Below are 72,089 nucleotides of genomic sequence, written 5' to 3' on the forward strand. Positions count from 1 at the left end.
GGTTTATTCCGAACCAATAAAATTCTCGCTTGATTACTAGACCATGTTGAAAATATTAGAAACGTCAACATACTCAACTTATCACAACGACATGATTATGCCGGGAATTGTTGTCCTATCAGCTTGACAGTTAGTGAACCTAACCTTTGTTTTTGTTCTTTGAGTTCGAAAGTCACTTTCTTTATTATTTCGTAAGCAGCACAGATTTTAAAAATGAATGACTCCGATATTTATGTGGCTGTTATTTGCTCTTCCAATATGAATCGCAGCATGGAAGCACACGGATTTCTCGCAAAGAAAGGTTTCAGGGTAAAATCTTTCGGCACTGGGGACAAAGTTAAGTTACCCGGCGTTTCCGCTGATCGACCGAATTGTTACGAATTTGGAGTGCCGTACGACGATATATACAATGATCTGATGGAAAAGGACAAGTCATTTTACACGCAGAACGGGCTTCTCCACATGCTTGACAGAAATAGAAGAATAAAACCACATCCAGAAAGGTTTCAGGCGTCCCCGGAAAGGTTCGATGTTATTATTTCCTGTGAAGAGAGAGTTTACGATCAAGTGGTGGAATGGATATCGTCACAACCTTCAACGCACAGTCAACCGGTGCACGTCATCAACATGGACATACAGGATAACCACGAGGAAGCCACCATCGGAGCGTTCTTGATCAGTGACATGGTTTCCAAGATGGCGCAAAGCTCCGACTTAGATAATGACATCGATGAATTACTTCATGAATTTGAAGGAAAGTGCAACCGACCCATTTTAAATTGTGTGTTATTTTATTAAATCATTAATTTTATACTGTCGATAAAACTATTCAAAAGCATGCTTTTTCATGTAGCTGAGCTTGTTAAAATATGTGATTTCTCCATTGCTAGTGGTCTAGTTCCAGAGGTTGAGGTCCCATTCTAACCGACGCCTCATCTCAAGAAAGCAATAAGACTCAAAACAAACTAACTATTCAAGATTTATTTACCAATAGAAGACTGAAAGTGTGGAAACAAGATTTTTGTATCTGAATAATATAAAACATACTCTTCCAATAGATTTTTCACAAAATGTACAACTGGGGACACGAGTTAAAGTTAATAAATTTATCGGAACTATTTTTTGTATTATTTTATTCTATTTTACAAACCCCTCATTCTAACGAGACAATTGTTGGTAAATTGTTCAAATCACTCGAGAGCACCACTGCCAATCCAGTCGGTCTATTATCCCATGACTAAGTACCCAGTGTGGTCAGATTGGTTGTTGTGAGGCTGAAATTAGTGGGGAGGGAAGGAGATGGAGAAGAGGTAGGTGGAGAATTATCTGGATATTCAGATCTGGTCACCAAAAGCCAATTTCATGCAACGTTTCAATTCTGAATGGTTGTCTTACACCAAGGCGATACTAAGTGTATCTTCCACTCCGGAATGTGCTGCAAATATACTACATATTATTTTTAATTGATAAATTGTAAAATAACACAAATAAATCAAGTGAAATTTGCTTGCGCATGCAGGTGTTTTTATCTGCAACCTCCGCCATCAAGATATCCCTAATATCGATCAACCCTGGCTTTGAGACAACCCTGATAGCTGAGAACATGGAGGATATGAGTATACGAAGAAGACTGAATTTCGAGAAGCATATTTCTTGGAGTCTGTTGTAATGACTGGACACAAGGGTGTATATAAGGGGGGACGGGGTTTACTGGGTTCAATCCCCCCCCATTGGCCACAGTATTGCCTAGGAAAAAAGAGAATAGTACCTACTCGTAGTTTACATTTCTGGAAAATACAAATAAATTATTTGCACCATCTCTTTTATCAATGTGATTTAAATAATGAGTGGTGTAAGTCGAGGTCCCAAAAAACTTTCAAATAAATCTTCCTGAGTCCCTCTTGCCCACACACCTTCACATGGTGTGTCAACACCACTGACTGAACAATTGAAAATAAAAAAAATTATAAATTATGGGAAAAATTTTATTGTACAAACACACAGCTACTTGGGGGTTTTGGATCACAGGGGCCTAACTACAAAAAGACTGTTTTGAGATAAATGGAAATAAAAATTGGAATACATACTCATATGCCCAATTGTAAAACTTTAACGGCTGTATGTACGAGATAGAGCTTCATGTCACTTATAAATATGATTACGACATTACAAAAAACCAAGCCTAACTCAAAACACCAGTTTTTGTAGTAAAACCCCTGTGATCCTAAGCTCCCGCTTTATAAGAATAAATTGACCGGTCAGTGGCTGAGTTGGAATCGCGTGTGGGTCCCACCCAGGCGTCGTGAGTTCAATTCCTCGGCTGGCTAAGTCCTTCATCACGACACAAGCAACATTTTCCGCTTACTGCGGTAGTAGTAGGAGACTCTCAAATATTGGCAGGTTATTCGTAACCCAAAAATGTTTGTCATTCTATTAAAAAAAAGTTACTTTTCAAAGCGATGCCTTAACAACCACCAAAAATTGAAACAATACGTTATTTCATACAGAATCATTGATCACATTTATTTATTTACACATCAATACCAAATATTACTTGCGTAATGACTGACAAAAATCATTAAGGCTTTCACCAAAAAATCCAGGTCCCTACTCGGGTTCACAAATCTTGCCATTCTGGACATTGGTGAATGGTATCCATAATTTGTGGAGTGTTGATTGAGGAAAGGAAATCATTATTTCTGAGTCTACTGGAAGGGATATTGAAAGGGGTATATAGGTGAGTCAATCATACTTTTAATATTTTCTTTAAATGCAGATTATAACTATGGGATGGTCCGATGCTTTGTAGAGAACCCGCTTGCACAGCGCGGGTGTAAACTGTGCACCCTAAAGTTTAAGTTTAGACTTACAGAATTTAATACTTCGTTTGTGTGAAAGTACTATGAAACAATACATGATTATAACTCTTTCCTCGCATATTACTTGGGAATAATTCACAAAAATCGATTTTTAACTAATTTTCAATCGCTTGGGGGAACCCATAGACATATGAATATTAGTAGACCTGCCCTAAGTGATTAAAAGCGTATTATCCCCACTCCCCATACCGGTTCCATTGGAGCCGGCTGTGCTCGTGTATGGCCTCAAGTGAAATTTGAAAACGTGACGTCATCATTCTTGTGCGAACTATGGTCGAGGCATCATCGGTTCATTTTACGAAATAACACGGCAAAATGTTGACTTGTACTATGAAAACTTGTAAAAATAGATGTGAAAAAGAGAATAAACCCAATTGTCATATTACATTCCATATATAAGCATTATTTTACTTTATTTTAAGCATATTCACATCGTATAATATGAATCAGTTGTTACTATCACATCGAGAAACGTCTGGACGCGAAACACAAAGCTGGTTGGTTGCTGGGAAGTAAATTATGAACATTTATAAAAGTGTCTTAACTAAATACTTAAACGAAATATTCGACTCTGAAAATAGAACCGAATTTGGACTTCGCAAATTTGTTCATAACGTGGTGAGTAATTTGCGCTCCCATGTAAAAATGTCTATTAATTCAAAAACAGATTTTACTTTTAAGAAGTAAATGGTGATATTATAATGCGAGATGCCTATTTACTGTCAGATTGATTTATTGACGAATCACAGTCAGCTTCACTCCCTTCGTTCTTCAACAGTTGATTTTACCCCTCGCCATTATCTTCTCGTCTATTAATTCCTATGTCTGTGGGGGAACCTAAAGATGATAACATTATTTAACTTTAAAAACCTAAGACAACTTTTTATTAGTAGCACGTATTGAAATTAGACAATTATTTTTTCGCCATACTGTAGCGGCTCGCACTAATGGGTAGCCTGTGTTGAAAACTATGGTAACCCAACCACAAAACCATGGCTGCCGGGATGGAGCACCCTGTTGATACTCTGGAAGTAGAAGGCCATTAAACAAACTTATTTTTTATAAAAATATAAATATAATGCGTTTATTTATATCAACAAAGGATTTATCACCACTTTTAAATACAGGAGTTAGGTAGCTAAATTTCCATTCATTGACAGAAGTGAGGTAAAGATTGTTATATAATATAAATAAATGCATTTAAATTTGACAAGTTTATCTTAAATTCTTATTATCTTTCACATGAATTATGAAGCCCTGGCCCTAGATACCTCCTGAAATTAATTATTATAAATAATTAAATAAAACAATTTTATCGTTCCTAATCTCTTTAAAGACTAGCATTAGACTTCTTTTTTTATTTTAGAAATAAATATATTATTAAGGAATACTACAAACATCGCGTTAGTATGATAATAATTACTATGGGCATAAGCAGTATAAGTGAATTTTTTGCTGTGTCTTGTGGAAATAAAATAAATTAAACAAGATAGTTTTATCTAGGAACGCTTTTTAGGTTATTGCATAAATAAACCACTCTCGGTTATTGAGTAGGAATCATGTATTTTTGTGTTGTTTGTTATCTCGTACGCAACAGCCATAGAGATTAAAAATGTATCGAAATCATAGATAAAGAAATGTCATTGGTATTTATTTTATCAATGCGTGAAAATTTGAAACCACAACAATATTTTTGTGATATTTTTCAATTTAAATAAGTAAAAATGTACGCTGGAGGCTACTCTGACGATGACAGTGATAATGATTACATGTACACTTCATTTGTAAGTTAATACAATAATAACTATTTATTTTGGTTGTTGACAAGTTGTAAATATTTTAGTGCAATACATGTGTCGGGAAAAATAATTATTGAAACCGGCAAATGGTATTCAAGCTATTAAAAATGTAGGAAGTCTTACCGGTATTATTTATATTACGTTACTAGTACATATTATGGTATATGTTTGTACCTTTAAATTACTGCAAAGTTTCGTTGGAATCGGGATGTTTTAAAAAATCCTTTGTGACCAGAATGTTATGATTTATGATACAATGACTTTTCACTTGAATTTTAAGAATTGCACTTGCACTTAAAACTATTTAATATATATAATTCATGAACAGGGCCATGTGTGCGACACTTCAAGTTCTAGCAGCAGCGTATAAAATAATTTTTTTATCAATTACGAAAATGTAAGTTGAGTTCAACATTTGAGTTGTGATAAAAATTATACAATTAATATTTGAATTCAGTATACCAGCTACTATTCTTTCACCAGAACTAGAACTCAACACTTTTTTTGCAGGAGCTTTCGTTACCATTAAAATTACATATTATGATTGGTTCGCCAATTAGAGATTGGCACTGAACCGGTTAACAGCATGTGACTGATGTCTAACTTATGGGCATATACAATACCTGCACCAAAAGAATCATTGAGTCGACACCAAAATAAAAATGTGTAACGAGTTCGAATACTTTCTTGCACTCATCTAATATGGTATCCTTACCTACAAATGGAGGTCATCGTAGATCTTCTGCTAGAAATGCAACTCACAGTTTACCAATCAGTGGCTCGCCCTCCCGCTACCTACTGAATGATGTGTCCCAGGCGGACTATAAAAGCGAGTGCACGGCTTTGAATCAACCAGAGATCACGAGCCGGGCGTAGGCTCAAGACCTGATACTGGTAGCGAGATGTGTCATCCCTTCCAGCGAGGTTTAAATAATTCTAGATTCAGCCGAAATTATATATTATTGTTGAACATACTCCTGTAGGTTTCTACGATAGAATCATACTAATACTGACAACCTTACAATACTTACGTTATTGCTGACCACCCGCCTACCAGGTGGGTCTATTTGCATACGACGAACACTGTTACTGCGCCGACGACGCAATGCTTACTGATCTGTATACCAAAAGATCCTAGGAAGGTGGTTGGAGGGATGGAATGGTAGGACAGAAGGAGAGGGAAGTATAGGATTAAATGTATGTGTGCCGTCTGACTGACGCTCACATAAGGTTGAAATAAGCTTTTTAACACAGAAAAAAAATTCTCTCACTATGTTAGCTATACACTAGGACAGCAACATAGTCTGGCTTCTTTTCGTAATTTTAATGACACCGGAACAAATCTAATCCCGGTTTTAGGGTACGGTTTTAATTTACTTTAAAATTTTACTATCCACCTCATTCTTAATATTATGCATAATTTAAAAAAATAACACTGAGATGCGTTTCAGAAGGAAAAAAGTGCATTTAAATTTATGTAATATTTGGTAAAAAAACTTTTTAAGCGGAATTTGTTATTCCGTCATTAGAATAGAGGAATTCACGCACATGTACTAGTGCACCGGGGATCAATGCTGCTAGCCCCTTAGAGTAGGCTCCATTAAAATACCTGCAGAACAGAATCAGCATGCCTACATTGCATCTGTGCATTAGAGATCGGTCTATTAACTATGAAATGTCAATCAGACGTTAGTATGATGACCGTTGGCAGCATTGTCTACTGTCATTCGGATAAAATGTATCAAAATCCAACATATATATACAGGGTGTATCGGCACGTACCCGACAAACTTTAACCAGCTATTCCTTAGCACATTTTGGAGTAAAAAATGTTATGGGCACTTTGCTGTCCGGTAACATTTTTTTTTTTAATAAAAAATTTACTATTCATATTTCCACCACATGTTACCAATGTTTTATCCTTTGTCAAGGTTTGAAAACCCGTCTGGCAATATCTTGTTCGAGTTTCGTTGAATAATGTACGTACGTACGTTGGCGCGCTTTTAATCACAACGAAATGGCACGGCACCATTCGTCTCATTTTTAACTATTATTATTTAGTGTGTACGAAAGAGCGAAGACGCTTTTCGACATACTTGCTTATAACAGCTGTTGAACACGAAAAGCAATGCCAATGACAGTGATGTAGTGTGGAAATTTGTATTTTTTTTGTTTTTAATTGAAAAAAAATGTTACCGGACAGCAAAGTGCTCATAACATTTTTTACTCCAAATGTGCTAAGGAATAGCTGGTTAAAGTTTGTCGGGTACGTGCCGATACACCCTGTATAAATATATTAATTTTAATAAATTACAACTTAAATGCCTTATTTTGCCTCTCCCGCAACATTAATACATAGTTGTTTTGTACAGTAATTAAGTTAAATCGAATTGTTATTTCAATAATCTTTGCATACGAATGAGGAGAAATGGTAAAATTTAACCCTAATAAGAAAGTTGTGGAAGTTAATTGCCTTGTTTGAATTTCAGGATGAAATAAAAAAAAGTGGAAATCTTCCCAAGGAGATAGTTGTACCAGTGAAATCAAAGGAAGAAAGACTTGTAACTGCAGCATATGATGGTGACTTGACAACAATCAAGGACATATTTGAGAATGGTACTTTCTAATTACTATTTATTTAACCCTTTGCATAAATATTCTACTTTTTTTTTTTTTTTTAGTTTGGTTGTAATATTTTTCCACAACCTAAAACCTTAAATTAATACACATTTACTTACTCATTTGCTGTAATATCGTTTTGGTCACCTTTTAGGGCGACCACAATATTAATTTTTTTTAAAACACCTACCAGGTGTCCGGGGATAAAGTCACTAACTTCGGGAGTACATGATAGTACATTTTTTGAACAAAGTTATTTATCTTTTATACTTCTACCATCATGTAGAATCACCTCCCGATAGTGCACTTTACCCCTGGACAACTGTATATCATAATAGACTAGTTTTTCTGCAATTTTCTTATAAAAAAAAATTAAAAATAATTTATATTTATTATGTAATATTAATAATAATTCGATGGAAAAATAAATTAAGTATATTGTACTCAGATGTGTACAATAAATGTATTGAAACAGTCTGGACACTGTCCCGCGTAGTGTGCGTGGTTACAATCTTTCTGACTAAATATTCTTGCCACGCAGTGCGCGGGATTCGTCCTCAAAGGTTTAACTTAAATTAACTCAAATAAGTTAACTTTAAGCTTTGTCTATATGGTACCGATACTTGTTATGTACCCTCGTTGCTCGATATTATGCAACGTTGCGATTGGAATAAAATTAACGTATTCCTCCTTTGTACCACCTGTGGTGAAAGCAGAGCTGCTTCACTCTGGCGATAAGCTGCGAACCAAGCGATAATGAAGCTTCTTTTCACCGATATTTTGATAAAAAATTCGTACACCCAAATTTATATGCACATAAGATTATTTTCACCTCATTCTATAGTGGGATATACTTTCTTTGGCGCCCCGCCGAGAGACCACCATTCATAATCTAAATGCTGCTTGAAGTGGTTTCAGCTATGTTTGGTGACCAGATCTGAATAGTCAAGTACTTCTTAATCTTCTCTTTCCCACTTCAACTTCATTCAGCTTCACAACATTCCCAAAATATGGAAGCTATTAATCTGTAAAAAATTATTTTGTGTGCAGACAAATTCTCTTAAAACGTGTATCTTGTAATATGAATGTACATGATGAACAAAATGTCTGATAAACACAATAAAACAATAAACAATTCAGTGAAATGTGACGGCTGGAATGACATAATAATTAAATTTATTGATTTTGGCGAAAGCTACAAATTTTTAAAGTTCGTTTTACTTAATTATTTGTAGATCCTGGACTTAGTGTGAACACCGTTCTGCCCGGATCTAAGTCCGCCCTGATGATTGCTGCTTCCTACTCTTATTCACACATTGTGCAGTATCTCTTGGAGAAAGGTGCTGATGCAGATCAACAATGTGGTTAGTAATTTTATTTTGAACTTTTCTTCAATGTTCTATTTAGTTGTATAACATACTAGTAAAACTACTGAATGTAAATAACTTTTTCTCAGTAAACAATTTATTTTTAATGTAGAACAATAAATCAAACTACAAAAAAGTTAAAAATACATCTATTTTCAATTTTAGAGTTGCGCCATCTCTTGGGCTGAATAGTAGCCAATTTCAAGATTTTTTTTTAATGTTTTTTTATACTGAGGATTTAACCTTTCTCCTCGGGGACTGGAGCCAACCGCTCTAACAACTTCGCCAAATCGCGATTGGATAGGACTGACATTTATTTTGTACATTAACTGCTGTAATATAATCCTATTTCAGAGAAATGCTTATATGTCCGCGTGTGTGTGTGCGTGATTGCCACCAAAAGTTGATATAATGCATTGTCATCAATATCGAGTCTCTCAGCCGAGTTTCAGCTCGATCGGAAGTCAGGAAGTGGGTCAATTTCCCCTTTTAAGATTTGCATTCATTTGTGAAAACAAAAGTGATGTTCAAATAGATGTATTTAAGAAGAATAGCGTTTTGCCTTATTTTTTGATAGTCAAATGAATATTTTAAAACTATATCTGTTGGGGAAATGATGTTGTAAGCAAAAGCAGTGTTGACCTCGGAAAAGGCAGATGGAAAAGCTGTGTAATTTTAACACCAGAGGTCACTGTACCAATCTTTTTTGTTATATTTGTTAGTTCCTAGTTTGTTGGCCCACGTCTGCCTCCGTTTATTAATAAGCCAGGGATTTTGGATAACGAACAACGTTATTCAAAAAGAAAGCTTTTGTCTACCAGCTGTTGAAATCGTTTGCTGTTTGTGCTTGTATATACCGCCTAATAAATGTAGATCAGAGGTCCCCAAACTTTTTTGCCCCGTAGACCACTTGCCAAATTTTTTTTTTCCATAGACTCCATGCCTGCCGAATATTAAATTTTCCTAAACCTATAACCTCCTATCTGATAATAAGCCTGCTCAACAACCGGTGGCGGTATAGTTCCTCTGTCTATACACTGTGCAGACAGGGGTGCCGTTGTGAGGTATTACGCCAAATGAAGCAGGATAAGTAACACGAAATCCTTTCTGGAGCAAGAACTGCCCTTTTTCTTTGTTAGTTCTTATTCAGATCAGTTCTTCTTGTCACATGATATCCGATTCTTCAGTTTTACGTTTCCATAGTCAAAATTACCTCAAACTTAGTTTTGAAGTCTGTGTGAAGTACATTTAAATGTTGAACGTAGACCAAAACGTCATTACCCTGGATGTTTTTCAAAAACATGTTGGGGAACTAGAAAAATTCGCGGCTTCCAATGTGCAATGTTTAGCTTCAATATATTAATTCTGACAAGAAAAGGAACGTAAACTCTATTTATATACCCCAATAAACAATTTTACCAAATATAAAATTACCAATATCAAATAAGTAATTTCTCAGTCCATTACATATTAGTATTACATAAACTGTGTTATTTGTGTTAGGTACATTTACAGAACTCCTGAATGTTGATGACTTGATGTAAATGGGGGTCCACTCGTATGTACCCTCATTTGAATCTCGTGGACCCCCAAATTTTTTTCTCGCTGACATGGACCCCCAGCAAGCCGATATCGACCCCTGGGGGTTCATATAGACCACTTTGGGAACGTCTGCTATAGATGATGGATTTTTATTTATTTATAGAGCCGAGACGGTGTACATATAGTTCCCGAGAGCACTTAGGCCATAGGCCCATTGTGCTATCTCCCATTTTACCTCAATCCTTTAACAGTCACCCGGTCCCTTTTATAAAGTTCACCAGGGTTGTCATTGGATATGTGGCTATGTCTTCTGGTTCCACAATGTGTGTTCCCAGGTCTCATCTCTCCGCTCCAATCCCCCTTTGTTCCCTGAAGGCCCCACAAGGGAAGAGAGCCTCATCTCTCCTCTCCATTCCCCTTTGATTCCGTGAAGGCCCCACAAGGGAAGAGTTCACAGAGGTGGCCTCATCTCTCCTCTCCACTCCTCCTTGGTTCCCTAAAGGCCCCAGGATGGAAGAGGGTGATGATGATGGATTTAGTCAATATTGAATTGATATCGGATTTGATCGATCGACCGTGCCAGATACCCAGATATGTTTGTAGATCTGTATGATATATACAATCTTTTGGCAATGGAAATGTGAATAAATTCTTGGAGTATTAAGACATTTTTATTTATTTTTACAGAAATGGAGACTCCATTAATGTGCGCCTGTGCCAGTATTAGCACTCAAATTATTGCGAGTGTTCAATGCGTGAGCAGTATTTTGGCAAAAAAGGTTCGAGTAAACATCGGAGACAAATACGGGCAGACCGCCCTGATGAAGGCGTGCCAAAGCGGCAAGGTGGACATTGTGAAAATGCTGCTGAAGTTATCCAATATTGATGCTCAAGATCGACGAGGGAAAACGGTAAAATTGTCCTCCTTTCAATTTCTTCATCTAGATGTGATCCTTTTCTTATTTTCTGTTTCTTCAAAGCATTATACTAATTAATGTACCAGTTAGTATTCAACTTTTTTTTTAAAAATAATAATGAATGTTTTATTATCTTCCTTTTTTGTAAGAAATACTCACTAAGATCTCCCGTGCTGAGCATTGAATTTATATGTTATGAAAATTTTGTAGTATGGATAATATGAATTGATTATAAATGTAACAGTAACAAACAGGAACGAACCCAGGATCTCTTGTCTTACCAGGACAGCGTCTTAATCACTCTACCATTGGGGTCTAGTTATTAAACTATAATATAATATGTAGTGTTTTTTTTAATAAATATAAATATATTACATGGTATGTTGTATTACAGTTGAGTGGTTTATGTTTTGTAACCAGCTTTTTATTTGAGATTTAAATGTTATAATATTGTTGTGAGTTTTGAATGAGAGTGGAATTTTGTTGTAGAGTTTAGTAAAGGAAGCTTTTTTGCCCAAATGTTGTATTTTCAGTTGTTTTTTGGATATGTTTTTGACCCTGAGATCTAGTGTTTCTTGTGTTTTGTGTTTATGAATATACACTTGTATAATTATGAACAAAGAGCCTTCAAAGATAATTTTAGCTAAAAGTGTACAGGTAACCCCCCGTTCATCGCGACCCCGGTGAGTGCGGATTCGTTATAAGGCGGTATTTTAAACATCACTTGTCCGGCTTCGACACATTCCAGGAATCGTCGTAATGTGTGGTTGCACAAGCGAGCTATCTTTCTTTTTCTTTTAGTCACATAATCCACATATATACGTAAATTCACAAGCGCGAGTGAGACAAAATATGGAATACTGGTAAACTGGTGCCTTGTACGTTTGTGTCAATCAGCTATCCTTCATCTTCAACTTCAGTGTAATCTTAGCTGCGGTGTCAAGCGCACGCTCCATTTTTTATCCCTTTGTACGATTAAAAAAGGCAAACAGACAACATGAAAAATCGGTTAAGAAAATTTGCAATTTAGAAAAGAAACTAAAAATAATCTAAGCGATAGAAAATGATGGGAAATTTGCAGTTGTGGGCAGGAATTTCAAATTACCTTGTTATTTCATGTTCATTTAAAAAAGAAAACATCTTTTGGAATCATAAAATGTTTGTTTTTAAATCCCCCATTGATTGCAGAATTTCACTTATCGCAGCAATGTCCGGAACGCATCTTCCGCGATCAAGGGGGTTACCTGTATTTGAAACTTAACCAGCAATATTTTGGTTGGTTTCACCTTCGACAACACTCCAAATAATGTCACTTGACGTAGCTGTATATTTTAGTCAACAAATTCATATTTTATAGATAATGTCTGCAAGCGCGATCCTTGACAAATTATAATGCAGCACAATAGTTCAATTAATTCTTATTCCATGTCCGGGGTTGGTAGACTTTCAAGTGATAAGAGCCAAGATGTGAAAGAAACAGGATAACAAATGTATCGAAGAGCCATATAATCCAGGGTGGGATTTTTTGGAGCTAGTTTTAGAGTTAAATCTAGCTTTAAAAGAGCTGCTTTGGCAACACTGATGCTTTTCAAGCCAAAGTTCGTTTGGCGGCTCCATCTCATAAGGCTGGTTGAGTGGAGGTGAAATCGGAGTTGATGTCTAAAGAGCCGCAAACGCCTAGGCAAAGAGTTGCCGTCTTCCGACCCCCGTCCTAGGTTCATATCTGACCAATGTCACTGCCAAAAGTTACCCCAAGTTTTTTACATAAATTAATTTAGTTGTGAAAGAGTAGAAACCTGATATTTCACAGGAACAAACTTTGAAGCACTTTCATTAGTAAATTTATCTCACTTCTTACTAATCTAAACATCTCACCAATCAAACATCATCTTCCCTTCCCCGACACTTTCAGCCCAACAACATACACCCCCCTTTTGGGAATGCCATAGTCCTACTGGCTACATGTAGATGGTATTCTAGTGCGGTATTTACATTTAAAAAAATCTGAAATCTACTGATCACCCTTCTATTTTATATTTCCAGGCAATTTTTTATGCCGTGACCGGCGACCACCCCGATGTTGTGCAAGTGCTGGCGGAGAAGGGCGCCCTGAAGGACCCCAACATCTGCAGCAACGTGAAGCTTTGCATGCTCGGCAAGCACAGCCCCAAGGTTGCGGACATAATCGGCAAGTACATGGCCCTCGATGAAGACGAGCCGGAAGAACCAAACATTCTCAATGCCACTGAGAAGTGGCCCGACTTATTCCCTGGAATTCTCAGTAATGACAAGTTAGCATCTTTTACTATTATTTAACTTTTTAGTATTTATTGAATATTTTGACGAAAAAACATTCGTGAGGCCAGTGGTTACTCATGACTGTTGAATGTGGTGGTAGAGTGCTAAGATTTTAAATTACCACATTATTGATGTTGTTTTAGAAAAAAACATGATTTTTATAAAATTCTGTTTTTAATCTATCCTATTTGAATTTAGAATTTATTTTTGTAAATGAATGATTGCAAATCTTTGAAGTGGAAATCAGCCAACTTCACGACATCCGATTCAGCTGTAACTCGGCAGATAGACTCGTTGTCAATTACAATGCATTCACCTTTTGGAGACAATCACGCTTACACATGCGGACATGTACGCAATTCTCTGAAATTGGATGACATTACGTTAACCTATTGGCATCCGAATTGTTTAGCTAAAAAAATGGCCCTTACCTCCGAATTAATTTTGTACCAATTTTTTTCAAATCTGCAGTGGTTTACTAAATCTTATATAACTTATAAATCGTAATAATTATTTTTAATTTACTTATGTATTAGATTAAGTTATGTAATAAAATATTTTAAATATAGTTTAACCTCTCGGACAAAGACTATTATTTACTTTGTGTTCCTTTGCGAACTGTCAAAACGTGAAAATTTTTGTGATATTTACGAGTTTTGTTAAAAGCTTCATAACTCACGTTTTGGGAAACGTAGCCTCATTCTAAAAAATGTTTTGGAAAGATTATGAAATTCACTATCGTATTGTATTGTTATACGTAAATATTTGCGTTTCTAAATATACATTTTCTGAAAACGTCAAAAATATCTAAAAATCGCTAAACATTTTTTCAAAGCTGTGAAAAATGTACTTTTTTCTGAGTATCATAAAGAAATAACACTTTATATATTGAAGAAATATAATTAAAAACTATTAGTCACCTCAAAATATTAACCGTCCAAACTAAAATATTTTTAATAAATTATTTAGAAACGCAATAAATTATGAACGAACAAGATGACAGATCCAATCGACTTAGATAATGCACCTCTACATTCCATAGATATTCTTGAATACAGACGCGTAGCGTTATTCATTATCGATACTCTGTTTTTTAAATCATAGCAATCCGTATACTAGTGATGGAAATAAATCGATTTTTGCAAAATCTCGCGCGTTTACGTGAAAAGACGTTCTAATGTCTTGACCGCTATTATCATATTTACGTCTTTTGACGTTCTAATGTTCTGAGTGGTTAAAAAAAATTACAATAATGTGAGTAATGTGGATATAAAAATAACTTTACAAAAAAAAAGTTTTTTTTCTTAAATTTTTTTTTAATTAGATACAAAAAAGTTGGACATTGGTCAATCTCATTAGCATAACTTTTATTTACGTAAATAATATAAGTATAATGGAAAATTAAATTTGTTAGTGATAGTGATGGTAGTCCTCAAAACATCCATCATGCAGTTTTCGAGCAAGGTTAACTATATCAGAACCACTCGCCATTTTCAAAACTCACTATGACGCCGATCGCCAAAAAACCTTAATTTGTAATTATCAGGGAAAAACTTGACCCACATATTATTTCCAACACTACTAAATTACTGCTTCATTATCCATAGAGCGATTGGCATTTAAAATTTGAAACCCAGATCTCATCTATATGTCCGTTTTTAATTTTTAAGCTGACATACTTTGAGCATAATGTTTTCATGCAGTAGGTGTGCAAACGCATCCATCGCCAAGACCTAGACAAACCTCACCCCATGAACCTGGGCACTCCTGCTAAGTCACCAAACCTAGCGAACCACTTGGGGTGACCTATAGCAGGGGTGTTGGTTATCTAATAAATGGTTACCTTAAATTAATAAAGAGATGCTTAGATGATTATGGATGTAGAGCAATTGAATGAAGAATGGAGTGCAAAGGAATATATTATATGACACGATAGCGAATGGTAGAAGTACGGAATAATAGTATGTCATAATTAATCTCAGCATCTTGGTGGATAAAATGTGTGGAAGTTGATAGTCGGCTTTGTAGAGGATTGGAGTAGGACGGAACCGCAGCCAGTAAAGAACATTAAGAATGTAATTTAAAATGTAATGTAAAACATATCGTTCCATAGCTTACAACACCGCTCAAGTCGAAAATTGGCGGTTTACACATTTTAATGCCGATAGATAGAGCTGCTCATTGCGCGTCTAACCATTGGTCACATGATATAGATTTCAGTCAATTAGAAGCCTTAATTAAAAAAGTAGTAACAGCGCGCAAGTCGGTTAGCCTCTCAACACCGCACAAGTCGTTAGTCTGTCATACATTTCTCGTAAGAGAACTTCGCGCTCCGTGATTATTATATTTTTATGTGAGTTTTATCGCTGAAAGGTCTTTGCAAGATGTTTTAATAGAAGATTAAGAGGTAAGCTATATAATACAGTAATGTTTATTGATTATCACATAATATTCATATAGAAAGAAATCATTATTGAATATCTTCATTTACTTAAGCGGTGTTTACTAACCAGCTTTTTTAACTTGGGCGGTGTTTCAAAATGTATTTTATTTCTTTGAGGAAGCTCAATAATTGAAATACACTATGGATGGAGAAGAAATTGATTCATGGAGTTCAGGTGATGATGGTGTTTTGCAAGAAATCTAAACTCAGATCATGTGACAACATAACGAACAAAAGCGGCAATATTTATTTGAAAATTTCTGGAAGAACATGAACTGGGAGCAGCAAAGATCATTTATAACTTCTCATGTTAATAAAGTACCAAAGAAAATTACAAAAATCCAGAAATCATCCAAAAGAACTGATAGTCGAACTTACGTTTTCAAGATTGATAATTTACGTCACCAAGTCTTTAAAAAAATGTTCTTGGCCACTCTTGGCATTAAAGATTCGTTTATAAGATATTGGCTGACAAAAACAGACTGTGCCATGCCTCCAGATTTGTCTACTTCAACCAGTAACCGCAGAAATCCAGAGAAAATTGAAGACCACAAATATGTTGAAAAGTTTTTAGCAGGTCTTCCAAATATGCCGTCGCATTACTGTCGTGCTAAAACATCACGAGAATACTTAGAACCAATTTTCTCAAACATGACACAGCTCTACCACACATATCAAGAGAATTGTGAGTTAGAGGGTAGAGAATGCCTTGGTCGTAAATTATTCGACAAATTATTTTTGAAACTCAATCTGAGCCTATTCTACCCGAAGAAAGATCAATGTAACGATTGTTGCAGTCATAAAACTGGAAACATTACGGATGAAGAATACGCACAACATGTTTTGAAGAAAGATCGAGCCAGGAGAGAGAAAGATACTGACAAAGATATTGCACAGTCCGAAGCTTGTCATGTATTCACACAGGATGTTGAATCGGTAAAATTGGCTCCGTATCTTCAAGCTAATGCAATTTATTATAAAACTAAATTATGCATCCATAATTTTATATTATAGAATTTAGCAACTAAAGAAGTAATGTGTTATTGGTTCGATGAGTCAAATAGCACACTTGAAGCCTTTGTTTTTGCTTCATGCTTAGTAGACTATCTAGAGAAAGTTTTGAGCCAGAAATTATTGCCTGTGATTTTATATTCCGATGGCTGTTGTGCTCAAAATCTCTATGATAATGTAATAATAATGATCAAAATCTCTATCTCTATCCTTAAGCAATGCTTTATTACGTTTAGCGATTGAAAAAAAAAATTGTAATTACTCAAAAGTACCTGGTAAAAGGCCATACCCACATGGAATGTGATTCCGTACACAGTGCAATAGAGTGTAAATTAAAAGGTAAAGAAATTTACCTTCCACAACAATACATGGCTATTACTAAAACCGCTAGGAGTGATCCTATGACTTACAAAGCTCGTTATTTGGACTATACCTTTTTTACCGACTTTTCGAAAGAATTAATTTATAAATATATACGGCCTTGTAAAAAAGCAGGTGACCCAGTCGTCACAGATGTACGTATGCTAGAATACAGACCAAATAGCACAATTTGGTAAAAAATTGGTTTCGATGACGAGCTTCAGCCGTTACCACATCGTCCCACGCCAATTAACAGCATTAAACAAATAAATCACCTGCAGAAATTGTATGCAGCTAGAATACCAATTACAAATCGGAAGTATAAAGATTTGTAAGACCTAAAAAGTGTATTACCATCTAGTTGCCACTCTTTTTATGATGACCTTCCGCACAGCAATCGCTAAAGACTGCAACTAACTATTAGATTAGAGATTTCGAGTATATTTTTTTATTTTTATAATTTTATTACTATTATATCTTGTTTAGTTGGAGTTTATTAAAGACTATGTTTTAAATATTTTCATGGTAAAATAAAAAAAATAATAATAATAATTGCACTTAGGTACGCTCTAAAGGTTCGTGTGTCACCAAATAACTTTAAGCAATTGATCTCAACAATGTTATTCTTAAGATTTAGGTTATAAATACCTATTTATAACGATTGTTAATTATTTTTGAAATATTTCTTGATAAAAACTTTTCTTTGTAAATCATCTTTAATACCTTATTCCCTAACATTTCCGCGAGCAACACCGCCTAAATCTAATAAAATATCAGTCAACACAGCTCAAGTCATAAAATAAAAGTTAAAATAAAGTAAATTGTCAAAGTAAGTATAAATAATTATTTCTTAACCTCTAACTAGGGTATTTATTAAGTAATAACAGAAAAAATCCACCGAGTTTTTAAAATAAACAGTTTTTTTCGTCTCCTGTAAAGTTGGTAAAAATGACTTATGCGGTGTTGTTAGCTAAGGGACGATATGTAATTCCATTTGCAATACACACAAAAGACATCCCTAAAAATTTTAACATTATCATTCATGACAATTCCAAAATACATAATAAAAATATCTGTCTCCAAAACTGCACAATACTAAAAAACACAAACACAATCAAATATCTAGGAGTAATTATCGATAAAAATTTGAATTGGAAGGAACAAATATGTCAAATTGTAAAAAAAATCAGAAAACTGATATATGTATTTTAAAGAATCAAAAATTTTTTCACTTTAAAAAACCTATATTTAATATATTATGCCTTGGTCCAATCAACTCTACAATATGGTATCATTAGTTGGGGATCCACATACAAAACTAACCTTACTCCAATAGAAGTGATACAAAGGTTAATAATTAAAATAATATTACGAAAACCTTCCGATTACCCAACGGATCGATTATTCGAAGAATTTCAAGTGCCTTCATTTAAAGATCTTTATACTAAAAATGCATTAATTCAAATCATAAAAGAAAAAGACAAGTATCAATTTCTAACTGAAAACCGTACTCGACTTAAATATATTTTTCCATGCCCAAAATTAAACACTTCCTTTACACAAAATTATTACACTTACCGAGCAAAAATTTTTTTCAATCGACTACCTGAAGAAATTAGAAACATTAATGATAACATCCAAATAATAAACACTGTGAAAAAATATTTTAAAGACAAACTTACAAAAAATAAAAATGTTTCCAATTGAATTAATCTTAAGAATAACTCACTTCAAATAAGTTTAAAATCATTTTATTTTTAATTACTTACTTATTGTAATAAAACAATGCACACTCCTCTTCCAGCCACAAGCTAATGCTTCTATGGAAGAGGGGTCTTGAAATATTTGATCATATTGTAACAAATAAACAAAAATGTACTTATATAATAAATATAATAAATAAATAAATGTTGAGGACTCCACCGTGATGATGAATGAATCTCATCATTGGCATTGCCATCTATGTATATCTTAGCGTTAATATGTTATTGCACAGGATTTGATCCCGAAACCATCCCACCAGAGAGGTGCTCGTACCGCTGTGTCAATGAATATATTATTTTATATTTATTGATGTTTTTCAGGCCAGCGTTCTACTTTGATGTCCCCCTAATACTATTTGGAATGAACTGCGAACGACTGATTCCCCTGTTTATGGAAAAGGGGGTGAGTTTGGCCAAACTGCTCTGTATTGATGAGCAAACCCTGTTAAAGCTCGGTGTCACAATGCCCTACGAACGCAAGAAAGTCTTCAAGGGACTGCGCAAATTTCACCTGCACAAATGGAACATGGAAACAGTCTTGGGCATCGCAGCCAATAAACGTCTAAAGTTCATGTAAGTACTTAATCAGTTCAATTACCCAGGTTTTCCATCACTTGTTGCCATTCCGTCTCATTCCAGCAGCACGGTAACAGATGAGACAGTGATATGCTTAGGAATCGCTTGTTAAAATCGTGAATTAAATCTGTTTACAATACGAGGAACTATACCACCACCCAGGCCTATTTTGTGAGGAGGATTAAGAAAAGGGCACAAGGGAAAAATAGATCTGTTAATGCATATCTTTGTAAGAAATTTGCAAAGCTTTTAATTTCCTGGAAAGTCAATGCAGATATTTTCAACTCCCAATATATCTCCATCGTGAAACTTGTCGGTATTATGTACTAATAGGTATGTGCCATTTTATTTATTAATATATAAACATATTATCTGATAAGACAACAATTTAAAAAAACATGATTTGGCCAAAAACAAGTAATTTATTACAAAAGTAGGATCAGCTGGCCCACTGTGAAAATTTAGTGCTGGCACATGAAGAGTAAGAAAGAATTGCAGCGTTATTGTGATAAAGAATGTACGTTTTGTACTGTTGCCACTGTTACCTTATGAATTTTAAAAGCGCACTATGGTTCCATTTTTTTTTTAACAAGTAAAAATAAAGTTGAAATGTGGGTGAAGCCAGGTAGTGTCACTACACACTAATATTATATTCATAAACTATTGCTAATGTCTTTCTCGGGCGTATCCGACTTCTTCCATCATTCACTACTGTATACCACAATGTTAATGTTAAAAAACTACATTACATTGACTTTAATTCCACTCCGTATCTCATTCCGGTGCAGAGGTATTGCGTTAAGTATTCCTCGGGTGACCCCGACTTCTTCTAGCATTCAAACCACTCTCTAAACATTACTGGCACTAATAAGAACAAACTAATTTTCGAGTTTTACAAGCGTAAACATAAGCATACTCAATTTTTATATATTAAGATTTTATTTTATTTTTTTATATTATCTGTGCATGTAGGTTACTATTGCTCTTTTCTATTATTTAAAAAAAATTAGTAACATATTAATTAAAGAATTATTGTTCTTTTCAGGGCTGAAACAAGTCTCACTGATCTGGGAGCCTGGTTCAGGATTTTAACTGTGATTGAGTCTAGTATTTACTTCAACAATGATAAAATCACCTCGGAAATCCCGAATCCCCACCAAAATGCCAAATTATTACGAGCTGCTTCCGACAATTACAACAGTATAATCGATACTAAAAAGGAACTGAAGAAGTGGAAAAGAAATATTTTAAAGGTAATTATATGTTATTTCATTCATTAAAAATTAACTCTTTTTTTATCGAAGAAAGCAAACACTTTGTGGCTTGACATTATATAAATGAAAAACTTTGTTTTAAACCACTTTATTTGAGTTACATATATAGATCGATCGGTTTCGGTTGCACATATCCGTGGAGTCTTTTTGGTAGATACTCTTCACAGACAACACATATCCGTGGAGTCTTTTTGGAAGATGTAACTCCCAGCCTGACACAGTCTCATAAAAGTTACGCTATCTCATTTTGTATTACTGTGAGAAATATTATTTAAACAGTATTAGAAAGAGAGAATGCAGCTCTTTCAGTTTGAATTAAAAAATTTACCATACACTCTCCCGAAAAATTTGAATCGTTTCTATGAAACAACGTTTAGCATTTGAAAAATATTTGTCATATTTGTCAAAGTAGTAGAACCTCGTTAATTCGAAATCCACGGGACATCAAAAATCAAATTTCGAATTAACGAATTCCAACGTAATTCGAAATTTTATGAAAAAAAAAAAATAAAAAAATACGCCGAAAATCGATTTTCTCGGCCGCCTCTTCAAATCCGGGTGGTATTTTAGTTGTAAATTCGTATTAATACCAATTATTTCTTTATTTTCGCGGCCGATTACCGTAGCGGCGGTCCCTTTAAATTCAGATATTCGCAATAAATTCGTAAAATGGTATATATTTACGCGTATATCGAGATTTCGCTGCCGATTTCGGTCGCGGCCTACCCTTTAAATTGAGATATTCGTAAAAATACGATATATTTCCGCGTAAATCGAGATTTCGCGGTAATTTTCCGTCCCAGCCGGCCCTTTATTTCAAATATCTGAATTTAAATTCGTAAAAATACTATATATTAAACGCGAGAATTCGCGGCCGTATTCCGTCGCGGCCGGCTCTTTAAATGCAGATATTCGCAAAAATACGATATATTTCCGTGTAAATCGAAAATGCGCGGCCGATTTCAGTCGCGGCCGACCCTTTAAATACAGATATTTGGTGTAAACTCGTAAAACTACGACATATATCCGCGTAAAACGTATTTTCTCGGCCCTTCAAACTCGGATATTCGAAATAAATTTGAAAAAATACAACATTCCAGTGTAAATCGATTCAGATTTACAAAACATTTTTCGGCGTTTTACCGCCACGGCTGACTTTTAGATTCAGATTTACAAAATATTATGATTTATTTTCGCAAAAATCAAATATTTTCGAATTACACGAATAAGTTTTCGTGCGCGGACAAAAATAAATTTCGAATTACGAATTAACGAATTTCGAATTAAAAAATTATTTTTGGCGAAAATTTCGAATCACGCGTTTTTTCGAATTATCGGGGTTCGAATTAACGGGGTTCTACTGTAATTAAAATTTAAAAAGCATCGGTAAGCAATTTTAAAAACTTAATTGTTTGCATTAAAAATTTAAATATTTTTAATTTCATATGACGATTTGTTAAACTAAATCTTACAATCTGCATTCTGACAATTCTCGAATGAGAAGTATATTGCAAAATGATTGAGGGGTTAAAGTCAAACAACTTTATCCACAAAAAGACATGCCAATAAGTAGTGATAATGTATTTTTTGTAGATAACGTTGTTTGACTGATTGAATACCTTTACCCTAGAATTATTGGTATGTTTTTTTTATAAATAACTTTATTTACTTTAAGACCTAGAATTACTTGTATGTTTTTTTTTTAGATAATGTTGTTTACCTAAAGCCCTCAACGAGCAAGGTCTCTTTAAAATGATCTACCTACCATTTACAATGATTTAAATTGATCATAATATTATCTTTTAATGAATTAAAAAACATTTTTGTTCAATCAATAAATTTGTCAGATTTTTGATTTTGCAACCCCTACGAACTGTATGAACTATGTTAATAATAATATTTTTTTTTTCAGATCTCCGGGAAAAATCTTCCACCTCCCGATTTGATCGCACCAAATAATCCTCTCTCCGCTAAATCCTTCACACAAACCAAAATTACATTTGGTGTTTGGTCAGCGGTTATATTCACGGTATTATATATTTGTATAAAACGTTCATAATTTATGTTTTATACACATATATACACGGTGTTCGGAAACTAGTGGTACATGTGGAAAACTGGTGGAATCTAAATCACATTGGACTCGATTTTGTGGTATAAATTTGTTTTATTTAAACCTTCGTTGTGAGTAAATTAAGTCTGAAGTTGGAATTTTTTAAGTCAAATTTGAAAAAAACCAGTCGTCGTGGGTTGACTACTATCCAGATGTTTACTATCTTTTAAAATTCATCAAAGCATAGAATCCAAAAGTTTGAAAAAAAAAAACCAAAATGCTCCGATTGAATTTTTTGGGATTATATGTAATGTAAATTCATTAGTTTTTTGCTTATACCACTATTTTCACTGACACCATGTTTAATACATTGCATATTATGGGTGACCAAAGACTAAATAATGTAATTTTGGTTTTCGTAAAAGTTTTATTGAATTAATTATTACCGTGACCTAATATTGCCATTTTAATGAAACTTGATATAAAACCTTCTAATTTCTGAAGCAGGTACAAATAACCCTTTTGAACGCGTTAATTTGCTCTGTTTTATCTATACCCGTAAGCGGTACATATTTTCAAATACCTATGCACGCAATTAAATGTCAAATTATAGCATTCTGGCATGATTTATTGGACTATATAGACAGAACAGATTATTCTCCACAATATGATAACAAATCCTCGTGTGTCAACACTCTTAGATGTTTATAAAAACAAAAACATAAAATTTCATACAAAGACGTACCTTATCTTTTGAATGTGGTCCCGCCATTCACTCGGCGTGTGTGTACTTAGGCCACTGCGTTGATAGACACAAGTGGGACACCATTATCACTTATCATTTTTAGTTATGAAAAGTTATGAATGACATACTAGTACTAACGCCATCCGTTGACAAAAATGTAAACTAAAGGACTAAAAGGCGCGCTTGTTTATCGATCTTTTTTTATGAAATACAATTTTATTTTTGAGAAATTCTTGTAGATGTCAGCATCGTGATAGTTCTACGAATGTCCAAGTGAGCAAGAAATACATTTATGACGAAAGAGCGCTGGAATATTGGCCGTCAAAGTTTCCGTATCAACTGTTGATACAGCCGCGTGTGAGTATAGACTTTTTGCCGTAACAACAGTTGATACGGCCGCGTGCAAAGAGTTAAATACGGGTTGTTTCACAGAATTTTAACAATTCATCAAATTTTAAAGTTGATTTTCAAGTTCTGTTAAGGTTCTATTTAAGTTCTGTTATTATATCATTACTGGCCAGTTGTTTAAAAAAACTAAAATAATAACAGAACTTGAATAGAACCTTCACAGAACTTAAAAATCAGCTTGAAACAACCCGTCCTAAGTCTTAGGACGGGTTGTTTCAGAGAATTTGAACAATTCATCAAATTTCAAAGTTAATTTCCAAGTTCTATGAAAGTCCTATTGAAGTTCTGTTATTATATCATTATAGGCTAGTCGTTTGACAGATCTGAAATAATAAATTTGAAGAATTGTTCAAATTCTCCGAAAAAACCCGTCCTTACAAAAGAACACATTTTGAACAATAATAAATTATATTTTTTTAAGCTGTTGACTTAATCCAATTCTAAAATCCAACTACTACCTGATCATAGATAATAGAAATAAGAGAGATGTGCCATAATGCATTATTGTTATGAAACTGCATGCACAAAAATGTCGCCTAAATCGTTCACCCATGCTAATGCAAATTCTACAGCGGCTTCTTCTTTGTTTCTACCCACACTCCAAACACATAACATGTAATGTTCATTACTGTATTAAATAAATAGGTTCTTTTATACGAAGTTAAGTTTATTAATAATTCAGTTGTTTATAAAGTACAATGCAGTCTAACTGCCAGGAAGGAATTTACGAGAATGCGCTCCCGCGTTGCCCGACCGCCCGCTGTCCAGCAGAGTCGGAAACGTTCGACAACCCTCGGCTATCTCCGGTGAGCATGAACGCCTATATGATATACTACACCCTTCCCTCTTTAACTGCAGCGCTACGACTACTAAATAACAGAGATATAGGGTCCCTAGTTACCGCTTTATGTGGTAACCCTACTGCTAAAATCTTATCATTGTCAACAATATACTTGAAAAAACATATAAAATATACCACACACATAAACTAAATATTTCACACAATTAATAATATGTACATAATTTAAAACTCTTCAATAATGTTGACTTGAGAAGTAGCCTGCTCTTCTGGGGTATTTTGTCTGGGCCGAAGTCGATTCGCCCACGGACTCCTTTGTGTTGGTATTGGTGATGCTCCTGATGGTCCTGGCCCGGCACCCTCCACATCTGCCAACCTGAAATCAGGAGAATACCCCTTAAAACCACGTAGTAAAACCGAGGTCTCCAACTCCTGAGGGTCGTTCCAACTGATCTCAGACGCGGACTGCGACCCGTTGAGCTCCTCACCCCAGCTTACTGACAGCTCCCTGATTTGATCCAAGTGTCTCTTCCACGTCACATTCGAAACTCCCACTCTTACAATGAAAACCTTTTTTCCCAGAGACTTACAAATCACAGCTTTTGTCCATAATACTTTATTATTTTGGCGATAATCTCGCACAAGGCATTTTTGACCTATCCTAAATTTGCGAGCCTTGGCTCCACCAAAACCTTTAATCTGTCTATTCTGACTTTTGGCAATATTATCGTTGGCACGCTTAACCAACACTGAGTCTAGCTCTAGCTCTCCCACCTTGGGTAGAACTAACCCGTCAAACGAGGAACGAAGCCTCCTGCCTACTAACAAAACAGCGGGTTCAACACCCGTCGAACAGTGAGGCGAGTTTCTATAATCTAATAGAAAATTCAGTAGTTTTATTCTATAATCTTTGTGTAAGCTAGAACCAACCATCACCTTTTTAAGAAAACCTTTTACAGTTTTCACTGCGTTTTCTGCTAGTCCGTTACTTTGCGGGTGTCTTACCGGTGACGTCATAAACTTAATGTTATTTTCACTCAAGAATTTCTTAAAATCTTCACTCGTGAAAGCAGTACCATTGTCTGACACAATCAATTCGGGGTTACCAAAAATCGCAAAAATTTTTCTTAATTCTAAAATGGTGTGAGTACTATCTGCCTTTGTAACCTCGATGCAGTCTATCCATTTAGAAAATGAATCGCAAATTACTAAGAACATCTTGCCTGATAAAGGCCCACAGTAATCTATATGCAAACGACTCCACACTCTCCCTGAATTTGGCCAAACAATTAATTGACTCTTTGGTGGTGATTGCCTATTAACAGCACAATCCTGGCATGATTGAACCGTCTTTTCTAGATCCTTGTTCAACAATGACCACCAGAAATACGCTCTCGCAACGCCTTTCATCTTGACTATACCTAAGTGCGACCTATGTAACAAGGTTAACACATGATTTTGTAAAGAAGCTGGAATAATTATCCTATGGTTCCAGAACAAACAATCATTTACAATAGAAAGTTCGTTTCTCTTAACCCAAAAATTCCATAAAATATTGTCGCGTTTCATAGACTTAGGCCAGCCCTGCCTCAGATGAGTGACTACTAGCTGTAGAACTGTGTCTGAAACGGTCGCTGCTTTAACCGAACGCAAATCTAATTGTGTTCCTTCTTCTATAAAACTCACAAAATCTGCACTAAAATCATCATTGTGCTCCTCAATCGCATTTTCTAACGGCAAGCGTGAAAGGAAATCGGCTTGATTATTACCCGATTTAACGAATTCCGTCTTATATGCAAAACCCGCTAAGACAATACCATACCTCTGCAAACGGTTGGCCGCTAAAACTGGTATGTTTTTGTGTTCCCCAAGAATTCTCAATAAAGGTAAATTATCACCACATAATGTGAATTCTCTTCCGAACAGGTACTGAAAGAACCTATTCAGGCGAACATGATTGCTAAAGCTTCAAGGTCTAAAATGCAATACTTTTTTTCCGCGCTAGTAAGACTACGTGAGGCAAATTCAATCGGCCTCATCGTACCGTCCTGAAAAACATGAACTAGACACGCCCCCAAACCGGATGTACTCGCATCCGTATATAGTTTCAACGGTAATTCGGGAAAATAATTAGTGAGCACGGCGTTGTCACTCATTAAACTCTTTACTGTATCGACAGCCTTTTTACACTTGTCAGAAAAATCCCATTTAACATCTTTTTTTAATAAGTTATGTAGCGGCTCTAATATCGAAGACATTCTGGGAATGAAGTTCCTGTAAAAGTTTAAAAACCCTAAAAGGCTTTTTAATTGGTGCACATCCGCTGGATATGGTGCCCTTTTAATCGCCTCCAACTTGTTAGGTTGAGGTTGAATGCCTTCCCCTGATATCACATAGCCTAAAAACTCAATTGACTTCACGAAAAAAACACATTTCTCCGTGTTCACACACAAACCGCACTCTTTCAAGCGATTGCACACCGCGCGAATATTCGCCATTAAATCTGCCTCGTTAATGCCAGCGATAATAATGTCATCTAGGTAGAACGCAACACCATTCAGACCTTGCAGACAACCCGCAATCGTCCTAGCAAAAATTGCAGGCGCAGATTTGAACCCAAATACAAGCCTGTTATATTGAAAAAGACCCAAGTGCGTATTTATAGTCGTGTATTTCTTGCAACCCTCTGCTAACTCCAACTGTGCGTAAGCTTGCTTAAGGTCGAGCTTAGCGAACAGTTTGCCTGAGCTAACTTTATGAATGACCTCATTAATCGTAGGCAGAGGATATCTTTCTAAATCTGTCATGATGTTCAACGACCTCTTATAATCTACACATATACGAATATTCCCGTTTTTCTTAATGACCGGAACAATGGGTGACGCGTACTCGCTACTAGACACTGGAGATAAAATTCCGTCCGCAACCATAGATTCAAGTTCTTTCCCGATTTTATCTTTTAACGCAAACGGTACCGGTCTCGCGTTATGAAACACTGGGTTTGAATCCCGATTGACTTTAAAACATACTTTATGTTTGTTAAATTTCCCTAATTTGTCTGAAAAAACTTCTGGAAATTCCTTAAAAAGTTCCTCTTTTTTTCCATTCACTGTAAAAACTGAATCACGATTAATCGGCGCAATTCCCAAGTCGAAAAGTTCCATGAAATCACCCACACATGACCCACAATTAATTCTGAACCCTTAGCGACAACTATAAAATACATATTATTTTTAGTGTTGTTGTATGTTACCGAAAAAATTGATTTACCCACGATTTTTAATGGATATCCGTCGTAACCAGAAATTGTACGCTTGTCAGTTGACAACTCAATATTTTTAAAAGATTTTTTAAAAACAACCTCAGGAATCACCGATACACTCGAACCGCTATCTACCATAGCTGAACATGAAATCTCATTAATTTTAATCTCGACTTTGTACGGACTAATAAATGCAATGTGCTCTTTATGAATTGCCTTTTTTACAAACAACGGAGACACTTTATTATTCTTGCACATATTTTTAAGATGACCCACTTGTTTACAGATGAAGCATTTTGCGCTTTTAAACTTACAATCACTTAACGCGTGATTCGCTCCACAACAAGTACATTTCTTAAAACCCGAGAATTTCCTAACACTAGGGCTTCCCGACCGTGAATCCGTTCTTGAAAACTCTGGTTTCCCTCTAGAACGCGACCTTTGATCCCCCCATGTGTTCGTCTTTTTCTTGATTGTACTCACAAAACTACCTACAGAACCCTCATCTTTAACTTTCACCCCTAGATGGTCCAACCCCGCAATACTAATTGCCAGTTCCTCCATCTTAATGAAAGACAGACTAGGTCCCTCCAGATAGATTTTCTCCTTTGCTCTCCCAGGGATCAACCCCAGAGCAAATACATCCGCTAAATTCGCTTCTAAACGCGTCCCAAATTCACAAAATGTACTAAGACCGCGTAATCGCACCGCGAAGTCCTTAGCCGACTCCCCTGGCGATTGTTTAGCTGAAAAAAACAATTCTCGTTCCCTAAAAACCGACTTTGGCTTAGAACAATGCTTTTCTAATAATTCCAATAAATTATCGAATGACGTATCTGTGACCTTGGTAGGAAAACATAAATTGATCAATAAAGTGAGCGTTTCAGCTTCGAGAGAGCTCAACAGATATGCTCTCTTTTGAGATGCATCGAGTTTGACGGTTTTTGTGTCATCACGGATCAGCAGGAACTGCTCAATCCTCAGTCGGAAGATTCCCCAGTCATCACGTAAGTGGCTAAACCGCGGGATTCCACCTGACTCCATAGCTGCCAGATGCCTGGTCCGACACCCGAACCAGCAATGACACAGCAAAAATACCAACACAACTCGACAACAATAACCTCCAAAAGAGAAGATTACTTAACTCAACCAGGGTCCACGGCGATGGGCTGCTTGGCTAGTTAATTTACTGACTGCTTGGCTAGTTTAGTCTTCCTTCTGGTCGGATTGACCGTCTTCCTTCAGGTCGGATTGACCGTCTTCCTTCCTTCTAATCTTAATAAAACAGACCGGAAACTTCCTTCACCGGATGGCAAGTCTTCCTTCCTTCTCAATATTAAGATTCAGCCGCCTTGGCCTGAATTTCCGTACTTCTTCACAACTGAAGCTCCTTGCTCCGGATAGTCCTTGCACAGAAGCGACCTTCAGATGTTCGTGACAATAAAATCCGTCTGAGCAAATCTGTCGAGTAACCCGCACACCCAAGTAACTTGTGTGTGCTAAACGACATTAATTAACACTTCGCAACGTATAAATCACTTCAGCTGCGCCAATTTGTAATGTTCATTACTGTATTAAATAAATAGGTTCTTTTATACGAAGTTAAGTTTATTAATAATTCAGTTGTTTATAAAGTACAATGCAGTCTAACTGCTAGGAAGGAATTTACGAGAATGCGCTCCCGCGTTGCCCGACCGCCCGCTGTCCAGCAGAGTCGGAAACGTTCGACAACCCTCGGCTATCTCCGGTGAGCATGAACGCCTATATGATATACTACACTTAATGTGTGTAGATTGGCGAAAGTTGGCTTCCATGTCACATCTCCCATTGTTTGTATTATATATCAGCCTAATAAAAGGATAAGCGTTGGTTTTATTTTTATGTGCTGTATCATACCTCTAAAATTAGTGGAGATAATGAGTATGAATTGCTGATTAATTTCCCGGTGAAGGGAGGTATTGAAAACGACTTTTTAATATTTTTCTATGCTATGGGGTAAGTCCCAATGGCTGGATCCATTGAGACTGACACCCTCTGGTGGAAATATTGTTTAGTGAATTCAATTAGAAAGGGAAGAGAGAAAGGTTATAAGTACTTACTATTTAATTCTAGTCGTTAAACATATCAAAAACAATTTCATCTAATATTTCTGTAATTCTTAATGATATGTAGTTATTTTTCTAAAAGCATCTTCTACGCTAGATGGAAATGTATGTTTTTTATATGTTTTATTTCTCGATATAATGACATTGCGGTATTTTGGTTCACACACAAACTTCTGAGAATCATTAATTTGTAAGTAAGCTAAGCCCTCCAAAACAGTTATACATACAATTCTGACATTTAATTATGAAAGTATGTATTACAGTGAAACCTCTATCTATCGTTCCTCGAATAATCGTTTTCCCGGATGTATCATTTATTTCTTCTAGTCCGAATTCATTTCATACAAAAATAGATCGCATCGATCGTTTCTATGTCCACCATTTTCCCGCATTCATCGTAGGAATTACGTCATGTATTTGATATATTTTGTCTGTGTTAAAACGGCGCCAGACGGCACTCGTTACGATGCGCGAAACTTTTGAGAGAGAAAGAGAAAGAATAACAGTTGTCGTCAGTTGTCGCTAGATACCCGAACTTAGTGGAGTGTTTACAGTTATCCATTTTTTGAGCTTTTAAACTATCTTCGAAATGAGCCGTTCGATGAAAAAAGTACGTACTCTTCAAGAAAGATTGAAAATTATCGAAGAGGTGGAAAAAAACCCCGCTGAAAAACGCGTCGATATAGCCAAGCGTTTAGGAATCGCGGCATCCACGTTAAATTCTATTTTCTTGAAAAAAAAAACGAAATTCGGGAGCAAATTCAAAAGTGCGGAAAATCTTCGAAAACTAGAAAAACCAGTAAAGAATCAAAGTTTAGCGAACTGGAGAAAATTCTTATCTCTTTGTACCAAATTTGACAAATTTTAACAATTTTGTTACTTTCGACGACATTATTCCAACTTGTGGGATAGAAACTATCGAAAGCTTGTGTGACGCAAGATTGACGGAGACAACAAAAGAGGTCGATATTGATGAAGAGGAGCCGCTGCCTGTACCTTCATTTTCAGAAGCATGAACACTCTTTGAAAGATTGAAAACTTTCTACTACCACACTCAATAATTGATGCCGAAAATAATATCATTTGCAAAGCTGAAAATATACTGTTGACTTGCGGAAATAAAACTGTAAAAAAACAAATGTCGATGAAAAATTATGTATTTACAATGCAATAAACTTTAAAAAAAATTGGTTCTGTTTAGCTTTGTATTTTTTTAAATAAATACATTTATTTACATCTAAAACTTATTTTCTTCTTATAATTTTAATCTACCAACGGTTATGCAGATTGGGAGGAAGGTATCTTTACTGGATCGTAACTCCTTGTGTTTTGTCCTCTTAATCCCGCATTCATTGTTTTCCCGCATTCATCGTTTATTTCAATAGGTCCCTTTAAAACCAATAGATAGAGGTTTCACTGTATTACAATATTTCTAAGTTCATTGAGAATACATAGTTTTGTCTTTTAACATTTTAAAATAAAAAAGACAATCATAATTGCATTTATTTTCGTGCATTATTTCGGCTAAAAAATCCTCTTTTCTGTGAGTTGCTTGCTTACATCCAGAGATGTGCTTTATTTCAAATAAATCCATTTCAAATGGAAATGCAAAATGCAAAATGGGTATTTTCCATTTTGCATTTTAAATGCTTTTCTAAAAACCATTTTGCATTTTAAATGCTTTTCTAAAAACCATTTTGCATTTTAAATGCTTTTCTCAATGCATTTTCCATTTTAAATGCTTTTTTGCAACATTCTTCCTACTATCTCCACTCATCTTTTTTTCATAAGCCCCAAATATCAGTCGGTCCTCAACCTCGCTATGAGAGCTAATTTCCATTTGTCAAGTTGCTCCCTGGTAGGAGCCCTGGAAATTGAGTGATACCATTACAAAAAATACCGATTCAAATACTGAACATGGGGCCATGACGCTGTAATATTAAACGTTAGATAGCAGTTTCTATGTTTTTACGTTGGCAACATTAGTCCCGCGCAAATTTTTTGTGGTTTCATAATATGTAGTGGTGTTTTTGGATTTACCATCATGTATAATGTTTGTTCTACATTGATGTCCATTATTAAATGACAAAATTGTTTAAAAATTCTATAATTATTTCAATTGTTTGACCTGAGAAACCATTTTGCATTTTCAATGCATTTTGAAAATGGGTATTTTGCATTTTGCATTTGAAATGCTTTTCTAAAAACCATTTTGCATTTTGCATTTTCAAATGGAAAAGTTTTGACCCATTTCCATTTTGCATTTCAAATGGTTTTGGGTACCCATTTTGCACATCTCTGCTTACATCGAACTGATGTAATGCCAAATAGTTGCCAATTCACTCTCTGTTTTATGTCTGATTTTTATTCTGCGATTTATACATATTACGAATTATATCTATTTAAATAAAAATTTTAATGTTTGTTTGTTCAAAATCTTACATCTCCGAAATTTCTTCACCGATTGCTTTGAAATTTTGACAACATTGCATTTAAATATGTGTGTTTTTATATACCTTTATTATATAGATGTCACCTGTGACAAGTAAAAACATTGAAGTGTTAAATTTTGTTGATAATGAATATGTGAAATTAAAGGAAGGAGAGAAAGTTCTAAGAAGGAAAAGGGTATCAGGGTTGGGTAGGAATCTAGAGCTCAGTGTGTCCAGGAGTGACTGGAGAAGTCATCCCCCGCCAAGACCTGGACAAACCTCACCCCATGTACCGGGACACCAAACGTAGTGAAGTGGGGTGACGTATGACCGAGATGTTGATTTCAATTCAATGAATGCTTCTCGGGGCGGCGAGATTTTATATTTTTACTATTGGGATCAAAAATAGGACTTAAGGATCAATGTTCCTCGCACTTTCAACTGTCGGACTAAATGATTGACTTTACTCCATTTTTATTTTGTTTTCGTATGTTTCTTTTTATTGATTGAATATTTAATTCTGTGCAATTATGATATACATACTATTTTTGTAGGTGGGTGCTATATGTCAATATACTGTGTGTCTTTGGGTTTACGGAATAAACATAAGTATTTATGTGAAAGCAAAGTCTGTATAATCACTAAGCTTAGGACATTGGTATTGATACTTAAGCATTTTGTGTAAGACACCAACTGATTTTTTAATGTTTCGTGAATAATGATTGTATTGAATAAATCTTACTATCAACCAATTCATTCTTTTTTCTTAGTATATCATATTCAGTTTTCACATATTTTGATAATACATTATGGCGTGACATGCCTAAGGTTTAATGACAGAAGGTAATTTTATTTGGAGTGTCGTACAAGATTTCTGAAAACCTTTTGTCTCTAGTTCCTTATGCCTAAAAAGCTGCAATGTTCATTCGCCTCGATACCGTCCAGCCATCTAAGTTTAAGCACAGGTTGTTTTCCAGAAATTAAAATGTGATGAAATCATCAAATGGCCATTCGTCCCGATTTTGTTTTTTTGACAGTTTAAAACCTTTAAATTCCGATTCCAAGGACGGGTTGTTTCGGAGAATTTGAACAATTCATCAAATTTCAATGTTTATTTTCAAGTTCTGTGAAAGATTTTTTCAAATTCTGTTTTTATTTCAGTTTTGTCAAGCAACTAGCCTACAATGATATAGTAACAGAACTTGAATAGGACTTTCACAGAACCCGAAAATGAATGTTGAAATTTGATGAATTGTTCAAATTCTCCGAAACAACCCGTCCTAAGTCTGTTGAACAAATTGTGATCAGCCGAAGAGGGCAACTATCATGTTGTCAAGGTTGTCAGCTTATTACAATTTGAAAGAGAGCTTAAACACACCTGAATCAATGTTTAAAGGGGATTTTTCAAATGTCAAAAAACAAAATGGTGCTGAATGGATATTTGATGATGCGAAACAACTAGGTTTAAGTTTTCCGATACCTCTTCGTCCTTAAAGCTGATTTTAATGAGTAAGGATGATTCAAAATAACTAGACTATCGTTACATCATGGATACAGGAAGGTTAAAGAAATCTCTGTGGTGGTTGGATATCTTCCATCCTTGTTGCACGTCCCACCCAAAGAAGCTGTTCCAGTTTGGCAACTCTTTATTATTGTGTAGGTTATGGTTGCACCTTGTCATTATTCATGTTATATTTTTAAGTGGATAAGGAATAAAAATCATGACTACAACAATTCACATTTTTTATTATTTTGACGGTAAATAAAAATGTTTAAGAAATGATTTCTAAAAAAATATTCATGTTGTGTAGTAATAAAACTTAAATTTATTCAGAGCGTTCCCTCTATAAATCTATTTTATAAAGTATTAGTTTGTTAATTAATTATAAATATTTTTTATAAATACATTAAGTAACAAAAAACGTCCAAAAACTGTGTGAACTATCCATTTGTAGTTAATTACAATTAAAATTTGAGTGTTTTTATTATAAAAACGAAAGAAAACAAATACAATATCAAAAGCATTTTTCCAAATGGGTAAATAATAATTAATATTTTTCAACTGAAGGTGCGATTCTACGACATTGATTCAAGATGTGTAGTAACAGTACAAAAATTACAAAATTGCCATAAAGCAGACATTTAAAAATAACAATTAATAGTATTTATGATGAATCATAAATTTTAATATCACTCGTAGATGCGTAAAATGCAGCAAACATTGAAACCGTTCCAAGGCAGCATTTTCCACTGAAAGTATTCGAAATGTGAGTTTCTAATTGCCAGCAGTTAATAATAAAATAACATATATTAGTGCGGTTTAGTTCTGTTTAATGGGAATATTCTGTTCTGTGATGGCCAGGGCGGGGAGGGGGGCCACCACGGTTAGGACTCCGTCCTTGGACAGCGAGGACTTGATGGCTTCCGGGTTGGTTCCTTTGGGCAGCAGGAATTCTCTGTTGTACTCCCTGTATACGGCTTTGGTGTCGGAATTCTCTTCGTGCTTTGCATGGACCTGTGAACACAAGACAATCATCAGTAAACTTTATCTCAGCCTACAAATTAACGAGTGAAGCACACCTGTATAGATAGATAATACTAAACTGATTTCGGATACAATCGACTTAGTTGTGAGTGAGAAGAATTATTATTAAACATACCGATTTCTGTTTCTGTGATGTGCATGAAGTGAAATATTCCTGGGTAATGTAATGCTTAAAATTATTCATGTTCAATGTGATTTTAATAATTTTCAGAATGGAACTGATATTGGGAACCAAGCAATAGTAGGTACCAAAATTATTTTATTAATAATAATTCTATATTTGAAATTTTCTATATATTTCTTTTGTTTAAATTTTGACATTTCTAAATCTGTCAAAAATTGAGAGATATAAATGTGAATCACTAATGATTTTTAAGTAAACTAACAATGTTTTAATCCTCCTGAATTCTCGGGACATTTGTCAAATTTCTGATAATATCCCTTGAATTATCTAAAGTGAGAGCTTTTTACTGACCTAGGTTTTCCCCAGAAGCTTTTTATAGCACAATGTCTTTGAAGCATTAAACACTTCTAACCTTTGTGGCCCGTGAACAATTATTATTGGAAAATGGATAAATCAGTCATACTTTTAAATAAGTTGTGCATCACCGGTTTACATTGTCACATTCTCGAATAGAATAGAATTTTGTTTAAACTTAAGCCAGTATTACATGTTTTATTTACAACTTTGGAAAAGTCATGCATTTCAAAAATAAATGTATTTATAACTCAACCTAACAACAGCGGCCGATGGTATATAGACTTGGCTCCATGCCTAATAGCACACATAGTATTTCTTATATCGCTTTTTATAAAAAACAGAAATAATATCTTGAACTTATAGTGTGACTCGAAAACTTTGAAAAGGGAAAAATTTTCATCAGAAAATCTGTTAATCACGGCAATTAGTGAAATTGACCCTACATTTTCGCAACATCACTTCCATCATGAGCTATGGATCTTTGAAATAACCAATTAACTGTCAAAAATTAGACAGGATGCCATATTGTTTTGTTCAAACATTTTTTTACTTACAAATAGAATAAACTAATAAGGATTATAATTCTTACCAATAATTTGTTGTCGACTGTTTTGACTACGATTTCTTCAGGTGAGTATTTGCTAACGTCGAACCTAAGCTTCAGGGATTTGCCGTCTCCTTCATCCTGGATGAGCGGAGAGTTGATATTGTCGATCCATTGATTGGAAGAATTGTCGGCCAATTGTCTGTTGTCGTTGTGCACGTTGCTGGATGTTGTGGAGCTAAATAAAACAACAAAAACAACGGGTTAAAAACTGAACTTATAATGCGTGCATACAAATACAATACAAGGTTGCTAATTTAGTCAACAGATGGAAGCTTTATGTAAATTTAACATAATATTTTAATTTGCGTTAAAAGATGTCATTCATTTAAGGAATCCACTTATTGACATTCACATCTTTATTATGTCGCAGGTGATAATACATTTTTCTTCCCTTTCATTTAAATGGAATAACGGATTTGCAACACCAAAATAACTCAGATGTCATTAAATGTCTTATGAATAAATCTAAATACAAACCGTACCACTGATGGTTCCATTGTAACTCGTTCTCTGTCTCATAAACTACGCAAGTAATAAAAAGAGAGGTTACAATTTATTGCTCTCAGCTGCAATATCATTATTTGTTGGTTGTAATAAGGTACAAGTCAAATAATTAACTAACTGTCCTAATGTTCAAATAATTAACGATACAGGTCCTTCAAAGGATGGTTACTCAAATGATTATTAAAAGTAATAAATCTATATCTCTCAACATGATGAATGAAAATTAAAGAACTTCAGTGTGGTATAGCGATTTATTTTTAGCGTATTATGCCTGTGTGACGCATCTGCCCTAATGATAGACACTGTAATGCTGTCCGAAACGTTGGCTGAAGAAGGAGGTAGCCCAACATGGCATAATACCCGAAAAATAAATCACTACAACACTTTTGGCCGTGAAAATCTCAAATCACATCCAATATGGGGACAATAAAAAATATGTTTTCAAAATATTCATGTGTACGAACAGCATTGAAAAATAATATTTATATACATCCAACATATCACATTCAAACATGCAAAGAAAAATGCGGGCAGTGTTTTGATAAAATCTTTTTAAAAAATAAATAAGAAACTTGCTGTTACGAGAAATATTGTAATTGAGTAAACATTACACACCAAACAGTTGCGTATTCATACAATTATTATTGTTTTGTAAGAAGAGATGACATTCTTTTAGACAAACAAACAAAATGAAAATGTTGTCAAGATTGTATGGCTACTGTGTTCACGTTCATGGTATTGTTTCTTCCTTTATTTATTTTCCATGTCTTCCCTTTCTATAAATGAATCCAAAGCGAATGCAAAATCATTTGAATTGAATGCCTCGCTTCTTGGCATGTGCATGCAGATGTTATTCAGGACTTAATTAACGAATGGTTGAGAAGTATTTTGGCACGGAGACATAATATCTTTGGCGTGCAGAGGTGAAACAATGTTCTGATTTTTTTTTTAAATATTTTGTCTCGCCCAATCATAATGATTTACAAATTTACGTAACTAGAATATTTTTACACAGACGTTATACAATCCCGCTGTGGCAACACTTTTCAGTAGGCGGATGATATTATTTAGGGTAAGGGAGGGCAAAGTGGAAAGGGCGGGCAAAGTGGAAAGTTTATATAAAACAAAAAATAGCGACTTCCCCCCCCGCTACGCTCACTTACCGCAAGTCACGTGTTGCCCTTATGCCCCTTCAGAAATTTAGTATAGCTACGGCGACCCAGCGCGGTGCACGTCTATGTTGAGTGATTTGTGCAGATTCCTTACGAAAACATTCAAACTTCAACGGTTGATTTTTCATTGAAAGGTAAGGATTTAGTTACATGCTATTTATTATTATATTGCATATAAGTATAATTCAACGTTATTTTAATACGTCTGTAATATTTTGATACGATTTTTCGAAATATTAATTTTTTTGTTCCTTTCACACCATTTGGGCAAAGTGGAAAGTTGTATGTGAGGGCAAAATGGAAACCTTTCCACTTTGCCCGCGCTCGTGATTTCTTAGAGACATCCAGTTTTACTCTAACGTAACCATTCAATTTTATTTTTTTATTTTCAGATGGTTAATAAATACATCAAGCGAAGCAATCAGGGTTCATGGAGCGAAGAAAACATGAGAAGAGCCATGGAAGAATCGAAAACTACTTCCCTATCTGCTGCATCTAAAAAATATGGCATACCTCTTGGGACGCTGCATCGGCATTTGAAAAGTGGAATATGTACTAAAAAATTAGGCAGATTTCGTACTGTATTTTTCGAAGCTCTAGAAAAGCTAATTTGTGAACATGCCAAAGAACTGGATATTTGTTTCTATGGGCTAACAAAGGAATCCTTGCAAACTTTAGCCTACCAACTAGCTGTTAAAAATGACGTGGAACATCCATTTCAAAATGAGAAAGCTGGTCGACCATGGGTTACAGGGTTCATGAAGAGGCATCCTGAACTAGCATACAGAACCCCGGAACCAACATCTATTGCACGTTGTGCAGCTTTTAACCAGTTCCAAGTGAATCATTTTTACGATAATCTGTGGACAATGTTGGCACAATATGATTTCATCAACCGCCCTGACGATATTTACAATATGGACGAAACTGGCGTCAAGACAACTTCTGAAAGACCTCCTCGAATAATATCAATAAAGGGTAAAAAACAGGTAGGAGTCATATCTTCCGCTGAAAAAGGCCAGTTGACTACACTTGTGTGTTGTTGCAGTGCTACAGGAAGATTCATCCCACCATGTTTTATTTTTGGAAAAAGAAAAAGGATGAACGAGCGGTTATTGGATAATGCCCCTAATGGTGCACAGGCATGGTGTTCGGATTCCGGCTGGATCGTCAATGATATATTCAATAAGTGGCTGCAAGTTTTTATTGAAAAGTCAAAACCTTCAAAAGAAAAACCCGTTTTACTTATCATGGATAATCATTCCACCCACCAAAATCTGGAAGGATTAAATATGGCTTGCGAAAAGGGCGTTATAATTGTAACCATCCCTCCACACACTAGCCATAAACTCCAACCTCTAGATGTTTCAGTCTACAAACCATTCAAAGTTGCCTTTGAAAGAGCTGTGGACACTTTCCAAAAAAACCACCCTGGAAGACGTATAAACCAATTCGACGTCGCAAAACTTGTTCGATTTGCCTTCGAAAAAAGTGCAACAATTGAAAATGCAGCAGCTGGTTTTAAAAAGTGTGGCATTTTCCCATATGACAGGAATCTTTTCACTGATTTAGATTTCGCTCCTTCTACGGTTCACTACATAGCGGAAAACACTGAGCTGACCACGAACAATGCCACATTGGTTGAAACCGTGACAACATCTACAGTTCCAACGTCTGTAGAACTGGAAAATCAACAGCCCACCGAAACAACTTTGCTGAATTTAGAAACCAACGATGGAATAAGTTTTCAAAATTTATCTTGGATGGACTGGATTTGAATGAATGGATGAATGGACTTAAACATCACTAGCCCTACGAGTCCAAGCAGAAAAACGTGCGATATACCCCCAGATGAAATAATTGCTGTTTCTCCGAGAGATTTAATTCCAATACCAAAATTTTCTAGACCAGTTAATAAAAAACGTGTCAAACGGCCATGTCAAAAGTCAGAAATTCTAACCAGTTCGCCCTACAAAAATCAATTGGAAGAAAAAATAGCCAACAGGACGAAAATTATCAAGGAAAGAGAGCAGAAATTAGAAATATCAAAGAAAATAAAAATTGAGAAAATGGAAAAGAAAAAGAAAATTTCGGAAAGACGAAGAAAAGATTTCTCGAAGAGAACCAGTCAAAGTGAAAATTAATTTTCAACCTCAGCCCGGCACATCGAAACAACAAAATTTGACACTTTGCATGTTTTGCCAAGAAATTTACATTGATCCTCCAACTGAAGAATGGATTCAATGTAATGTCTGTCAAGAATGGGCACATGAACTGTGTGTCGATATTGACAATGATGGAAAATTTACCTGCTTTAATTGCCAATCCCATTAGAGGAATCATTCTATCGCATTCTACATTTTATTGTTCTATATTATAAGTTTCCACTTTGCCCTTTCCACGTTTCCACTTTGCCCTGCTATGCGGGCAAAGTGGAAAAAAGTGAGGTTTTCAAAACTGGGTCTCCATTACTAAAACTGTTCGTTTTTATTATTATTTTGTTTCAATTACCAAAAATATGTAAGTTCCTTATTTTAATAAAATTTTAAAAACTTTAAAAAACTTACATTTTCTTAATTAATCTGTAAGCTAAAGTTAAGTTTTCCACTTTGCCCCCCCTTCCCCTATTCATTGTGAAAACTAATATCGAAAAAAGTGTTTTGGTTTCCGATTCCAAGCACGCATACCCCAGGCATTCTAGAATGCTTCGTTTTACAAAGTGAATGTTGCAAAAATATATCATTACTTTAGGTTCTGTCTGCACGCTAGTCTATGGCAACTTTACTAGCATTTAGCCTCCCCCAAAAATATTCCCAAATAGGTCGGCGAACCTTTGCTCTATCAAAAAATGGTCTAGTCATGTTTGTATTATCAAAAAATCTTAGTTTTGCTTGGAATTTGACAAAATCCAAGATTTTTATCGTGATATTCCTACGTATTAATAGGTAGGTAGATAAATACCTGTCTCATGGCAAGTTTGTGCCGGAAATTAGATTCATCCCACAGATTCGTCGCGTTTTGTGGTCTCAACTTGATTTTAAGTAGGTGTGGAAAATATATCATGACTTTAACCAATTAATTATAATAAACTTATCTATTTTAACATAGTTTGACTCATAGGATAAAACTATTCCAGGACTGTTTGTTTCCGAGAAGAACGGGTGATCGTAAAAGCGCGCCTCTGCATTTTTCGTAACATCTCGTAGTACTTTTTTAGTCTTTGTTTATTTTTAACATTATAAAAACAAAATTTCGTTCAACTTCCGGCCCGAGTCACACGTGTGCTCATTCTAGAGCGTTCCACACTTCCAATCCAATGCCTCATCTAGCGTGCATTCCTCACATTCTGGTCGCAGTAGAGACGTGCTCATAATACCAAATTTAATATGCCTACTTATTGAACTGTAGATTCTAAGTACCATATAAGGACATCCAACCTTGCTAGATTTGTTGTCAGAAGACTACATTGTCACGTTAAGAATGTCTCAACAAAAAAATTATGAAATTGATCACAGAAATATTTTATTGATTTAGACAGAGAAACAACAATGACCTTAGATTTGATCGGATCGTTTGAATCACTTTTGAGTAATCGGGCAGATATTTGATACTGATTCAATAGTGAATCAGAGAATGAATTGTTTACAAAAGTACCTACATAGTAAGACTGGGTAATAGAAACGCGTAAAATTTATAATCTGTATAGAACACGAAAAGAATCTTGATAGAAAATATTCAATTCTAATTGCTTGATTCTTTAAAAAATACTCTCACGTGCCCACCTACGCTGATGACAAACATTTCAATTTAGATTAGGTACTATTTAAATAGTGGGTAGATTAAACAAATAATAAAAACTTATTTTAATTACAATTTGACCTGCATCACCGAATTGGGAGGCAAAACTATTAGAGAATAGCAGATTGCTTCATATTCCAGAGGCGGTTAGAAGGACTTAGCCATTGAAGCCGAGAAGTTTACATTATCTACAAATCAAGCAAGGCCGTCCGAACGAATCGTAAATAATATGAATGCGTCATTTTCAGTATAAAAGCATGATGTCATTTTTATATTTAAGCAGAAAATACAACTACTGCACTATGCAGGAGATTACAATACACAATAATGCATTGAATAACTAAATCGTCGTGCCAGCATTCAATATTTATCAACTATTTTATATGGGTACGTTTGCAATAACCTTTGCTATTGAATAAATAGAATCCCAGCGTTGCATTGCTTCGGCGAATTAACGCCATCAAACAATATTATATGATTTCCGCCATTTCCGAATGGAACATAAATAAACCTTTCACGAATGGAATATGGAAGAGTTCATGCGAATTAGATTAAATAAGTATTTCAACACGAACAAAGCATGCACTATAATATTTTAAAACATATTTTTCATAGATTAAAATGATAAGAACTACTATTTCTTTACGATTATATTTAACTATGTTCACGTCAAAGCTGAATGTCAAACAGCGGTACTAACATTTTGAAAAAATGCATAAATACTCCTACACGGTTCTCGTTGGATTCTACTCGGAATTCTCAGTTGATTCTCGGGATTAATACAGCGTCAATTAGGTTTAAATGGTTAACTAACACCAACCATTCGTTTAAACAAGGATGCAGACATATTGTTGCCAGCATAGGTCAAAAATACAACAGCAACGCTCTTTTATTCCTCCAAATTTAAGATTTAACTTTATAAGAGGATTAAATCAACTAAAGAAAGTGATTTTTTACACCATCAGCCATATTGTTTCTATTGTAAATCTTTAGTCGTCACAGTAGTACTGAAATTGACAAAAAGAGACATTTGGAGCGTTTTGACTCTCTGAGAATCATTTTTCCCCTTCTACGTAAGTCTACTCTAATATCACAAATATTTGTAATAAATGTGAGCTCACTAAATATTCACAATGTAATGAAAGTAAACTGTTTCCTCAAACAGTGAACCGTCTACTAACATGTCTAGAAAAAAAATCAACATGTAAAAATCAAAGTTTTTTTACTACAATATTTGTGTGTGCGAGGATTGAACCTTCTTCCCCAGGGACTGGAGTCAACAACGCTAACAACTAAACCGAATCCCAATTGGATAGTACCGAAATTTATTTCGTATATTAACTGCTGTAATTTTCTTGATATAACGTCATTCAATTTTTTAAAAATGTATGGTCACGATTGCCACCAAAAGTTAATGGAATGCATTGTCATCGACAACGAGTCTATCTGCCTGGTTTCAGCTCATTCGGCTCTCGGAAAGCGAGTTAATTTCCACTTCCAAGATACCATTTCATTTAAGAAACCAAAATAGAAATTCAAATACATGTATATTAAAAATCGTTTTCGAAGATGCAAAAAAGTTTAGTAAATTGCTCAACTCAAGTATTTAACTAACATGATTAAAATTTATTTGGTAAATCAGCAACAGGCAAACATATTATTTTAACAAGAGAAATTTAATATACGAGTAACTAAAGTATCAAGCCTAATAATAAATACAAGACATTAAGAGAAGATTAATAAATCAATACACTACCTACGATAATCTCCTACATGGCAGATTGATACAATTATTGTAGAACGTGCAACGCAAAACATGTTTAACATAATGATATGCATTCTAGAATAAATACTAAGTAATGAAATAAGAGATAAGATATGAACTAGGTACTACACAAGACAGAATATTATGTGTGTATTAATGTATTATATTATGTATCGTATTAATGTATTAGAAGCCGGTTCTTTACCTTGTGGATGTTTTACTGGCCGAAGTTGATCCTCCCGAAGACATTGATTCATAATTGTAAGACATGCAAAAATCAACACGACATTGTTAGTTTGTTATGTTTCCACTTTCAGAATTAAAATAATAATTATTATAAGAAATATATAATACACAATAATAAAGGCGTTAAAAATAAGTAAACAGGACGTTTCACGCCCATACTGCGGAATTTCAGGGTTCAAACTTATTTGTGAAATGATATTAGTAGGTACCTTGGTCATATTAGGGGTTCTCTTATATTTGTCGTCTATATACCCGATATTGTATACCCAGTCTTTAAGTTTTTTAGAACTAACACGATTGGTACCTACGCGTAACCTTAGTAAAAAAGGTAAAGCCTGTGACAGACCTCTGGCATATATTGTAGTGTATGGCGAGAGATATGCCCAAATATACAAAGCCATGATGCGTATAGCATAATGTGTCACCTACCTACTTAAGCTAGAAAATATTTCATTTATATCCCTGAAGTTTTGCAATATGAGCATGAAACACTATGTTTACGCACCTATATCTAAAGAATTAAGTTATATTCGATAAACATTATATTTTTTGTACGTATTTATTCTGCAATTGGAATCACTGAGAGAAAATATCCATAAAAAATAACCTCAAATAGATTTCTCTCTCTAATTTTCAAATATTTAGAAGCTAAGCTATCAAGCCAAGTATTCCTACCTCAGATCACAGCATTTGAGATTTATACCAAGCCTTTTCTGTCAAACAGAAGGCGGTGCTGTTCGATTAGATTATTAAGGACGAGTTGTATCATGCAATTTTACAATTCAACAAATTTCTAATTTAATTTACAAGTTCTGAGGAGGTTCTATTCAAGTTCAATTATTATTCATCACTGCCCAGTTGCTTGACGAAACTGAAATAATAACAGAAACTGAATTGAACCTTCACAGAACTTGAAATCAACTTTGATTGAAATTTGATGAATTGTTCAAATTCTGTGAAACAACCCGTCCTTAAGCTTTAGAAAGTCTATGAACGAAGAATTACATTTCAGTAAAAGCTACTTTTGAAAATTGGAACCGAAATATTGTTGTTTGCCTAACTATATCCACCAATGAAAAACTCCGAAAATCTATGGAATAAACTTTCAAAGTTTTTCATTGGTGTATAGTTTAATAAGTAGGCTCCAAATAAGAATTTTACTGTCTATATGTTGGCATGTCTATGGTTTTTTAGGTCCAATTTGTTTCATACAAAGAGCCCGAAGTTATCAATCTACAGAAGTTGATTAATGGTACTCGTAATGATCATTTTAAAATATTTGCTGGATTTTTCATTGCTATTTCTACAAATGCTATTTTTTCTAAGCTAATCAATTACTAATCACTACCGTATTAGATGCGGCGCTGTTCGATTAGATTTCGTTTGAACCTTAGAATGTTCTTGAACAAAGAAAGTTGAAAGTAGTCGGATATCGGATGCTATCAGCGGTCGTGCCTAACCTCCAGTGCCGTGTCAAACTAGGTACTTACTTCTATTCTGAAATGTGGGCCACCGGTAAGAAAGGAATTAAACGAAAACTGTAAAATTAAACAATACCGTGTCTTCCATCGGACGCCTCCATTCTTCAACAGACTATTATAATAGCGGTTCAACATCAACAGTTTTGCAAAGAAATTTCAAACTGAAAATGCCGAATTAATTTCAGCGCCCAATTATTTAAATGAAACTAATTGAATGGATTTATCATTATCTACGAGTAAAAGTTACTACCCGACTTCATCCGTGTTTGAAACACATTTTTTTCTAATTGAAAAACTATTATTGAAGAAATGTAATACGCAAATGATATGCCGTCGAATTTCATTTATAGCAGTTGAATTAATGCATATTTCAAAGATTTACATTTCACGATTAATATGTTATGGGTTGAAATTAGTTTTAATATAGAAAATACTTTTACCTAGAAATTTAACAGAAAAAATTCATGACGCCAGAACTCACTGTTTGAGAGTTTTTGCTGCTTCGGACAAAATATATATGAAAAGTACCATTTCAACAGGAAAGACTTATGAACTTATGAAAATGTATTTATTCTTGTATTTCCTTTGTAACTAATTTAGGCACATAATACTTGTACCCCTTTGATTCTACTGGATAACTACTTGAAAACGATTAGCACTCTTAGCAGGTATATAGAAATATTAATCGATTAAGTACTCTATAAGCTATAAAGGTTATAAATAGTGAACCCCGTCTGCACCCGTCTGCAATATCCACAGCCACGATCAACACGGCTGCTGAAGTATGTCCAGCGTTTGATCACGGTACAAATTACTCAACTTAATGACCACGTTATAAATAATATGTTTTCGATCGTGAAAATAGACGTGCCAGCTTCTGTGGTCAATTTACATTAAATAAACCAACGCCTACAAATGATAATAAACCAGAAACTAGACGGTAATAATAGAACATTAGTCCAAAGTCTAAAGCTTCTATTTGATTAAAAACTCAACACGTCTATTAGATAATCAGTTTTCCGAATGATTACTTATTCTTTGTCCGGTGTTTTCTTTTATCCTCACGAATCATGGAATAAGATTGGCATACGAACAAAAAATGTAAGTAAACAACTAATAATATAAAAAAGTATCCCAGAAGCAAGACCATAATATTACAACATTATTGAGTTTAAACCTTATATTTGGATAAACACTATCAACTTAGTTTTATTAATTAAGTGATTATCTAGTTCTTTGTCCGGGAATTTCTTTTGTCTTTTGGATAGAAGAAAGAAAACATGTAAGTAATGACAATGAACAAGATTGCCATACGAGTCTATGATACGAGCAAATGACTCACGTTTTTAAAGTATTTTGTTTCGTCCATGTTATGAATAATGTTATATGTTTGATCGTGAAAATAGACGTGCCAACTTCTGTGGTCAATTTACAACGCCAACAAATGATTAAAAAACATAAATTAGACTAAAATAATATAACATTAGTCTATTTTGGAGTGTCCTGAATCATTAGGTAAGTACTTCTTGGTCCCTTGTTTTCTTTTGTCCTTGTACATCGTGGAAATAAGAAAACATGGAATGGAAATACATCAAGATAGGTCAATTTATATTTAAAATACCAGTGCTTTCAAATGATAATATACTAGACTTTTATGACAGAAAAGCAGTGTAAAACTAATATTGGATTAACTATACAAGTAATCAGTTTCACTAATACCTACTTCTATGTCTGGTGTTTTACTTTATCTTTGTAAACCATTGAGTTATTATTCGTAATACTCCATAGAAGAATGTATTCACAAGTATCATATTCTATTTAGTTTTATGTTGTGGATAATGATAGATAAAACATTGCCTTAAATGGAAAACTGAACCAGTTATGAGTTAAGTATATCACATTATTATTCTGAGAACCGATCTAACCCCGCCAAGAAGAAAGTTTATCAAAAGTCTTTATGGTATTTCTCAAACAATCGTGGTCATAAAACCTGCCATGTTTATCCAAAATAAATTATCGGCCATTGTTCTTTCTCCGTGAGAATAATCGCGAAGAGTTATTATTTGGAACAGCCAGCTGCAGAAAAATAGCGGACGACAATCAATCCTTGTGCAATGAAATACTGTTTGTCAGTCGTTAGCCAATATCTAGATTAAAATGGCTGCATTTATAAACACATTGTGTTTAGGTTTTTAAACTAGCATGAAATGACGAATGTTTACGTTTACATCCTAGATGTTTATGATGAGGTGCATTGCATAATGCTGTCAACCGTTGTTGACTATGCATAACCTTGCTCGCAAATTGTGTAGTGAATTTCGCAAAGTGTTCGGGACCTTATTATTTTATTATTCACTAGCTGTAAACAGCCACGCGTTGCTGTGACTCAGTCTGTTTGTGAAGATAGAGAAACAATAGCGCATTTTGCCAATACGTCCAACAGATGTTGTATTTACCTGTCACATATGACATCTATATAGGTAATTATAGGTATTATAAAAACATACGTATTCGAATGCAACTTTGTGCCAAAATTTCAAATCAATCGGTGAAGAACGTTCGGAATCTTTGAACAAACGAACATTTACATTTTTATTTATATGAAGAAGATAGAAGATAATCACTATGGTTACCTACTTCAAATCTGAGCATATTTGGCTAAACGCCTAATTTTCGAAAACATTCTAATTTCCCCTACCATGAAAACTTGATCGCTTGTTCATAATTAATTCATTAGTTGAAAGTGCAATCTTCGGGATCCACTGTCTTAAAAAACCACCGATTTTGTTAGTTTCCTTAAAAAAAGGCACGTTGAATCATATGGTCATAGGTCTCTTTTAACTATCCTTAGCCACCACCCCCTCCCCCCGTTCTCGAAAAATCTCACATTAGAAACCCGTACATTTTCTTGATATTAATTTAAGAATTCTCATAAATAAACCCACCATGTGACATGGCTATAAATTATTGTTCAGATAGTAAATTACGCGTATAAATGACTTCGGTATCGATCTCAAAACTCTGCGGGGCCACTAGAAGTATTTTTGCGTGGGCGAGAAACCAAATGTATTCTGGTTACAAAGTAAGGGATAAATAGGTCACGGTTGGTACGTAATGTTCTCAATTTGCTTCGTGCACTTGTGAGAAAATTTCTACCCGACGAACTAGCTTTTCAAGTACCTACCTCGTTGCTTTAAGCACCCCATTGCTGGGTTTAAGTTGCACGGTTCTCGGATTCAGCCCGAACCCAACCGTAAATCTGCTCCAGTTCATGATGTTTTCTGTTAGCCGTTAAAAATAGTGGTTGCTTTTACTAAAAAGAATTTTGCATTCATGGCTAAACTCAATTACCATGTCTTATTTTTCTTAACTACGAGTAGTTCAACCCAAGTAAGTAGACTAAAGACAGACTTCCCACATAACAAGTATGCAATACCTTATTGTACATTACTATATGACTACTCCCACAGAAATTCTGGCAACTGTATACTGCCTTAAATGCACCCGCAGCGGCTTTGGGTAGGAACATGATGCACAAATGGGATGAACTCCACCTTAGGTGGACAAAGTTTAAACCACAAGGAAGGACATTATCGAAGTGTGTCCAAATATCTTAAGGATCACATTTGTGCTGTGCGGCACTGTGTTGGATACTATATAATAGCTGCTAAATCTCTGATGAAATCGCATATCATCATATAATGAAGAAACGTTTCAATTTGTAAAATGTTTAACTTTGGGCACTGGATCCGAGCTTTTCTTGAGAGTAGGTACGTTCTCCGTAAGTTTATCGCATCGTAAACGCTATTTTATTAGAACAAAGTATTTTAGTTGATTAATCAATCAACAATCTACCGCAGTCCAATAATGGATAAGCTAATAGGAATGTAGTAATTGATCGAATGCGTTGGATCGACGCAGACAGAGTAAACGTGGGTGGGATATGTCTGTGTTTACCCGCGCATTATATTATCGGCACAGCCTGTAAGGCCATTAAAGGCGGCAGGGACTAGTCATTGTCAACCAAATTGGTATTAGTTACAAGTAATACAACTTCATTAAACGGTTCTCATGATAGTCAAAGTAATTTTAGGTCAAATTCATACCTGCATACATAACTGCATGCACAGAATACCATGCCTAAGCAGAAATCTGTTTGAATTTTTCATTTTAAAATCGCGAATTGTAAGCTCTGGCGTCATTTTTCTGTTTGGCATAGATGTAGCTTAGAAATATCATTTTTAATGTCAAAAATGAAATAAGAAGCAATATCGTGGGGTGTGTAAATAAACTGCTTAAATTTGACTTACAAAAACATGTTTTGGAGTAACTCAATTTTAATGTTTGATATTCATCGTGAAGTCAGGGTTTTGGGCTGTTTATATTTAATAACCCCACCAATATTATTTATTCCACAATTTTAATTTAAAAAGTAGGTACCTACTTAAGAGTAGAGTAGTGTTAGAAGTCGGGTGAAGCCGGGTAGGGACCACTATCATTATAATATATTTTTAAATTATCATAAACTAACTTTATCGGGGTAATTTCAATTGTTGATAGTCATGTTATTGTCAAAAGTACAAAACGTTTCGTTTTTCGTAACGGTAAATCTCCGGAATGATTGACAGTTCTGTTGTCGACTCATGTTCGCGCCAAAACTACACGTTGCATAAATTAAAAGTAAAACACCACTCTAAACCGGACAGGTCAATTAATATTAACACTAGTGATGTAACAAATGTCGATGCATCGTAGCCGCAGATTAAGAGAATCTGTAAGGTCATCGTGATCGCCGATTATCTGTTCGATTATTACACGAGTGCCAAAAACAAAAGTTATTCTGTCAATGTCAAACATATCATATATTTTATAATATTGAGAAGAGTTATAGTACACCTAAGTTTAAAATATTTCTCATAACGAAGATTAACACTAATTTTAACTTAATTGTCTAATGGAGACAACTATTTAAGTCGGGGGTTTTCAGAAAATACGGTTTAGGGTTTAGGTTTTAGTTTGGGTTATTTTAATAATTTATGTGTATTTCCTAACCTTCAAACTTAATTTTGAGAAAAAAATGTAACTTTAATGCATCTTTTACCATCACCAACCACATAATTTGTTATTTCTTGTAGAAATTAAGTTGAAACCAATAGCTATTTATGTATTTTTTGCGTATTAAGCGTGCAACGGAATTCTACAAGTTTAATGAAATGGGATTGATTAAAATTCAAAAAGGTTTGCACCAATTTTGAATGTAGATGACTCTGTTTCCATTCAAATATCTACTTAGTTCTACGTAACAACAATGAAAATCAACCCACGAGAGATGCTGCACTTTCCTCACGACTGCCAAGAAATTTTGTACTATTTTTTACCTTTAGGAACGTGAAAATAATGGAGACCAAATTGTTTACTTTTAATTATTTTTAAAGGAGTTCTAATATAATCATTAGTTGCAAATGCAATGCATTGCGTAATTAGATTACAGAGTTTTACAGAGCAATAAATCACTCAAAAAATTACCAACAGATGCTTTATGATGATTTTAACTAACTTCTAACGTGATGCATGTGTCATCTTAAGTCATTAGAGCACTTAGAAGACTGACCAAGCAACCATGTCATAATATGCACTGATGCAAATTGCCACTTTGTCATAAGTACATTACTTCACCTATGCAGTTTCGAGAAATCCACCCACGCGAGTAGAACAGACCTATAAAATATAATACGATCTCCGTTCTAGAAGACTTGGGCGCTATTTTTGTATAAGAGTATGTGTGACATCACCGTTGTGTGGTTTAGCCATAAGTTGCTTATTGACACAAGTGTGTATAACGATTATTGTAACGGGGAACTAAAATTAACGAGAACGTTTCAATACACAATTGAATACTACAATGGCCGCTAATTTATAGTGACCTTAGACACATGTTCTACGGGTGAGTACTTCAGTAGTAAGAAGAGTAGTGTAGTCAAATCATATTTTGTCACAATGACGAATGACGTCATTGTTTTGGTCACCTTTATAAATAAACAAACAAACCATTTCCCAGAACACATAGGAAGTAGGAAGTTCGTGAAAATGACTCGAGGCAAAAATAAATTTGAATATACTAAGAAAACTTTTAATGAAAATCGATAAATGCAAACAAATGTTTATAAAATATGATGATTATTCGTTTATTTCGAACGAATGTGAATTTTCAACAACCAGGTGTTTTTTGAAATCGAAATATCGAACCGTACAACAGTTTTAAATAAACATTTGTTTAGTCATCGAACATTTATCACGCTTAAAGCATAATTTATTATAATACTATTATGTTCGAGGAGCCTCTTCGTTACAGCGAGTGTGTGAGGTCATCTATTGATTTTTCTCACTTGTTCATGTATGTGTATATGTATTTTTAAATAATCATCAATATTCGTGCTTTTGACCCGTTATTTTGTAACGTCAAAATATATTAATGACTCAATGAGAGAGTGAAGTTTGCATATTTGATCATAAAACACATTTTATCAATTGCGTCACCTAAATTGGCGTTAATAAGAGTAATTCGCCACGGACTGCAAAACACAAATATGGTCAAACCGCTGAGAGCTCCGTTTAACACTATTTTCTCGTTTATGAGAAAGAGGGAAAAGTTAAAATGGGCATATCAGTTAGTTGTACGCATACAATCTCAGAGTAACAAAGATATTATTGGTAACTTAGTATGGCCGTGACATACCCACACACGTTAAAAGATTGAATGTTTAAGAGTTTTTTTGTTTACAAAAAGCAGTTCACCTATAAACCCAAAAGAAGGTATATAAATTGTTTGAATTACCCGTTGGCATTCTTAACTCAAGGCGATGCCAAAAAAGGAGAGATGGGTTTCGTGGCCCTTGGCGACTTTTTTCCCGCACCAAGGCTTTTCGCCTTATGGCAATATTCAGCTTCTCAAACTATGGGAACGAATAGGACATTTTAATTTAAAGAACCGTAAAAGAAGTAAAAGCATTCCGCTGATACATAGAAAGCATAAAAACTCTCCCCATTTCTCATAAACGACGTGGTACGCAATAGAAAGAGGGGTTATAAGACAATTGGTAATATGTGGGCGCCAGTTAGTGTGATCTTGTTTGTTGCAGCGTTTTACATATTTCATAGTACGCGGAGACGCGTCGACGCCATTTTTAATGGTTGACAAATTTAATGCTGAGCAAAGAAGTACTTAGATAGGTAACATTTGAAATAATTAACACGGTACGTGGTACATCAGGAAAATCACTAATCACTTTGTGTAAATAGTTTTAACTACAATATGACTGTAAAAAAATAAGTGGTTTTGGCTGTGAAGTTTGTACGGTAAATCGTCAATGTCAGAGTGACATTCTTGGCAAGTCTCTGGCACAATTCAAACCCTAGATTACTTGTGGCCGATGGTTAGGTTCGTCTATCAAACACGTCAACTCGAGACATGTTTACGTGACGAGATCTTCAAAGGAATACAGTTGGGAAGTGGCACCAAAATAATGTATGACATTAAATGAGGCGGGAAACAGAAGACCCCTGCGCCGACTGCTTCACCTTCGCTTATCGCTAGACGCCTACCTACCTAAAATAAATTATGACAAAAAATGCATGGAGTCGGTACAAAGTATACATTCCAGGGGAGTAGCGATCTACGAAATTATGTTTTTCTAACTACATCAATTTTGAGTATATTTATTTGAGTACAAACCGAAAAGCATTTTTTTAAATTATTTCTACTTATCGTAATATGATTTTGATATTTGATAGCCCAATATTAAGCTTGAATCATTAATAAATAGTAACGTTGGCTAAAGAAGGAGTTAGCGCAACACGGCATAACACCCCAAAACAAATAACAAAAATAGTAAGGCGTTTAAGAAGGCAGATAGAATATACATAATATGTTATATCTGTAAGTAGTTTTTTTTTAAGTTTCGAGATTTATCAGTGTCACCAACCGCCACTTGTTTATTTTAAGACAAACTGTTCTACGTAGTTAATGTATTACTGTGAGCGCAAATTTACTGACCAATGTAATATACTTCGCCTGCAATATGTTAAGCTACAATAAACTACTTATTATGCGGAATGCATTAGCCCGAATGCAAGCCGAGAGTACCTATGGATTCCACAGCGGTTCATCAAACAATAATCGACTTCCCGTGCATTAGAATCCCACTAAAATCGTATTGGATTACAGTACGAAAATAATTTGAATTTCACCTCGCCGTCCAAATGAACTGAACTTGTGACGTTTGAACGCCCAATCATTTGTGAGCACAACCAAGTATGGTTATAGAAGCATAAATAAACAAAATCCAAGACGCCCACAAGAATAGCATGGATATTGGAGAGTATCGCCTACCTTGTTGTACTTTTGAAGAAATTGTTGGTCTCTCTGTTCATGAGGTCGGATCTGAATTTGCTCATTTCTTCCTCCATCTTCCTCATCTCGGCGTCGAAGCGCTCCCGAATGCTCGAAAACTCCGTGTCGATGACTGAAAAGTCTCCCAACTTGATGGGGACATTCCTCTTGATTCCACCGTCAGCCATTTTAATCAACACTGGCACAAAATAAGGCGAATTTGCTAAATATTTCCACCGGTTGCGGAACGGGTGTACGGGTTTACTGGGCACTGTCGGAATTACAACTAACGGCGTCTTCTGATCGTTACCACTCGGGTGGATGTCTGTGTATGTCTGCCTCGGAGTTTGCGCACAGTTTTAAATAGCTTATGTTAGCCGCACGCTGTTCAGTGCGCCTGTCCCGTGTCTATACGTGTAGATGTAGATGTGCCTACCGCTGTGTGTGGATGCTGTCTGCGTGTGTGACTGTGTGGGGGTCAACCCACGTCTGGATCTCGGATCAGGGATATCCACAGATTTACATCGAATACTTGAGGAATGGATCGCATGTGTTTGTGATTCATTCATCATACCAGAAACATCTATCGCATTCTCCGATAGTTGCAAATGGAGTATTACCAATTAGGTACACAAATAGCTGGACGCTGCAAAGCGTAGGAGAACTCGTACTAAGAAGTATTATGTACTTAGTCAAATTTAAATTTGTATTTCAGAATGTGCACATAGGTACTAGTCTAATTTTTCCATTCAAAGATATAAAAGGATATCAGTTCTACTGGTATTAAATCCGGAGAAATACTCGGTAGATGTAATATTAATAGAGTCAATACTTGTATACATAGCACGTTTTTAGTTGCCTATAATCTAATGGTAATCTGCGTAAACGAAAAATCTCTCCTCTCAAATTCGCAGTTTTTAGTGGGAAAGAATGCATATTTGTGCTATACTTGGAATAAAAATTTTACACTGTTGTTACTGTTGATGAGTTGAAATATCCCAGCGATACGATATCCGTCTGAAAATCAACATAATCGCTTTGCAATTAAATTTTAAATTTTAATCGATAATTTTCTTAACAGAAAATTTTTCGTTACTCATCAAAATTATCATTTCCAAATAAATGTTATCTCGATTATGAAATATGACCATCACTAGTTAAACCCGCCATATTGAAATAGTTTTCTGGAATTCCCGCGTTATTGACAGGAGAAAACTTTCGCGGGTTTGTGATATTGTGATTTTACGGTAGTTTGTCGCTTAAGACAGGTTGTATGGAAATATGCAGATTGAAGTTCAGAAAAAAACTGTTTCCCTTATTTTAAGATACCTACTAAACGTACCTAGGTAGGTACCTACCTACTATTGAATAATAAGTGACCTACTTTGCATTCTGATCGTACCGTACCGCCCTCATTTTTTTAAATAATTTGATTTCCATTAACATAATTCAATTCGGTAGGTGTCAGTCTCTCGTGTTGTTTATCCTGATCGACATTATTAATTTGGTATCAATCATTTTTATCCTTTTATAAAAAACAACAGATATTTTTCGCTATAATTAAATTTAAGACTTTTTACAGGTTTTACGTAAGTACCTACCTACTATTTGCTCCTCAAAACATGTGGCATCGTGCGGACAAGGAACGGAAATATTATGCTGGTCATCATCACAAGTCACAAGTAAAACAACTCATCACTATTTATAATAATTATGGATGTGTCCGAAAACCAGCTGACTGTTGTAATTACCTTTTATTGTATACGTTTACCTACATTGCACAAAAAATAGGTAATATTTTTCGATTGCTAATAATTACTGGAGCCTGGAGCAATCTATGTTCTTTGATCTATATACTACATTATAAATTGTTTTCTTTCATCTCATCAGGGCTGGCCATATGCGGGCGCAATTGGAGCAGACCGCAGTCCTAATACATCGCATTGAAGATTATTTTCAATAAAAACGGCGCCACCCAAAAATGGAAATCATCCGAATATTATTGATCATCTACTGGGTGAGAGGAGCGCCAAAATTTTACTCGCGCCAAGCGCTGTTTGGCTCAGGTCTGGCCCTGCATCTCATTCGTTACTAGAGGTAATATAGGTCCATCTTATTTCACAGAATGGAGCGGCTACTTTGGTGGATTGAATGCTTTTCTTTCTGGTATACCTTTATAAGCATATTTATGTCCCTTTCATCTTATATTTCAACTGCGAGGGGTTCCGCTTTCCAAGGGACCCGAACCATAAAGTAGGGGATTTATAATCAGGAACAACAAAGAAAATAATACCAAAATATTGCTTGAAAACTTTTGTTAAATGGCTTCATGACTTCACCCTCGGTGTCGGTAACAAAGAGAAATCGCAGAATTCGAAACTATTTCCCCTGGAGGGCTTTCGTCTCAGAATGCGGAGTCCCGAATTGTCCAGAGCGTCCCGGATTATATCCATATTCAGTTACAGAGAAGTCGGATGTCTACATGTCCAGTAGTTGGAGATTCAACAATCTAACTAGAACCCCCTACGCACCTGTCGGGATACCTATGGCAATATGAAGCGCTCTTCAAAGATAAATATAAGTCTAATCATTAGTTCATTGATGCACATGTAATCTATCTACCTACATGCCGGAAGCGGCGTATAGTAACGATATAAATAAGCAGGTACCTACGCAAAGCGAGAGATTTGAGTTTATTTAAATACATAATTACAACACTAAGGGCCAGTTATTTAACATAATTTGAAAAATTCATGAAATTTTAAGGTTAAAATTCATGTTCTATTATTATCCAAGTACTGTGAGAAATATTAACAGAATTTGATCTTTAACTTTGAAATGTGATGAATTGTTCAAATTCTGTGAAACCAAGTGATTCTAATATAATTATGTCGGTGATCTAAACCAGGGGTCTCCAAACTACGGCCCGCGGGCCGTATCCGGCCCGCCAGTGTCTTCCATCCGGCCCGCGACATCTAATGACCAGTGTCATCAAGGACCCGTGACAGCTAATGGCTAAGACCTTGCTCAGAAGGGGCGAAAACTCCGCGATTTTTTTCGTGCGAATAAACAAATATGCTCGTTGGCGAGGTACTTGGCATTAATACATTGCGGCCACAAGTATCGCGCGAATATATCAAGAGGATTTTTTTGAAAAATCTTTATTTGATTCGCAATGATATCAGGGTCTGAGAAACGAGTATCAAAAATATCTTCAAAGCTACGTTATCTAAAGCTATATTTTCATCCCTGAAAATTCTATTGTCTACCCCCCCCCCCCTCCCTAGGACAGAAAATATGGGTGTCTAGAAATTAAAACGGTTTTGGCCCTCCGAACTCACTGGAGTAGTCAATGTGGCCCTCCGGCTGAAAAGTTTGGAGACCCCTGATCTAAACAATTACCTAACCTATGACATGAGCAATTTATCGCTATTACAAGAGGATTTATATAAAGTAGGTACTTGAGTAATTTCCCAAAGGCCACAAAAAAGTATTATAAACAATAAAACTTTTTTTTAAATACTTAGGTACTACAAATTTCCAAGAAATAGGTAAGTACGATCATTTTATTCAGTTGGCCACAACAAATAGTCCGGCATAGTCCAGTGGTAACGCATTGGACTGCCATTCCGAAGGTCGCGGGTTCGAACCCGGCGTGCGCAAATAAATTTTATTTGATTAATTTGTGTTTTTTCACAATCAATTAATTAAAATTAATTAAAATAATATATAGTATATTTGCGGCACGTTCCAGAGTGGAAGATACTACCAGTATCGCCCTGGTGTAAGACCACCATTCAGAATTGAAACGTTGCTCCAAATGGCTTTAGCCGTGTTTAGTGACTAGATCTGAATAGCCAGGTACTTCCCCACCTTCCTCTTCCCCTTCCCCACTTACCTTCAGCCTCACAACATCCCCCAATTGGGGATGCCATAGTCTCACTGGCTCCAGACGGGAGCAGTTGGGACTCTTGTGAGGTATTAACTATAAAAAATAAAAAAATAAAATAACGAAGATAAAATGGCCATTTTCAAATTAATTCTACTCAAAATGTATACCCGCTCTTGAAAAACTACACATATCTTGTCATAGAGCAATGCACGCCACTGCTACCTATTAATTTAATGGTAGATAACGTGTCGTGCAGTCCGTAAAACACGAAACAAATTGTATGCCTAAAGAATAATTAAAAAAGGACAGAAATAGGCTTCGAAAAATTACCCACAGTTACAAGTGTTATTTAAATATTTTCATCGGTCTACAGTAAAAAAATGTACCTAACCTAAACATATTCCAGACTCTCCATTTGCGATTTGAAAGTAGGAATACCTACTTCCATTTACAGAGAGCTTGCGGGAGGCGAAATTAAAAATCAAAATCACTGGAACATTATTTGATTGATATGGTTTTTTTCTCAAAGTAGGTCAAGAATATCCCCAAAATTAGTGCCGGATCTATGGAGGAGCTAAGGAACTGGTGGCGCATCTTTGCAATTTACCGAACCTCTGCCTACCTGCATAATTTAATTTATTTAAATACAAACGGCACGACATGTTTCACTAACATAAATATAAAAATATTGTCAAAAAGTACAAGGTATAAAGTATACAGCGTAAAGTTTAAAGTATAATATGCGGTATACAGTGTAAAGGTTAAATATAAAGTTAAGTATAAACTGTAAGTATAAAGTTTAATTTACTGTGCAAAGTGTAAGGTTAAATTTAAATTTAAGTTAATTATAAAAAACAATTACAAAAGGTAAGATTTTTTTTATTATTAATGACAGAAGAATTATTTGTCAACTATGCCAAACATAAATGATTATCAATTATCAAAGTAACGATAATGTAGGTACACAATAATGTATGCTTAATTACTTATCTTTTGATTCTTGCATACGTAAAAAATATTTGTTATGCATATTTAAATGATAGCAGACTTCCTTCATCATTGATATCAAAGTATTTATTTCCTAATCTATGCAGGCGATATATTAAAGATTTTTTTCTGCATTAGTGGCAGTATTGTTACAATAATATGGCGATATGAGTCGAGCTGGTCTACTAGGTACATGATAATTTATCAGCGAGACTAGTCCAGGGGAGTCAAACCAGTTACTGTTTATTTTAAATAAATAAATAAAATCATTAAGTATTCGTCTATCTTTTAACGATAAGAGTCGCAATGTTTGTAATAGAAAATCATAATTAATGTCGTCCGCAGGAATTCCTGATTTAAAATCAATTGATCGGAGAAATTTTAGTTGGACACTCTCAATGGAATTTATATGGCTGTTGTAGGACGGGTTCCATATAGAGGAGTTGTATTCTAAGTGGCTTATAACAAGAGTTGTATAAAGTATTTTGAACCTAAGAATGTTTTTGAAATCCTTAGATATTCTTAGGATGAAGCTCAACATGCTTTACTAGTAATGATTTTAATGTGATTAGTAAATGTTAATTTAGTTTCAAAGGTTATTCAAAGGTCCCTTATTTCAGGTACAGACAATAAGCTATGGTTATTCAGTGTATATATTTGATAGGTGAACTATATTTCATAGGTTTTTTTATTCTGAAAGACTCATGATTAGTATAAGTATAAGTTTGTTAATGCTACACCACTTTGCAAATTTTACGAAATTCGATTGTGGGGACAAACAGTCGTTGATATTTTATACAATTTTATATATTTTCATGTCGTCAGCAAATTATAATATGTTAACATCAGAGAATATGGAAGTCACATCGTTTATGAATAATATAAATAATATTGGACCAAGGTGCGAACTCTGAGGCACGCCGCTAGTGGCTTTAAATTCGTAAGACAAGTGTTCTTTGATACAGACAGTTAGTACCTACGCGTTTTGATAAATAATTCTTAATCCAGCATAGTAATTTACCACTTATTCCTAGACTTAAACCTTATCTAATGCTTTACTAAAATCCGTATAAATCGAGTCAACTTGTTTTCTATTAGCAATGGCACTTGAGATGAAGTTTTCATACAGTGTATGGTTAGTTAAAGTAGATCAGCCAGAGATAAAACCATGTTGGAAAGATGAAATGTAAAATTTTTCAAATGAACAAATTTTTTGATGAATTAACTTTTCTAAAACATTCGGTATCGACGATTGTATGCATATTGGTCTGTAATATTCAACAAAAGACTTGTCTCCGCTTTTAAATACTGTAGTAAGAAAGCTGTTTTTTCCATATTTGCGGAAACCTACCTGTTGAAAGTGATTGATTAAATAGTAGGTAGGTATAGTGGATAAGCGACACTATTTGCACAGTTTTTAAGGAATATGGGGGGAATTTTTTCTGGCCCTGAGCAAGATTTAGGTTCCAGTACTATAAGAAAAGCTTTCGACACCGTAAATCATAATTTACTCACCTTCAAAAAAGACACACTAAAACTACTCCCAAACTATCTTAAAGACAGAACACAAAAAACAAAAATTGGTAATAATTATGGTTCAGAGACACAGATAAAAAATGGAGTTCCGCAGGGAACTGTTCTTGCCCCGATTTTATTCTTAATTTATATTAATGATTTATTTAATTTTGTAATCCCTGGTAAAATTGTTTCTTGGGCCGACGACCACTTCTAAACTAAGATATCTTACCTATACATTTTAAAGACTTAAGGAAATTGTAAACGTTGAAAAATTGAAAATGATCTATATTTCCCTGGTGCAATCTCTTATGGCATAATAGGATGGGGTGGTGCACCTGATACATTTATTAGGCCTTTACAAATAATTCAAAAACACATAATTAAAGTCATTTTTAACAAAAATAAAACATTCTCGACCGACTTATTATACAAAGAATCTAAATTATTTAATATTCGTATATTATTTATATTAAAAACTATGAAATATTTACTTAAAAACGAAAATAATTTCAAAATAAATGAAAACAGATTGAGCAAAAGAACAAATAATATTTTTTACACCCCCCAAACCAATACTAAATAAATGCATACACATAACAGTTTGATTGGTCCTCGTACATTTAACCTTTTACCACTACAAACTCAAATGGTAAAATATGTAAAAGAGGTGAAATTATGGTTGAATGACTCATATATTAAACGCTTTTTCTATACATTTATCTATCCTTCTACAACTCACTTGCTGTAACTTTCTAAACTGTAGTACATTATGTTTTCTCTTTACTTTTTATAATAACTAAAAACAAAAAAAAAACTTTTTCTACTTATGTATTTTATTTAGCTACTTGGAAATAAACTAATCGTTTTTATACTACCCACACTCAGGCAGTGCCTTAGTGAGTTTTCATTTCTTGTTTATACTATTTGTTATCATATATTATCTTATTATATGCTATTTGTTATTTTGTATTATATGTGTAAAGAATTGAGAATAAATAAAATACACACTGCAATGTTTTTAATCTCAATATGAATTTGAAATAGTTTTAAATTTATATGTGACTCAAAATTTTGAATTTTTTAGCCAGGAATGTCGGCTTCATACACATCCTTAAAAAAGTTTGTAGGGGCAAATAAGTATTAATTAGGGTATGAAGAAAAAAACAGCAGAAATGAGATGACGGTTAAAACAATCAAGCAAAAAAAGGTAAAGTCGTCGCCATCTTTATTTTCTTATATAGACGGTGGATGTAATTCAAATAGCTACCTACTTCGAATCAAGGGGGATGAGTGTTGCAACACCATAAAATCAGGCGAAAAAAGGGTTATTTCCACAAATAATTAAAACGGATTACCACCGCCATTTTTATTTTCTTATAAAGATTGTAGCGGTTAATCAAACACCTATCTGCTTCGAATCAAGGGGGATAAGGGTTGAAACACCAGACAATCAGGCGAAAAAAAGCTATTTTTAAACGCCTTTCTACTTCGAATCAACAAGGTACCTATACTGGGTGTCCAATAGTCCAATAGTTTCCATGCAGCTAGGCGCTGCTATTTACCTGGATACCTTCTAAGACTAAGTATAAGTTTTGTAATAATATGATATCACCACCCACAATATTATTTTGTATCAGATGGGCTAATAAAAAGTGATTTTTCATGGTAAAATTGGGATATCTATGTTGGCAAGGGTTTAATCTAGATTTTTAATTTCCACGAAGTGGTGAATCATTTAAATTTACTTGATTTGAAGATAATGTTATTTATACAAATTAAAAAAACGGCGTCTTATGCGCCTCTTGGGTGTTTTAATTTTTTTCTGGCTGTTGTATTTTATCGGTAGGGAAAGATTTGTTACCTAAAAACCCTATTAAAATTGCATTTTTTGCGTCATCATCAGCCTGAGCACAAAAAGTGATAATTCATGAATTATGGTTAAATCATGTTGGCAAGGGTTTTGAATTTAAAACGGGTTAATCCACTACCATATTTGTGTTCATAGAGATGACGGTGGTTAATCAAACGCCTTCCTACTTTAAGTCAACTAGGTACCTACAAGCACTGCTATTTATATAGGTACCTTGTAATAATAATATGATATAATCACCCACACACTTGTTTTGTATCAGATGGGCCAATAAAAAGGTGACTTTTCATGATAAAACATGGATAAGGGTAAAGTTATGTTGGCAAGGGTTTAAACATTCTTAAAACGAATCTGAATTTTGTAAATAAATAATAACATCTTTCTATGTAAACGAAATAATATATTGAAAATAATTTTTTAAACCGCACACGATACAAAAATATTGAAAACACTAATAATTTTTATTTTTCAACAAATAGGTAAGTACTTGTACATAATACATTATCAATAAAGTAATCGTCATAACGCAGAAATATTTGCTATATTATGTGCAAATAATTAACTAATTATGTATGTTTCTTTTATCATTCCGTATAAATTCCAAATTATTATATGAGCGTGTTTCTTCAATTTTGCTTTTATCTTACCTACCCTTTTATATAACAAATCTATAGGTATTTATAATCCAGTCATATTAAAAATTTATTTTCAATACATATTTGTATTTCAATCTCTTTGGTTCCTATAAATGCATAAAAAATTGGTGAAATTTATTGTAATATACCTAATTACAGTAATTGTTATTATTATTATCAAACAAGTTAGATTTAAAATTCAATGGGCCACCCAGTTGTTACATATTATGGAGAAGAACAATACACTATTTAGGAAAATGTCAACAATAACGCAATCTTTGCCTTATCTTGTAGAAATATGATCGATTTTGATAAAGCATTTGACTCACTGGGAAACAAAAAGAAATGATAATGAATAATTTATAAGGAGTTCTTTGTTAAAACATATTCTAGAAGATAAATTGCCACACCATGAACTTACCTACCTAAAATGTTGATAATCATGTCCAATAAAAAAAAAACTGGGTAAATTGTTTTGCAATTGATGCATTGCATAAAATAAACTAAAATATACTTATTTACTGGTTTCAAAAAAACTCAAGAGTATCTGATTTCGATACGTCTCTGGGCTTGAGCCACAAGACACTTTATAAACATTCTTGATTCTGTGCAGAGGGAGGTTCATTCCGGTTAACACACCGATTGCTACTTCTAATGCATAGATGCAATGTAGGCGTGCTGAGTCTGTTCTACAGGTATTTCAGTGGAGCCTGCTCAAAGGGGCTAGCAGCATTGATTCCCCATGCACAGGTGCACATATCCGAAACTCGACAGACATGAACGGTAAAGCTGTTCACCATTGATGATGGCTTTTTGAGAATGAGTAATTTATTCAACTCATTTTTGGGTAAGTCGTGTTGAATAAGCTATCTGACTTTCCTCCTTTCATAAATACCTTTCTACAGCACATAACTTAACCCACCTCACAAATATTTTCTAACCAATATAGTTCCCCCATATTTACAATGCACAGACCAGGGACACCTATGAGGTGTAACATAAAAAAAATAAACTTAGATGTTCCTACAATACCTTTATTCATTGGAAGGTAAATTTAATATGTACCGTTACCAAATAAGGAAATGAGAACTGCAATCACATGACAAATCATTTTGTTAGATAATAAATTATTTCCTAGCTGGATTTCTCTTTTGATCATCCAATCATGTTATTTGCACAAAATAACACATTTAGGACATTATACTGCAAGGTATGTAAACCATCAGAGGAAGTCTTTATAAGGAGGTCTGATTTGAATGTGTGCATGTAGGTGTTGAATGAATGCAAATCAACTCACATCTACTATATAACATTGGCCTGTCTGGACTTATAAGTCCATGGCAGAGTGGGTGAAGCAACCTGCCTACAATTGTATCAAAATGGGCAAATTGGTTGATAAATTTAGAAAAATCTAGAAGCACTTTTCTTGAACAGGGAAATTAGGTTGTGATTAATGCAAACCTTTGACGACAGTAATCAACAAAATTTATTATTTAACCTATATAATATAAATGTTGTGCCTTTAAAATATTTACATACTGCTCGCCATACTGAGTGTAGATTCAATTAAATAAATAAGGATTCGTTAAATAAGCAATTGTTTATAAGGGTGTAGAATTACATAATACAAATTTAATCAGTAATAACAAAGTAGTAGTACAAGTGTAGCAGCATCTGCTCAATTACATTTCTAAAATTTGACCGATCGGTGGCAGAGTTAACATCGAGCTTGGGTCCTACCCAGGCGTTGCGTGTTCAAATCCTCGGCTGGCTAAGTCCTCCATCACAACACAAGCAACATTTTCCGCTTACTGTGGTGGTAGTAGGAGATTTTCAAATATTGTCAGGTTATTCGTAACCTTATTCTTTAAAAAAATAAAAAAACAAATTGTTGTATTGCAGTTCTATGAAAAATCTTAGGACCTATGCTAGAAAAGAAATCATGAACTTGAAAACATTATAGATTGTGAGGTTCTGTAGATCACCAAGACTGCTATGGGCTAGTCACATGGAAAAAATGCCGGATTATCATCATTTTTCTATCGAATGCCAAAATATATGACCAAGCGGGGGCCTCAATGGAAGGCATGCTGATCGCTGATCGAGGCAGAGATGGTTGAGGAGGTTGCGTAGAGGAGGATTGGGGCAGGACATGAAGGACTGGAGGCGAGTGGCGAGGAACCAGTGGAGACTATTTGTTGAGGACGTCAAATTCCGCCCTGAGATGTAGCACCATAATGATTTTATTTTATTTTAAATACATACATAAACGGCTATACTGCCTTTATAAATAAACATATGATAGAGTACAAAAGTAGATAGATAGTATGAGTTTTATTGTGTACCATTTTTGTAATAATTCAGAAAATCTGAGACGTTCCATTGCTATGAATTTACATTTTCAAAAGAGGTCATGTTGGGTGTCCAGTCTTGTTATTGTATACAAAATTGGTGCACAATCTCTGATGAGAGTGATGAGTAATATTAATCAATAATTAAAGATCAACCAGATATGAATCATGACCAGAATCCCAACCTAAAGACTGTCTACACACAAAACCACTGAAGAATGTTAAGAAATGCAAGATACAGAGCAATTACTGTATAATTTATCAGTGCACAAGGCAACAATGATGTCATTGTTCTGATGACATGAATGTACTAGTTGTTGTTTTCATAATAAAGTAACAACATAATTTATAAATGAATGCTGACATCTCATAAAACATCAGCAAACATAATGAAAATTTCTTTAATAGTACTAATCCTTAGAATAAGGAAATACGCAAGTAATGCAATGTGGGCTTGTTTTGTGATCTAAAAATCAGACCATTCTTTGCTTAAATTTCTAATAACAGAAATTCTATTCATCATTATGAAATTTTCATTTCTACACACAATGTCAGTCAGTGTAAAAGACAGAGCGCGCGCTTAATGGACTATAACCAAAAGATGCTAAGTCAGTGGCGACATTGATTTCCATTCAAATCTACATGAAAGGCATTTCTAGTGTACATTATCTGTTCAGTGTATTCAGCGTTAGAACTAGGCCACAAATACGTCATCATCACTATGCAAATAAAAATCTCTCTTCACTTTTATATTCATTTAATCAGAAAATATACAACAGAAATATTTAAATATTGAATTAAATGTTTTAATACTTTTAATAAGCCTTAGAGGTAACTTTGCTATAAATATAATTTTTTTTTTCAAAAACATTAAATAGTTAACATTAATTACATTTAATATAATAATTGTGCGTTTAGTACTCCAAAACAACCAAGATCTAATAGAAGATAAACTTTAGGCACTTTCATTGAAATAGAAACCTGGATTTAACAGGTCGACAACAGTGTTAGCAAAACCCACCGAAGCCAACAATATGCAGAAGTACACATGTTATGGGTGATATATTATGATAATAGACATTAATCTCTCAGACTACTTACTATTAGAATAATTGTGAATGCATTTTCTTAATTTAAATACAAATTCTATTGGACCAATTGAATGTATTCATCTAATGGAAGATCATTTTGGCAAAGGCAAAATGTAAAGCTGTTTACTACAATTTTAACAATATTCACAAAGTAAAGGATATTTCTTAAGACAAGTTATCACGGTTTAGTCAGTAGACCTGACATTATTTTATTGTCAAATTAAAGATTTATCACTTTTTGGTCAATAAATTATCTACAATATAAAATTATGAAAATACAACGGTAGAAAAAAGTAATCTTCGCATTGTAGAGGCAACTTGTGAAAGGGATATTAAATACATCAAGGAGACGCTGCGGGTGCTGGGGTTACTTGCACTGGGGCTGCTGGAGCCTCAACTGAGTTTGAGCCACTAGGAGAAGCCCACCAGATGATCAGTCCAAGGAAGATGACCCCGATAACAATAATGATGATCATCATCTTTAGATTCTTCCACCAGTATTTCCTTTTCAGTTTCCCGGCTTGCTGCTCGAACTGGGAAGCACCATGTTGAAGAGCGTCTGCACGGTCATCAAGTTCAGACAGCTTTTGATCTCTCTCCAATACCTTTTGCACATTGACTCGCATAATCCCAACAACTTCATTGACTTGATCTTGAGTTTGTTGTAGCTTTTTATTCTCGGGAGTTACCCTCGCTGTAGAGCTTCCGCCTTGTTCTTCCATTTTAACTGATTTAATAAGAATCTGGGAACACTTTAAAAATGTTTTGGGCTACTACGGAGGCACTTCGTTAAGTTTCAAAGTGTAAATATGCCTTCTAAACTTTAAGTGGTGTCACATTCAACAGGTACTCAGAATTCAAAATGGCTCCCCCGACACAGACCGATAAGCAATATGACGTATGAGCACAACACTTTCGCAAATAATCTAAATCGATATTTCTAGGGGATCGATGTTATTTTTATTATAAGTAGGTACCATAAAAAATATATTGTACTTCCCCAAGTGTATCTTGGAACTCGGCCCTAGAAGAGTGGAAGGAGCATGTCGAATTTCCATATTCATTCGCCCATGCACATTTACAAATTACAAATTAAAACCAGATTTTCTTGTGAAGCAATTTATCAAACTAGAAGCATCATTGCAATAACAAAACTAATTTGTACAGAAAAACACATATTATTGCAAAAGGAATTTTTTGCGCTATTGTGGAATTTGTGCAAGCAACCTTACCTTTCAACAATTTTTATATTAGAAGCTAGAAGACAGTAAACACAGACCATCATGCTATTAATCTTACAAAATGATTAAAAGAATTGTATTATTTTATGTATTGAATCGTTTTTAATCTCGATCAACTAAAAACTGTTTCGTCAGGTTTCTAAGACTGTTAAAATACTCAAATTTACTTTTTTATTATTTCTGCAATACCAAAACCTCAAAAATAAATTAAATAAAAAAGATCAATACTGTTAGTTGATTTGGTTTTAAATGTAAAAGTAAAAATATTATTTATTTTATAAACTTCTCTAAAAATCTCTCTGAAACCACTCCACTTTCATGTAACTGTAACAATACGGTTTTAATATTAGAATGTTCTGACTAAGGTTACTTATCATCAAAAAAATTATATTCTGTGTGTTTGTGAAATTTAACACTTGTATCACTACTAACGTAAAGTTAGTAGTGATACAAGTGTTAAAGTGAAAAAAAGTTAAAGTGATACAAGTTAAAAAAGTAACTAATTTGTGGCATATTAAGGATTCAGCCCGCGTAAATTTGAGCGAGGGTTCTCGTTCTTAGCGAAGATAGCAACTGATATATCGGGCCTCAATAAATGTATATATATTTTTTTATAATAGTATCTATTTGTTTATTTAGATTTACATTTTACATAACGATATAAGGCATATTAAATTATACATTGTTAAACTACCCATTACGAATGTTAATACAATATCTTCGCCTGGCTTATTTTGCCAGGGTTCCTACCAGAGAGCAACTTGATTGACGAATATCCCTCTTAGGCCCCATTTCCTCTAAAATGCTATTTATGAAGTTACATTTAACAGATAAAAAGGAACTGATAAAATAAAATATATGCCTTACGAGTTGACAAGAAGGATATAAATTTTATTTAAAAAAATAATCGCCTCCATCAGATGTGAGATTATTTATGGGCTGTCGATTCGAAGGTTACATCACTACAAATGTCAAACTGAATCCATAAACAATAATATTATTTACGTAATATTATTGACAGTATTTTATTTTTATTAATTGCAATTTTTACATTGAACTTATAAAATCGGATTCGAGGATATTATTTCGATCTCTCTGTGTCACTTTTAAACAAATATGCTTTCTATTACAAGGATTTTCGGAAACCTATCGTATAAGGTAGGGTTATGGTGTATTTATCAATTATATGGAATAATTTAATAACGGAATTCAATATTTTCAAGGTGTTAGAATATTATTCTAATTTATTGCGGTCCTGTCAGAAAACTATTACCTATTGGATGCTCGTGGATCCCTGTAGTTTGCAATTTGACTCAATACTAAACTTGTTAGCCGAAAATAATAAACATACACATATATTTAACATCAATTTTAATAAGAGTATCCAATCGAGTTGTTGCAGTACCCTATCGTATATCTAAAACAGGGAGAATTAAATAAATTAAAACTGCCTTATATTCTACTAGTATTAAATTTCCTGTATATGTTGTCAACTTACAATTTGATTTTTCAGAAATGTGTGGGTCCCCTTCTGACCTCTCGGGGGTACTCCAAAGATGACATTGTACATTACGATGACTCCATGGAACCCTTCATCCCTGAGTATAATATTGACAGAAATGAATCCTTAGCCATGCGTAAAGCCAGGTATTTAAAAAAATAATACAATCAAATTTGGTTATAACGATCACGAGGGGACCGACTAAATTTTCTACTTATAGCCGTCAATCGTTATATCCAAAATAGGTTTTTTAAAAGTCATATGTACCTACCTACCTGCCTCTACAATCAATATATTCGTAAAAGTACAGTATATTTTCAAAATACGAGTAGGTATTACTTATTAAGAAAAATACACTTTCATTACTCAAATTTATCATCAATGATTGTTTTAAAGATATCACTTTCATGCGACCGGTCAGTGGTTGAGTGGGCATAGCGCTTGGGTCTCACCCGAGCATCGCATGTTCGATTCCTCGGCTGGCTAAGTCCTCCATTGGCCATTTTTCAGTTTAAAAATACTGAATGTTTCAGAGTACATTTCAGCTGGTTCCGCAAGGACAGAGATAAGTTGCAGTAACTAAACTTTTATCTAATTTTATGTCACTGGTCATATGTGGGCAGTGCTTTAAGTGGTAAGTTGTAAGTTACCGTTAAGTAACAACTTACTTGACTTGATTAGAATCATATCTATTATTTTACTACGCTCGCATATAATTGCAGGCTACTGTCCTTATACTTGACTTCAAGTTTTACTACAAAATATAAAGTAATATAACCAAGTTAAATCACTTACTTAATGGGGTCTTTTCCAAAACTATGAATACCATCAGAAATAGGTGGAAGATTTAAAGTTTCTGATTCTGTTGATCGAATTAAAACTGTAATTTTAATATTTTCATTCATTATTATTGATTTAAAAAAGATCTAAAATAGCACATTCCGAAAGGGTTCCGACTGGCTTAAGACATAGAATATACCAATTTCTGGAAAGACAGCTGTCACCAATGTCGCCTGACGTGATGCATACGCAACCGAATTCACGAATAAAAACAAACAGGTCGTTTTGGCGGCAAATCGAAAATGGCACATTTTAAATCACTGCTGAAAATTTATTCATCAACATAAAAATATCTACATTATTAATTTTTTTCTAGAATAAAAAAGAACAGTGAAAATAATCTATTGCTTGTGTTCACGGCACTTTTCTCATGACACTGATTTAGTTACTATGTACTTATCACTGGTTACACGTGAACCAGTCATAATGTCTCGCAAATAGATTTATTTGGATGACAAAAGGTTACTCTTATTTTTTTTAAATATTTATTATTATAATTTTTATCTTATAAACAAAGTAATAACTTCACTTTCATATATTTTAATGGATTTTATGCATGATTTTGACATGCTACACTATCGCCTCTAGCGGCCAGAGTTGCCACCCAATACAAGTAAATACTGCCCATATTTTACTGAAGTTGGAAGTATTATTAATATTCTAGGGTATTTGGAGATAGTGATGTTTCTTTGGATAATTGTATAATTCCTTATTTGAAATAAAAAAAAATGTTACCTAAAATAAATGGCTTATAATAATTAATGTGACTACTTACAAATCTTATGATTTCAGATGAAATTTTATTTTTAATTTAATGAATAAGAGAAAATTAGAAACATACTATTAGACACGACGCCTACTGTTCACAGAACTACTAGTAATAATTTTCTTTACTTGTCTATCCTATAGATTAGTTTACCAGTCTCGAAAGCGTGGAATGCTGGAAAACGACTTGCTGATGAGTACTTTCGCCGATAAATACCTCAAGGACATGACGGAAGAGCAAACTCTGCTATACGACCGTCTCATCAACATCCCGTCCAATGACTGGGACATTTTTTACTGGGCCGTGGGAAAGAAACCGACTCCGCCAGAATACGACAACGAGATTATGTCCCTCTTCAAAAAGCATGTGGAAAATAAAGAAAAAGTTCCCAGACTTCGTCAGCCAAACCTACAATGAATTTCTTTTTTTAAAAACTCAGAAATTGTATTATTATTTGTATTGCTTTTATTTTAATATTAAATATTATGTTGTGGATGAATAAGTAACAAATTTTAGATATTACAAAAATAAGAATTGATTTGTAGTTGATGATTGTTAAAAACAATTGGTTTTGTTTCAAAGTGCAAACTAGGTCAGAATCATTTTTCGGATGTAATAGAAATCAGCGAAGAATAAATAAATACATAAATAATATTATGTAAATTGTAAGAAAATTTTGTACTTTTTTAATTCTCCTGTTCCTATTTTTCACTCTTCTGTTTTGGAAATTGTTTATATCGTCTATCTAGTGGAAAAATTGATTCAGATATTTCAACCAGTAGGATCATAGGAATCTAGATATTTTGAATACTAACCCATCGACATACCTGCCGCCACGATTGGGGGGCTGCACTTTTTTCGCTTAGGCACGTTGCCCGCCCGCCGATGGGGCACTAAAATTTTTCCCACATACTTAGATAGTTCACAATAAAATTATAATCTATAAAAAAGCATAAAAAGTCTTTAATTTGGGGAACTATGAGGTGAAATACTGCACAGTAATAATCCTTCTCAACTATGCACATATGTCACAAATAAAAATTAGTATGCAGATGGGTTAAAAAAAAAATGAGACAAAACGGTATTATAGAAGGTAAGCTAGCACTGACGAAATCAATAACAATCTTTACATAATGTTAATTAAACAACTATTCTAAAACAATATTCCTTTATATTCATAAATACAAAACACAATAAATAACAACCAACACATATATTAAAAACCATAGGGTAAACCAACTACAATTACTATTTTACTTACTCTCTAATGGTAGAGAAAGTAAAAAAGAAGTTTCTGAGATATTTATATCTTAGAAGCTTTGTGTATTATCTCTGGTTATATCCATCAGCCTTCCTATCCAGTATGCTAGGTATAAATAGCCTCGCCGATAAAAGGAAAACTGCTTTAATGATAATAGCACATAATCTTCTGAACGGACATATGTATCTGTATTCCTGATATTATACAAAAATTTGGTGTTTTTTTTTTTTTTAAGAAATTCTCAGGTTACGAATAATCTGACAATATTTAAAAAATCTCCTACTACCACAACAGTAAGTGGAAAATGTTGCTTATGTCGTGATGGAGGATTTCGCCAGAGGAGGAATTGAACACACGGTTTCTGGGACCCAAACGTGATGCCAACACAGCCTCTGACCGGTTCCCAACAACTGCACAAGATCTCGCAGGCACAGGACTTTTGTTGTTCCGACATGCAGAACTAACCTACCATTGGTAATGCCGCTCGGAAAAATAA

At 34.4% G+C, this 72,089-nt stretch overlaps 5 protein-coding genes across 5 annotated transcripts; 3 read left to right on the forward strand and 2 right to left on the reverse strand.

The window, feature by feature from the left end:
* Positions 1–206: 206 nt before the first annotated feature.
* Ssu72 (Ssu72 CTD phosphatase) lies at positions 207–1,133 on the forward strand. Its single transcript, XM_089632119.1, has one exon. It carries the CDS (start codon positions 214–216, stop codon positions 796–798), a length of 585 nt encoding a protein of 194 aa, XP_089488245.1. The 5' UTR covers positions 207–213; the 3' UTR covers positions 799–1,133.
* Positions 1,134–4,527: 3,394 nt separating this feature from the next.
* Positions 4,528–24,661, forward strand: LOC149423794 (ankyrin repeat, SAM and basic leucine zipper domain-containing protein 1-like). The gene is made up of 8 exons (XM_089632120.1): positions 4,528–4,663; positions 7,168–7,294; positions 8,533–8,661; positions 10,894–11,117; positions 13,167–13,414; positions 19,320–19,571; positions 20,620–20,827; positions 22,761–24,661. The coding sequence occupies exons 1-8, from the start codon at positions 4,604–4,606 to the stop codon at positions 22,905–22,907; spliced, it is 1,395 nt and encodes a 464-aa protein (XP_089488246.1). The 5' UTR covers positions 4,528–4,603; the 3' UTR covers positions 22,908–24,661.
* A 9,717-nt stretch (positions 24,662–34,378) lies between these two features.
* On the reverse strand, positions 34,379–53,980 carry LOC149423795 (heat shock protein beta-1). The gene is made up of 3 exons (XM_089631814.1): positions 53,641–53,980; positions 36,268–36,460; positions 34,379–35,167 (listed from the first exon to the last, which is right to left on the reverse strand). Exons 1-3 carry the CDS (start codon positions 53,826–53,828, stop codon positions 34,973–34,975), a joined length of 576 nt encoding a protein of 191 aa, XP_089487940.1. The 5' UTR covers positions 53,829–53,980; the 3' UTR covers positions 34,379–34,972.
* An 11,644-nt stretch (positions 53,981–65,624) lies between these two features.
* Positions 65,625–66,877, reverse strand: LOC149423796 (vesicle-associated membrane protein 3-like). The gene has a single exon (XM_089632121.1). It carries the CDS (start codon positions 66,704–66,706, stop codon positions 66,326–66,328), a length of 381 nt encoding a protein of 126 aa, XP_089488247.1. The 5' UTR covers positions 66,707–66,877; the 3' UTR covers positions 65,625–66,325.
* A 1,329-nt stretch (positions 66,878–68,206) lies between these two features.
* LOC149423797 (succinate dehydrogenase assembly factor 2, mitochondrial-like) lies at positions 68,207–70,983 on the forward strand. Its single transcript, XM_089632122.1, has 3 exons — positions 68,207–68,383; positions 68,739–68,872; positions 70,476–70,983. Exons 1-3 carry the CDS (start codon positions 68,342–68,344, stop codon positions 70,747–70,749), a joined length of 450 nt encoding a protein of 149 aa, XP_089488248.1. The 5' UTR covers positions 68,207–68,341; the 3' UTR covers positions 70,750–70,983.
* Positions 70,984–72,089: the final 1,106 nt, after the last annotated feature.

This window comes from Hesperophylax consimilis, chromosome 5, assembly GCF_061612785.1.
Source record: "Hesperophylax consimilis isolate HC1 chromosome 5, BYU_Hcon_1.0, whole genome shotgun sequence".
Classification (NCBI taxonomy): Eukaryota; Metazoa; Arthropoda; class Insecta; order Trichoptera; family Limnephilidae; genus Hesperophylax; species Hesperophylax consimilis.

Bases quoted from the DNA above. Each gene is read 5' to 3' on its own strand.
- LOC149423794 (XM_089632120.1), top strand. From the start codon at position 4,604: ATGTACGCTGGAGGCTACTCTGACGATGACAGTGATAATGATTACATG. The intron at 19,572-20,619 runs GTAAGTACTTAA...TGTTCTTTTCAG, and splicing joins AATAAACGTCTAAAGTTCAT to GGCTGAAACAAGTCTCACTG. The intron at 20,828-22,760 runs GTAATTATATGT...TTTTTTTTTCAG, and splicing joins GGAAAAGAAATATTTTAAAG to ATCTCCGGGAAAAATCTTCC.
- LOC149423797 (XM_089632122.1), top strand. From the start codon at position 68,342: ATGCTTTCTATTACAAGGATTTTCGGAAACCTATCGTATAAG. The intron at 68,384-68,738 runs GTAGGGTTATGG...TTGATTTTTCAG, and splicing joins TCGGAAACCTATCGTATAAG to AAATGTGTGGGTCCCCTTCT. The intron at 68,873-70,475 runs GTATTTAAAAAA...TCTATCCTATAG, and splicing joins TTAGCCATGCGTAAAGCCAG to ATTAGTTTACCAGTCTCGAA.
- Ssu72 (XM_089632119.1), top strand. From the start codon at position 214: ATGAATGACTCCGATATTTATGTGGCTGTTATTTGCTCTTCCAATATG.
- LOC149423796 (XM_089632121.1), bottom strand. From the start codon at position 66,706: ATGGAAGAACAAGGCGGAAGCTCTACAGCGAGGGTAACTCCCGAGAAT.
- LOC149423795 (XM_089631814.1), bottom strand. From the start codon at position 53,828: ATGGCTGACGGTGGAATCAAGAGGAATGTCCCCATCAAGTTGGGAGAC. The intron at 36,461-53,640 runs GTAGGCGATACT...TGTTTTATTTAG, and splicing joins TTCTTCAAAAGTACAACAAG to CTCCACAACATCCAGCAACG. The intron at 35,168-36,267 runs GTAAGAATTATA...TTGTGTTCACAG, and splicing joins CAGTCGACAACAAATTATTG to GTCCATGCAAAGCACGAAGA.